Source organism: Coffea arabica, chromosome 4e (assembly GCF_036785885.1).
Source record: "Coffea arabica cultivar ET-39 chromosome 4e, Coffea Arabica ET-39 HiFi, whole genome shotgun sequence".
Classification (NCBI taxonomy): Eukaryota; Viridiplantae; Streptophyta; class Magnoliopsida; order Gentianales; family Rubiaceae; genus Coffea; species Coffea arabica.
The window spans coordinates 47,727,669-47,782,281 of NC_092317.1; the positions used below are offsets into that span (position 1 = coordinate 47,727,669).

General features: G+C 34.4%; 5 protein-coding genes, 1 long non-coding RNA gene and 1 pseudogene across 7 annotated transcripts; 2 read left to right on the forward strand and 5 right to left on the reverse strand.

The window, feature by feature from the left end:
- Nucleotides 1-2,087: 2,087 nt before the first annotated feature.
- LOC113742190 (uncharacterized) lies at nucleotides 2,088-6,709 on the reverse strand. Its single transcript, XM_027269943.2, has 5 exons — nucleotides 6,215-6,709; nucleotides 5,767-5,900; nucleotides 3,040-3,187; nucleotides 2,841-2,947; nucleotides 2,088-2,437 (listed from the first exon to the last, which is right to left on the reverse strand). The coding sequence occupies exons 1-5, from the start codon at nucleotides 6,546-6,548 to the stop codon at nucleotides 2,396-2,398; spliced, it is 765 nt and encodes a 254-aa protein (XP_027125744.1). The 5' UTR covers nucleotides 6,549-6,709; the 3' UTR covers nucleotides 2,088-2,395.
- A 1,237-nt stretch (nucleotides 6,710-7,946) lies between these two features.
- On the reverse strand, nucleotides 7,947-8,999 carry LOC113742189 ((+)-cis,trans-nepetalactol synthase NEPS1-like; annotated as a pseudogene).
- A 7,097-nt stretch (nucleotides 9,000-16,096) lies between these two features.
- Nucleotides 16,097-19,239, reverse strand: LOC113741335 (uncharacterized). 2 transcript variants are annotated; one of them, XR_011813786.1, is made up of 4 exons: nucleotides 18,918-19,239; nucleotides 17,976-18,011; nucleotides 17,801-17,850; nucleotides 16,097-16,461 (listed from the first exon to the last, which is right to left on the reverse strand). It is a non-coding gene; the product is annotated as an uncharacterized lncRNA (long non-coding RNA). The 2 variants fall into 2 exon arrangements; XR_003460591.2 differs by having other exon boundaries at nucleotides 18,392-19,239.
- A 7,953-nt stretch (nucleotides 19,240-27,192) lies between these two features.
- LOC113742122 ((-)-isopiperitenol/(-)-carveol dehydrogenase, mitochondrial-like) lies at nucleotides 27,193-28,264 on the reverse strand. The gene has a single exon (XM_027269838.2). The coding sequence runs from the start codon at nucleotides 28,178-28,180 to the stop codon at nucleotides 27,368-27,370; it is 813 nt and encodes a 270-aa protein (XP_027125639.1). The 5' UTR covers nucleotides 28,181-28,264; the 3' UTR covers nucleotides 27,193-27,367.
- Nucleotides 28,265-35,853: 7,589 nt separating this feature from the next.
- LOC113741979 (probable aquaporin NIP5-1) lies at nucleotides 35,854-39,920 on the forward strand. Its single transcript, XM_027269653.2, has 4 exons — nucleotides 35,854-36,060; nucleotides 37,150-37,569; nucleotides 37,710-37,771; nucleotides 39,710-39,920. Exons 1-4 carry the CDS (start codon nucleotides 35,854-35,856, stop codon nucleotides 39,918-39,920), a joined length of 900 nt encoding a protein of 299 aa, XP_027125454.1.
- A 3,589-nt stretch (nucleotides 39,921-43,509) lies between these two features.
- Nucleotides 43,510-44,538, reverse strand: LOC113741980 ((+)-cis,trans-nepetalactol synthase NEPS2-like). Its single transcript, XM_027269655.2, has one exon. It carries the CDS (start codon nucleotides 44,424-44,426, stop codon nucleotides 43,650-43,652), a length of 777 nt encoding a protein of 258 aa, XP_027125456.1. The 5' UTR covers nucleotides 44,427-44,538; the 3' UTR covers nucleotides 43,510-43,649.
- A 5,009-nt stretch (nucleotides 44,539-49,547) lies between these two features.
- Nucleotides 49,548-50,501, forward strand: LOC113741120 (cytosolic sulfotransferase 15-like). The gene has a single exon (XM_027268600.1). The coding sequence runs from the start codon at nucleotides 49,548-49,550 to the stop codon at nucleotides 50,499-50,501; it is 954 nt and encodes a 317-aa protein (XP_027124401.1).
- The last annotated feature ends 4,112 nt before the right edge of the window (nucleotides 50,502-54,613 follow it).

Below are 54,613 nucleotides of genomic sequence, written 5' to 3' on the forward strand. Positions count from 1 at the left end.
AAATCTTGTGGACAAAAAATTAACTTAACTGCATTTTTTTTTTGGGTCTAAATGTAATACTAACTAAGATCTAGTCTAGGTACAAATGATCAACGATCTAGATCAGTTATCAATATTAAATCCTGTTTTACCCAACAAGACTTGGTCAGCCACCTGATCACCTCACCTCACCTCACCTCACCTCACAAGTAGCCAAATAACCTTGCCATGGTGGGCAATACTATTGTACAGCAGTTGCCTTCAAAGACCATAGATCATGACCCATCACAATCAAGGACACCGTCCACCTAGCAAAAACTCACTAGTGTACTTTGGAATCTTCCTTAGTTACGTTTTGCAGGACCACACCCGATGTGGACTTTGGTTCATTGACGTGGCAATTCTTGCAGACTTGTCCTTTCTCCTATTGGTTGTTTGGTTTTGCGGTCCACAAGAGCTTGGGCCCTCCCGACTTTCAACTATCTTCCATGTACTCGTTTGTCTGTTGATTCTTTGATAGTACAAGTACTAGTATTTTATTCTTTTCATTGATTTTCTTTTTCTTTGAATTCTTTTGATGGCAAATGGCACCCATTCCTTTCGCAATCCAATGTCTTGCTTTTGTTATCCCTTCCACTATAAACATGTTTTTTTTTTTCTGCAGAAGAACTTGATTTTTGTAGATCATTCATTTCTTTTCGGAATTGTTCTCAATTGATTCTTTTTTTTTTTTTTTTTTGTAAAGATTAATTTTCGAAAAGTCAGAATCAGAATCCAAACAAAAAAAGTATTTTGTAATTTTTGATTGTTTATGAATAATTTTTTCATACACTGTTGATGTACAATTTTTTTTTTTTAATACTAGCAGATTTTGATCATGTCATACTAAATGCAGAGAGCCCTTCAAATGAGACCCAAATCCTTAGTCCTCTTTTTTTTTTTTTTTTTTTTTGTTAAATTAAATCTTTATGTTTATGATTCTGTTTAGAATTAATCTTATATATACCGTCATTGTATATACGATCACTATTAGATATATGACACATATGCAAAATTTGGAGTTTAAAATTCAAAATTTGCTCATGTGTCATTCATCCAACCATAATAAATATATATACTGACAGTGTACATAAAATTTACTCTTCTTTCTAAGGTAGAATATTTCCTTTTTATTTGTTTAATTATTAAAAAACGATTGAAACTTATACTTGGTGATAGATTTCCAAAATTCCAGCACTAGCCTTGACTTTCTTATTTCTAAATTGAAGACGAAAGAGATCATTCTTATACAAAAATTGAAGATTGCTAATATAAATATGGAATAAATTCTTCTACATGAAAGCCTAAAATACCATTGAATTAAAATATTTTAGCACTATGTGTTATTAAAAAGAAGGCAAATGGTATTTGCATTCCAAAATGATTCTCTGGCACTTCACTTTCTTTTAATAAATAAAGTGTGAGACTGAATGTGGTCAGAAAACTATTTTTAGAGTGTAAATATCATTTACCTTAAAAAAGGTGAAAAAGATACATATCACTCTATCATCCATTTATAGATCATATGGCAACTTTAGCAATAAATAAAATAAACAAATGTCAACTTTAGCCACAGTATCTATTTTATTCTTTCTTTGTGATCAATCAGTCACTTGTCAATGATACGATTCAATCTCAATCCCAAATTTGTGGATAATTAGCAAAACCATGTCTACCTAAGAAATTCTTGGATGGAAAAATTAACCATGAAAATGAATCAAAGGTTGATGTTTCCTTGATATATTATAGCTGATTATATTCTTCCTAAATTTTTATTTATTTTTTAAAAAAAATTCCCACATTCTTCCCTGACTGAGAATATTTTCGTTGAGGACAGTTTCTTGTATAGGTAATTAGTTATGTTCATCATTCATTTTAAATTTCTTCATGATTGTATTGTTTGATCTTTTCTACATATTGTTGCACATGATCATATTTCTTGATGTCCCTTTTCTAATTGTTATGTGTTTTTCTGAAGGTGATTAACTCCAGACAAGGGGTAATTCAGCTATCTTAGTCAATATATATATATATATATATATATATATATATATATATAATATAAAATCTTCTAATGTAATTTTTTTTTAATGGTTAAACAAATTGCTATAGCTAGGCATCTCCGTTTAGAGATTTGTTACAGTATGCTGATCCTTTTGTTTGAACATTGTGGAGTACAATTTCATGCACAGAATCATAAAAATCAAGTCAACTGAGGGAGCAGAAAAGGAAACATTCTCCTCATTGTTGATTCATTCCCTGATCAGCTGACTATATACAAGAAATAGAAGCCATGAAAACTTTGCCCAGCTCTTCCTCTTGATTATTGAATGGAGTGCAAAATTTTTAGGACTTCTGGATTGAGGACTTTCCCATATCAAAATTTGAAATTATCCTTCAGGTAACAAACCATCTCTTGCTGCATCAGTGTGAAAATAAAGTAACATGAGAAGTTTTTTGTGTCACTTGTGAATGCAAGACTACATGTTTCTGGATGCATGATGAACATAGGCTTTGGACAAATATTCATATGTGCCAGATGAGTAAAATCCTACCTGATGATCCTCCTTCAAGCAACAGTTACACATGAATACAAAAGCATCTGAGAGAAGTTTATGTTTGAAGTAAAATGAGGTAAAGAGAGAAGCAGGAAGAAACCGAGCTATGCCATTACTGGAATGCAGAAGCTCAAGCTATTTGTAGCAAAATGGAGCTATTGATTTCCACATGAAATGCACATTGGCTACTAAGAGAAACCGTTAATGTACTTTGAACACCACAGAAAAGAAAATCATTTGGATGATAGAAAGGAAGAAACTTACAATTAAACATAAGAGAATGCATGCAGCAGCCCCGGGGAACAGAGCATACCAAAAGTTGAGGCGATGCAGTTTAGGAGCATCAATGAACAACAGAGGTAAGCCGGCAGCTGCCATTAGTACATATGATCTCCCATTTTAGTACAAGAACAAGATTTGGCAGGCAAAGGCTACTGAGATTCGTGAGTGTTTAGTTAGATACCAGGTGGATGTACGGCACGAGTGCAGATCATGAATGCTATGGCTGCGGCTAGGCCACTGCTCCTAGCCAACCATCCTGGACCAAAAACTGTAAAGGCTATAACACCAATAGCTGCACAACCAATTTGAGCCATGAACAGATTGTACTTCTGCACAGTTGAACTTGAAACTCAGATATCTCGCATAGTATAGGGGAACTAGACATTAGAAAACATAGCATACTCAATCAAAATATCCTAAAACTTGGAGATAGCAGCAAAATTAATTTCCAACTGATTCTTTACAGCTGTCTGTTTATCAAATAGTCAAAATTAGAAACAAAATAAAAGGTAACACATGTAGTGATCAATGATTTCGGTTTCCAATATAACTGAGGGAGCATACGTAAGTATTTAGCTGTTGCCCAGATACAAAACTCCCTATAGAAGGATTAGCAGAATACAAGATTGTAGCAAAGTGACACCAAATAAGTAATCACAGAAGGTCTTTACGTTTCATGAGGCTAGGCATTTCTTAACCGTTTCATTTATTTGGTGTGGATATTTATTGTTGGCAAGCACCTGGTTGTCATTTCTTCTAGGTTCAGACACCAAATCCATATTAAAGGTAAAGTACTTGAAGATGGTCCTGTTCTGAGGTTCTCACTTTGTATGCATGTCATAAAAATGACAGGAAAATGGAGCAAATTTTGGAATAAACTTGTACAAGAAAAGAGAAATGCAGCTTAATCTTTTCGAAGATGCACTCCATCGAACAACGGTCAGTTTGGAGAACTGAAGATAGTCCCACGGACTTAATTCAGTTTGGAGATTTCACCAGTGGTTCACCAGGATTAGATAATAGGTTATGACATTTATATTAAAGACAAAACAAAAATCAGCAATGATCTTTTCTTGACATACAGAGATACAGAGTAATAAGGCATCAAATTACATGTATGACATTGGTCCACATCCTCAAGAATGGGACTATGTTTCTCACTGTTTACTTCATCTTTTTTTTCCTTTGGGAGCAAAAAGAGCATCTTACATAACATTAGGCTTACTTCTTACAAGAAAGCCAACCATTAATATCTTTAAACAAGTGTAAACAGGTAACATTCTCCATCTTCCATGCCAAAAAATCTTTTTTTTTTTGTTTTCCCACGCTTATATGTTTCAATGACTTGCTTTTTGTTTGTTCTGAACCTCAGTGCTGATAGCAGTTAGATGCATGCATAGATCATATAAAGGCCACTAAAGCCACCAGTAAATACTGCATATAGGGGACATGTGCGGAGATGCTATCGAACCATACAGTTGAGTCTAATTTCTCCAAACAACTTTCAATTTCCTTTACTGCTACTAGAGCCATATACAGCACTTCCCTTTCAAAGAACTAGTACTTCAGGTTTTTTGTGGAAGTTATCCAGTAAGTCAACTTCAAAAGTAATGCTGCTATCAAGTTCCAATTGCACAGATTATGATAGGAAGGCTCTGTAGTACTTTCTATGTGCTCTATCTAGTCAATGTTACACTGCCAAACATTATACTGATAAGAAATGCTCTCAGTGCTTGTTGGATTCCTTTTAAGGTGAAAATGACTTCCACCATCATTTTAGATGGCAATCAACAGGACAAGTCCTCATTACCTTTTCTACTATCCACATTTAAGCACCTAAAAATCTCTGAGTTGAAAGTTAGATTAAGCACGGCCAATACAAAGAAAAGAAATCTTGGACATTTTACGATGACCTCTTATTGTTGATGCACGATTGCACATGTATCATCTTACTGCAAAATGCATTATACATCTTCATCTCTTTGATTTAGTCTACAAGTAAAACAGAGCAAAAGCATCCAATCCATATTCTGTTGTGTAAGTTGTGGCATTTTGTCATGTTACAGTTTTTGTATTTCCTCTGCCTGGCGAACTCAAAGAGAGGAGGTAACCTCTTATTTCAAATACTACTAGCACAATCAGAACCTCAAACATTGAAATAACACACCTCTCAAACCTGTGATGTCACTAGATCCAGAATGTGCCCGAAACAAGCATCAAATTTTGTAAATGAGCATTTGGAAATATGTTTCTTTAAATTTTGAATAACTTGCTTCAACTAGCATTATTTTCACTCGTCAAGGTTCAGAGTACTTAAACAGCATTCAATGTATCTTGCATTTCCTGGCACACCAAAAAGCACAAAGTTTAATAACTAACATACATAAAATCACGTATGCAGCAATATGTCACACAATCCCCATTAACCGATAAAGGAAGTTGCAACTTTCAAGTAAACAATCCAATGTGGGAACATAGACACAACATCCTAGTAAACAGTAATTTGTCTAAACTAATCTAATAATCAATGATAAGCTTCTTTAATCAGCTACCACGGTTAACATGCAAAATGATTCAAATAAAAAGACTGACGAAGAATTCATTCGAAAGTCGCTCTTTAGATATAACTTTTGACAAATGATTTTCAGAAGTGCTTGGTTCTAGTTTTGAACTTGTTGATGTCATGTTACCAGATTCTGTAAGTACCTGATTACTGGTTATCACAAATAAGGCCACCCTTCTTCAAGTCATGACTAAATAAATAAATGTGGGATTAAATTGAATCCTTTGTCCACCCAGCCAAGGACATTTTGTTAGTCTGACTTTAATCTATACATGAAAGTCCATGACTTACAATACAACATACAAAGTTAGTGAAGATATTAACAGAGCGGGAAGAAGACAGTACCCTAGCACCTGGAGCAGAGGGGGTGGCAAATAGGACTGCACAAACAGCTCCTAGTGGGGCAATAGTCATTGAAATTCCTTTTGGTGCCAATATTTGGTCAATCTTTCCTAGTATTGCCATTGCAGCAAACGCCCCTGATTTGTACATAAAACTTCAACCATTAGTCCTTTACCAACATATTACCATCACTAGCTAATCAATGTATATCAATATCAGAAAAAGACAACAAAAAGAAGATCATATCCTAGAACATCCAAAATACGCATCATACTTTCTAGCTACAAAAGCAGTCACAATTGAACTTTCTTGATAGATAAAAACAATAACTCATTACACTACCAGGCCTTTTAAAGAACAAGAGAAAAAGTCTACTATAATAATGCTTTTGTCTTGCAGGTGATAGTAAAATTGAACAATTGATTCTGTCAATTTTTTTGTAGTGTGTAACCTGCAGAAGGCCAGAAAATGTCGCTGAGGGAAGGAGCTTGAGTGCCCTTTTGAGGTGCCCAACTATCCCAGAATGGTGCAGGTACATTGCTTGATGATGATGATGATGATGCTACAATTCTGAGCTCCCCTTTTCTTCTTACACTTGTGAATCTCTTTCCATCATGAGAATGCAATCCAAGTGAAGTTACAAGATTGCAGAGTTTCGTTTGCTTCTTATTGCTCTTGCAGCTATAGATGTTACTGCAAGAATGTACTATTAATTGTGAATTCAATGGAGGTGCTGATGATGAAACTGGTGCTGGTGGCTTCAGAAGATAATTCTGCAACCCCATTTCGTTGAGTTTCTCTGCTGATGTGATGATGTTGGCTGGCTGTTTCGAGGGAAGACTCTTCTGTTGCAGAAATGGTCGGAGAAAGAAAGAGACCGTTTGGGATGTTGAAACTCGAAAAGGGCCCCTTGGGATGATCGAAAGGCCATCGTTGGATAAGATGGGGTCCTGAAATCCCCCCAAAAAAAAAATCCAAAATATTGTGTGTATAGAAGGATAATTTCAGAAACCACCCTTAAGGTTTCTCACAATATCATATAGCGCTTCTAAAGTTTTAATATCACTTGTCTTCCTTGTTTTTAAACTTTTGTGACATTGTCAACCCGATTCAAAATATAATACTATAACATTCAGATTTGGAGTATATAGATTATTTTATTTCAAAATTTCCCTTTTGTTATGTTCTTTTAACTTTTATGACAAACTAATTTGAAATTCCTCAACATTTAAAAATTTACCAATTTACTTCTTTAATGGAAATTATAAGTTTTTTTATTAGGGTTGGGAGATCCTTTAAGAAAATTTATTTTATAATTTGGACAAAGGATGTTAAAGCTTTACAACTTATGAATAATTGACAAAACACATAAAAATCATCTATTATACTATATAAATGAAATAACTTTTTTTTTTTGCATCGTGAGTGCATTTCCAATTAATGTTTTTTACCCATTTCAAACAATTTATAAATAAAATTTTAAACACTTTTTCTTTTCTTTTTTTTTTTAAAAAATATTTCCAGGCCATCGTTATAGATAAAAAATGATAATGCTAAATAATTTATAAAATTTCTTAAATTAACTCAAAAATAGTTTATATAAAAGGAAAAATTTCTTTATTTGGTAACCTAAAAGACACCTAATTAGCATATCAAAAAAGTAAAGGTGGAACCAACGTTAAAGTTTTAAAATCATAATTAATCCCCTAAATTGCAACACTTTAGTAGAATAAATCTACCCTTCTGCTAAAATGATCGACCCCCTATTGTAGCACCAAATAATTGAACCCTAAAGAAGACAAAAATAATTTTCTTTTCCTGGTTTGAAAACATTTTAAATGAATGTTTCCGGAGAACAAAACACATAGTAGAGATTTAACAAGGGAAGGGGAGACGACTGATGAGAGGGACGACGAGTGGGTAGGATAAAATCCGATGCATATGATATATGTATACCCTTGTCTAAACATATAGTTTATTTCACACTATTAGCTAGTGTGGCCTTATAGGTGGCATGTTATAGAGTATTACAGATCTGAAAAATTAACAAAAATTTTCACTATGAAGATCCAAATATATTCAAATATTAAGTCGAACATTGCATCTCCAAGAACATCAGTGAATATCTCCAATAAACGTTCCAAATACTTGACCCTTTTTCAGGAATGAAATCAGATCTTATGTGGTGCCTCCAATCCTCATTCTTGACAGCCTATGGTTCCCGGAGGATCCTTATACAAGTGGTGGCAAATTGAAACAGCAATCATTCTTTCTTTCATCAAAAAGCATAATAAGTTTATTTAAGATTCAACGTAATCGTTAAGAAATAAAACCGCCATCAACAGCTAGGTTAGTCCCAGTAATACAGGAAGACTCATCTGAAGCAAGGAACAGAACAGCATCAGCCACATTTTTAGCCTTTACGTTCATCCCTCTCAAATTTGGAAGCTTGAAAACCTCTTCTAGTTCCTCGACAGTCATGTTAAAGGCCCGACGAGCCGTCCGCGTCGCCACCACGTAAGGCGACACACAGTTCACCCTGATTCCATGCTCTCCGAGCTGCTTACTGGCGCATCTCATCAGCCCCAACACCGCATGCTTAGACATGCGATAGTCAGTCCAATTTTCAGCACCACGGGTTGCTGCAACGCTAGCCATGCATACTATGCTGCCCTTGATGCTCTGATCTATCATCGCACGGGCTGCATGTTTCAAGCAACTAGCCATGCCACCAACATTGACGGAGAAGAGATTGTAGTACATCCCGGATAGATCAAGGTCAAGAACTTTCTGAGCTGATTGGCTGAATATCCCTCCGTTGCTGAACATGATGTCAAGGTGGCCATGAGTCTTTAAAGTCCATTCAACCATGGCTTGAACTTTGTCTTCGATGGAAACATCACAATGGATATAGCTGCATAGGTTTGAGCCAATTGATTCTGCAACTTTTTGGCCCTTCTCGTCCTCGATATCGCCAATCACGATTTTTGCCCCATGGGTGCAGAGAAGTCATGTCGTTGCCTCCCCTATACCGCTTGCCCCACCGGTGATTATGGCTACTTTGCCTTCTAATTTTTTCTTTTGTAGAGAGGGCTCTGCCATTTTTGTTTTTGGGTGGAGGTTGGAATTTATTCTAGACCTTGAGAAGATGGAGCAAGAAAGATGCAACTAGCATGACAGTGACTGCCTTTATTTGCTAGCAGAACAAGTAGCCAAATGGTAAATGATATGCAAAAAATGTAATTGGTCTTGATCATTGCGGTTGCAACCAGCTTTTAATATGCGCAGTGCCAACTTGTGGGATAACTCTTTAAGGTATAGTGGCATATTTTGTAAACTCCAAGAGGATGAATTATATGGCAGACCGTTAGTAATGGTTCTTTCCAGAAACGGCAAGAAACGAAAAAGTCAAGTGGCCCTACGAGCTATCCAAAATAAGCTAAACAATATCACAAAGTACAAAAACAAGAACATGCTTTTGATCAGGATCCCATCCTATCCTATCTTATCCCATCCATCCTTCCAAGAATCCAATCATTGATTCACTTCCTAAAGGAATCTTTCAACCATTTTTAGCGTTTTTAAACTCGAATTGAGAAGCGAAGCAGTCTGATTAACGGGTAAAGAGCAAAACCATGTAATAGTGAACCAATTATTGGAAAATCAGATGACTCAGATGAATCGGCAGTAGTCATAAATTTCGGCATAGATAAAGGGAAACACTGAGACACATGCAAGTATATACGAGTATCTAACGCTACCCAGATAGCATATACCGTGCATAACAATGACTCATGAATGCAAATAACCCTTAGTAAGCTCTGGTTCGTTTGGATTAGTTGTTTTTGGGATATTTTTGAAATAATTTATTGTAACAATACATATGAAAAACTTTTACTGTAAATATTTTTGATGATGTTTTTGGGATATATTTTGAAGTATTTTTAAAATTTAAAAATTTTAGAATATTTTTTTAAAAATTAATACTACCATCTATCATCACCACTGATCACTGCCACCACCCCCTTCGTCTTCTTCTTCCTCGCTCTCTTTCTTCCTCCTCCTCTCTCTTTCCCCTCCTTCCCTCCCTTTTTCCACCACACCCCACCTCTCCCCTCCTCTAATACATGGCCTCGATGGGTGTGGTAGGAAAGGGGAGGGGAAGGGGAAGAGAGGAGGGGAGGAGGAAAGGGGAGGAGAGGAAAGAGGAAGAGGAGGAAGAGGGAGGGAGAAGAAAGAGGGGGAAGAAGGGGATGGTGGATGGTGGTGATAGATGAAAAAAGAAGATGGTGTAAATTTTGTGTATACTTTTTAATTTTTTTGTATATGTTGCACCCCTTTTTGAAAATAAAATAAATGATGTTAAAAAATGAGTTTTTGATTTTAGAAAATAAAGAAAAAGAGTCTAAAATGGGATTTAAAATATCCGACGGTTTAGGACCAAAATAACAGTCTAAAAGGGATTTTTAAGAAAAAATAGGAGTCGCCACTTATTGAGTTTAGGTGTACCAAATCACTTAAAAATTTTTAAATAAATAAATAATAAATAAAACCCTTTTTAGACTACTCCAAATCTTTGAAAACAAGAGAAAAGAGTTCGAGAGTCACAGTTGAAGAAGGAAAGACAAAGATTTGATAAGTTCGAACCTAAGGCAATCTAGCCAAGGTTAGTTGCGTGATTTAGTCGAAAATTTTCCTAATCTAACTTATAAATTTTATCACATTAGAATTCTTCTATATGGATGCGTATCTAGACTTAGAGGTCACGAATATGCAAAAGATGAGACTCAAAAGAGGAAATTATAATATAGATAAATATACATGACTTAAAAGAGGGAAATGCAACATAACGGGTGCGGAAAACTAAGATTCATGATTCAATTTTTCTTTTATAAAGGGGATGAGAGCGTGCTAAGGCTAAAAAATCATACTCGTTCATTTCCCATATTTGAAGGATGACTAATTTAACTTATGCAAACAAATGGATTAACCTACTTCTAGTTTCCTAAAATGAGATGCAATTCTAAATGATATGGTCCAATCACATAGAGGGTAAGAGAATAATAGTAGGGGAAATATCATGCAAATGAAATTAATCTAAAAATAAAAATGCATGAAATGTAATAAATGTCACACAAGGTATGAATTTAGCACAAAAAACGGCCTAAAGAGTCTAGTACTGGACTAACTCATTTCTACAAGTCCTCTTTAGTATTGGAATATTGAGAAATCGGAAAGAAAGAACAAAATTAGCATTGGAATAGTGTGGTGACATCATGTATTTATTATAAGTAAATAAAGCATATAAAGTATAATTAAAGCAAATAAACACATAAAGCACATATATCACATAACACATAGGCATAATGTCTAAATGCAAAATCCTAAAGAAAGCAAAAAAAAAAAAAACACACATTAGTACACAAGCACACAAGCATGCAAACAAATAAGCAAATGAAACCTAACTATTACATTAAGGACTCTAACCACAATTTAGAAGGGGAATTTTTGGAAATAATAAACCTATCTATTACATTTATCTAACTAATTACATTTTTGATAAATATAAAATCTACCTATTACATAGCCTAACTAAATACATTTTTTGGGCAACTATCTATTACAATTTGACATTTAAATGCTTCCCAAATAATCATCAAAATTAAATAGAACAAATAAAAATTTAAAATGAATAAAATGAGTAAATAAAAGAAAAAGCACTCAAAACATGCAATCACACATAAAAAAACACATAGGAGCACATAAAAGAATTTAAAATAATAATAGAAGGTACCTCCCTTGAAGTAGTAGTTAAATAAGGTGGAACTTGCCCTATTTATATTTCAAAATCAACAAAATAGTCAAGACACCAATTTAATTAACAATTAAAAAGAAAATGTAAACATGTATCAAATTCACTTTTACTATAATAAGAAAATATGAACAAACATAGAATCCCTAAAATTTACAAATTAAATGCATTTAAATGAAACATGATTAACAATTAAAGGAGATAAACAAATTATACTTAAGAAATCAAAGCTATTAGGGACCTAATTATAATAATTAAAAAGTTTTTAGGATCAAATTAAAATTATTATGAAGATTAGAGGTCAAAATTAATCAAAAGATAAAATTTAGGGACCAAATTGAAATTAAATTAAGAACCTAATTGAAAGAAATCCAAAGTTTCAGGGTCACAATAGAATTATGCAAAAGAAAAGGGAGCTAATTGTAAATTACGTTTCTGGTTTGTTAAGCAACAAGGTCACTGGGCCATTTCTGATTATTTTCGTGAGCCAAACTTGCCTTTGGCCCAATGGAGAACCCATAAAAAGAAGGGGCTAGCCCGTTTCTGATTAAGCAAAATCAACCAAAAAGGGTTGGGCTTTAACTACCAAAGCCCATGTCTTTACCCAAAGAAAATGAAGGCAAATCCACTCTCCAAAACGCAACAAATAACCCTAGCCCAACTATTAAATTGTTTTCCTAAACCCAGAGAAGAGAAGAACATGTCCTTTTAGGAAAATAAATTCAACAAAATTATTTAGGCCTTAATCCCACCCTAAAACCCAGAAATAATTTACTCAAAACATTACATAAAATGTGCAACAAAGTCAAGGCTTGAAAAGTAGGGATGACAATGGGCCGGTCACCTGCCCCTCGGGGGACTGTCGAGGCGGTGGTTGGGGCGGGGGCGGGGGTAATTTTATTCCCCCGTTTAGAAACGGGGCGGGGGACGGGGATACATTCCCCCACCCCAACCCCCGCCCTGTTCCCCGCTAAAAAAATATACATATATATATATACACACACACACACACAAATAACAAAAGAACAAACGAAGAAACGAACCTCCATACTTCTCACACCCTCTCTGCACATAATAACAAACCATGACCAGAGTTTGAGTCTTCCCCCGCAGACTTCTCATCATCATCAACAACTAGTGCATAATTTAAACTAGGCCCACTAGCTACTTTGCCAACATGAGTAAAATTGTCAGCGTCTACCAAATCATCAGCAACATTGAAATGCAAACTAGGCTCACCGCAACTTTGTTGATATTTCTGCTTCAATCGTTGTTGATTACCAGCACCAAATCTTCTAGAACATCCAGATGCTGGGCTCTTCAGATTTGCCCTCAAATCAGAAGAAAGTTTCGACTTTTGGGAAGAAGTTTTTGAAGCGGGCCTTCTAGCGGATTGCCACTGGGAGAGGAAAGAAGGGCTCTTTCTAAAACTTTGTGAAGACGATTTTTTGGGCACATCATTTTCGTTAGCAATTGATTTATTAGATCTAGGCCTGGCGGAATTAGGAGTTGATTTTGGGGCTGACTTGGCAACAAGGGGTTTATTTCTGAGTTTGAAATTGGGATCCTTCTAAAGATGGGAACTCGAAGAAGAAGAAGAGGAGCGAGGTCTTGAGTTTGACGTAGAGGAAAGCAGAAACTTGAGGCAACGGGGGACAGTGGGGAAACGGGGCGGGGGCGGAGCGGGGGGTGGGGGGCAAGGTCCCCCTCCCCACCCCCGTCCCATTGCCATCCCTGTTGAAAAGGGAAAATTTGATCCATTTTTCACAAACCTTTGGGCCTTAGTATAATTATGTAAAAGTCAGGAGGTAAAAGTGCAATTTCCAATTTTCTCCATGCAAGCTGTTCGAAGCTTTTCTGCAAATCTGGAAGCTTATCAAACCCAAAAACCCTACCAAAATAATTTCCAAATTTCGGATCTAAACACGTGAGGCTATGCAATCTCAAACATTAACACAAGATTTCTAGTTCCAAACACAAGCACATGATCATGCATCATGAACCAAAGAGAGCAAGATTTCTGAACTTTTACTTGCAAATGAGTTGGAGCAAAGAGAGAAAAGTGAATGAGGGTTACCTCTGAGGCTTATAGAAGTCGAAAACAGCAGTGTAAATTTCCAAGAAACGTGCAAACTTCACCCAAAGAGCAAAAACCAGGTTGCCACAGTTGTGCTAAGAGCTGTAAGGCGAGGACATTGGAGCTCGAATTCAAGGAATTTAGGGATGTTTTTTTGGGACGGTTTCAAGACAAAAGTTTCTCCTCTAACACTGTATATATTTCAGAAAAAATAATATCCTCAAAATGAGGTCGGGATTTGTGGAAATAGGGTGACGAACAGGATTGGTTCGTCAACCCTGGCTCAATTTTCTGCCCAAAAAAAAATTTGAGGAGCCCAGTTCGGGCTTCGATTTGAGGGGATTATGGTGATTATCTGGGCAAAGTTTCACACAAAATTCTTTCTCTCTATCCCTAGAAGGTGCAGAAAAAATAAATACTCTAAAAAGAGGTAAAATGAAAGAGAAAGTCAGGTTGGAATGGAGCTGGTTCACCAGCTCATTTTTCCAGATTTTTGCAGAAGAACTCTTCCTTTTTCTCCTCTGTTTTCCTTTCTTTCTTTTCTCTTCTTCCGCCGTTTTTCCCATAACCCTCCTTGCCCTAAAGCTGTGTTTTGTTCCTATTTAAATGAAACAAAAGCTCCTAAAATCCTCCTCTCAATGGTTGAGATGAGGTGGGTTTCGTTGGCTCATTTTGAGCCATTTGATGATCCATCTTCCAGAAATTTCTTGATACTTCTTGATGAGTGAGGTGCATTGTACTGATAATGCTTAGGAAATAAAGAAAAGGCAGAAAAATCGAACCAAAATTTGTTCCAAAAATGCCAGCTGCATCTTCGTACTTGCATGCTGGTTTTGTTGGCTTGAAGAAAATTGCGCGCGCCTGTAGCCAAAAAAATTTTTTTTTAATAGAAAAACGGCCTTTTCTTCTTTCTTTTTCTTTTTTCTTCTTCTTTTCTTCTCTTTTTTTTTTTGCTGTTTTTCTTGATCCCCTTTATCTTCTTTCTTTGATTTTCCTACAAAATCAATCAAATAAAAATCAAATGAGATAAAAATGATTTTTCTTAGAAAAATAAAAATAGAGATAAATAAAAATAAAAATAAAAATGATTTATAAAAATTTTGGTGTCTACAGTATATTTGGAGTTCCTTTTGATATATTATATAAGTGTGGTGTTTTATAGTTGTTTTTGTTTATGTATTATTGTAGTATTGTATATGAAAAACTTATTTTTCAAAAAATAAAGAATCCAAACAGAGCATTTTTTCTTTGTTTAGACATTTCTACAAACACTTGATAGGGAAATAAACCATGAATTACAAAAGAAAATTTTTCTTTTTTTTTTCTTTGCTTCACAAGCTCGGGTAAAGGTGAACCCCGAAATTTTTGAATAGCAATAAGAAGGCCCCTATAGATCCCATTAATTTTAGATTCAATCCAGTAATTTAAAATTCTGTAATGAAATGGGAGCTTAACTAAAGACAGGGGCAAGAGCTAGGTAGCAGGAACAAAGGAAGCGTGAATGTCAGCAGAAGAAGGCGTGATCACTGGACCAGAAGGTCATCGAAGGCGTGATTCTTTAATTCAGCTGCTCTAACAGAAATTCAAAAGCGCGGCAACTCGCAGATGCATTGGACACGTGTCTTATTCTTATTAGTCTAGCTAATAATCTGTTAGGATTTGTTAACATTAAAAGCAGGCCTGTCTGCTTTATTTTGGTTAGCTTTTTGAAATTATTCTTTCAGATTCATCTGAATTAGCTTGAGGAGCAATCCTCAGTTTCCCTCCCATTTTTCCTTCGATCTTACCCCTTCTTAGCTAAATCCATTATTTCTGTTCTTGTAATTTTGATTTCCAAGATTCAATTAATGAAAGATCAAGTTCATTCGTTCACTGTTTCATTGATTCATTGTTAATTGGTTTCCTTTATTTGAGCTTGTTTCCTTCTGATTCCTGCAAACTCTGGCTTCTCTGGTTTCTGTACCATAACAAATTCAAAACCAATCCAGACAAACCAATGTTGTTTCAATTGAAGACAAAACAATGCCATATAGCAATCAATCTAGAATCGATGCTGCTGCGCCCTTGAGATGTTGATATTCTCGTGTCGATTGGAGAGATTTTGCCAAAAAAAAAAAAAAAAAAAGCTAAGATTGAGTAGCCTTTCCATAATCTACACTAAAGGTTGATGCTAATGGCCTTTAAATACTTTGCAGAAGTGTTCTCTATTCTAGCTATACTAGGAGAGGAACACCGCACTATGTGCGGTGTGAAGTTACAAGTTTAACATGCCCAGTAGGAAGTTAAAAGGTTAATATGACCAGAGCCCTCATTGGCTTTATTTTCCAACTAAAAATTATTTTTCTATCATTTTCTGTATGTGGTAGCTAATGAAGCATTTTGTCAACATTTCAATTAAGAAAAGAAATAATACTAATAAAGTTAAAGAGCATAATCACACATAATTGAGATAAGCTCTCCAACTGTATGATGTATCTCATTAGCTGTGAAAAGTAAAATTTAAGATATAAGATACATTAATCCAGAAATATTGACTGCTATATCTAAAAAATGCCTCTCGTCTTTTCTTATCTAGCATCGCGTTCAATCAGCCAATTATAGTGGAACTATGCATTAGTGGTCAAAATTTAAAAAAAAAAAAAATCATCACACAGTTTGATATCTATACTATAGCAAGTGGTTGTTGAAGTAAATAATGACTTTTGGTAAAGATATTGGAAAGGATAAAACAAAGTATCAAGCATTCATGACAAAATTCCATGAGCTTCCATTAGCTTCCAAGTTCTAGCTATCTAAATATCAATCAGATCTGCCAAGAAGGAATCATATTAGAATTTAATAACATTTTGTGTAAATAGTAGAATGACAATCTTGTTAAATCACAGGTAACGCATCCGTAGTTTTTGCCACACTTCATGGCAAAATTGTAAGGAAATACTAAAGCATGAAATATAAAACAAAGTTGTCAAGAACACATTCCCTACTCCTAAGTTTGAGCCACCAATATATTTGAATAATACCTCTTGCCATTCAACTTTTTCTCAAACATTAATGTTGGATATATAAATAAAGAATAGAAGGCCAATAAACAGCAGATGCATTTTGAGCCACCATCTTATTTGGATAAATACCTCCTGCCAGCCAATTTTTTCTCAAACATGAATGCTAGGTATAAATAAAGAACAGAAAATCAAAAACAACATATGCATTTGAGCCTATAAATCATGTAGTTATATTTCATTCATGCCACATTTTCGCCAAGACAACATGAATGAACATAGGACATCAATTTAAACTGAAAGAAAATTTTCTCTTCTTTCTTAAAAAGCTCAATGACAAAACAAAAAGCTCCAAAAAATCAAGCAAAAGCTACAGAGAAATTTCAATATATTAGTTTGGTATTTGTTAGAGTTTATTTTTTAAATCCTAAAACGCAATTTATTCTCTATGTAATTCTTAGATTTTAATTTTCTTTTTTACATAAAGGTATTAGAAAATTCTAGTTGCCTAATTGAGAAAAGGTGGAGAAGGTAAGGAGTAATCACCACCTATTGATCATTCCCCACTATACACAATTTGGCTAGAAATTTAGGGCGGCAATATTTAAACTTACAACTGGGATGGAGCACATGAACATTTTTTTTCTACATACAAAGATCTTATCTTAAGGTTCTTTTAGCCATTTCAGTTACATCATTCCGACTACTCAAACATGAAAGCATTAGGAGGGACAGGACAGCGAGTAACAAAAGCTACAATCAATCAATGTACATCATTTTCTTAGAAATTACTACATCTAAAGAGTTATTCAAAAATGACACCATCAAAGTAGAGAAAAAATTTATAATGATTTCATCAGTAATCATAACTTTAAATGAAATAGGGTGAAAACAAATGCTATTAAACCTGGACTAAAGATCTTAAAGGAATGGAGCAGCCAAAGAAGACTTGCAACCTCTTAGTGATGAATTTACTAAAATAGGTAAAATACTAAAGAAACTGACTCTAAATCAAAAGGAAATGCAGTATCTTCACAAAATTTCATACTCCACTTTTTCCAAGAATAGTAAATAGGGTAAAGTGACCAGAAAATTATAGTAAAATGCTAAGAAAAAATTGAAGAGAACACTAAAACATCAAAAACATACCATTAAGGCTAAATGGAAAAATTAGCCTCCTTTTTGCTTTGTTCCTTCATCTAACAAAAATTTAGTATAAATAAATATCAGAAAAATCAAATTTATTAGGAAAAATAAAAGGAAAAATGAAATCATATTAACTTTTCTCTATGGGAAAAAGACAGAGAGTCGATACAATGCTCACCTTGAGAAAAGAATTCGCAAATCTTAACATCTCAAGCTACAACAAACATTTGAAACTTATGAGAGAGCATAAATAATTAATATGTTAGACCATCAAATCTATCATAGGATATGTGAGACCACAGTAAGGAACAAGAAAATGACAATAAAGCATAAGGATTAGCATGAAGTGAAGAAATTGTGTTTCCCAATTAATAACCAAACATTAAGCACTAAACATCTAAAATGCATTTCCAAAATTTCACATCCAGTTCATACCGATGCAATACTTTTTCAAGTTGAATATATTCCTTTTGTAATAAAATCCAAAAGCATAACATGCAAAGGACACAAAGGAAGGGAGAAAGGTGATTTGTTGCTTTTAGCCAAGAAAAGATCAGCCAAAAAAGTGCCAGAAAAAAAAAACCAAAGGCAAACCTGAAGTGAACATTTTGCCAAAAACTGAACTATTCTTTCCTTCTTCAAGATATGCATTAGTCTTCATTAGTCTTCAAGATATGCAAATCATGTCGATCTAGGTAATAAGAAAACAAAACAAAATATTAACAGATCGTGATATGTTTAGCGAGTTAAGGAGACTTGCCTGTTTTTTTTTTGGAACACCCTTTTATTTCCTCTTTTTAGAGGCCGAGGGAGATTTTTTGTGGCTCCCAAAAGAAAAAAAAAAAGAATTATACAGAAAAGTTATGGCAAGCAAAAAAGGAAGAAATTATACATAAAAAAGGGAAAACAAAGGTGAGAAGATAAAACCTGTGAGTAGTCAGATGAAAAATAGTGAGCGATCTACAAGATCACACAAAAAATTGTGGTCCAAAAAAAAGTAACAATTGATGGTCAAGGATGCAAGTAATAATGCATCAGAAAATGCATGTCAAGGATGTACAAATTAAAGGATAGAATATAGAGAAAAGGGTAAAAGAAAAGCAAAATTAGAATAACTAACCAGTGTGTATGAAGAAGTCCAACACCGCACAACTGAATAATAGCTGAAGCTATCAAAGAAACCACGATCATGTAAAAGATAATAAGAAAGGTGACAAAAAAACAGGAGAGTAAAAAGAGAAGCTGATTCGGTGATAATAATTTTGAAGGGACAGAAAAAAATTAAAATGGTCGAACCAGTGCTTGAGAAAAACAGAGAAGCAAGCAAGAAATAAGAAACAAAGCAGTATGACAGCAATTCCGAAATATTTGAAGAATTAGAGAAAAACAAAGGAAAGCGAAGCGTAAAACCAACATGCTCACCAGGAAGCAACAACGGCAACACCAGCGCAAACTAAAACCAAACCAATAAATTGGGAAAAAGGAAGGTTCAAAATAGCTAAAGAAAAATGAAGAACAATAGAATAGGGAAAAGAAAGCAGTAGATGCATCGTTACCACTGATCATGATGATGATCAGTAGAAAATCTGGTGTGGAAAGCCAGAGAAACTGCATAACCATTGCATCATGATCAGTAGAAAATCTGGTGTGGAAAGCTAGAGAAACTGCATAACCATTGTGCAAATGCAATACACAAAACAATGTCAATCAACGGGAGCAAAAGAGCTGATAGTTGACAACGGGAAAAAGTTATTTTTTTGCAGATTTACAGACATAACCCAAGTAAAGGACAAAAAGACTATAAGAGCTTTTGAGTGGAAGCGTAAATACAGTCAGAAGGGATGGGTAATATAGTGAACAGCTCAGGTACAATCAACCGTCAACAAAAAGAGGCTGATGACAAGAAGTGTGAAGCGGCGGATGAAGAAATCGAGAAAGTATGCATCAAAACCAAACAAACAAAATACCGGCTACAAACAAATGGTCCATAATTAATTGCAAAGAATTGGTAATTAAGCATGTTAATTTAGAAAAGTAGTTAATTACGAATCAATTAATTAAGACCACCAAAAGCAAAGAAGAAAAGACTAATGAGAAGCGTTTTCTGAAGCTGGAGCAAGGTAGACATATTAATTAAATAACAATTAATTGCAACAAATTGGTAATTAATTGCGATTTGTTAGGCAACAAAAAAGTAACGTTATTAATGAATTAATTAACAATTAATTGTTAAAAAAGGAAACCAAATGTGATTTGATTGGCATGCAAAAAAAAGAGGCTAAATTTTGGCTAATAACTACACAGAATTGGTAATTAAAAGCGATTTGTTGGGTAAAAAAAATATTAATAATTATAAAAACAGGTAAGTAAATGTGATTTATCAAGCAATAAAACTGCGAAAGTATAACTTAATTTCGGTGAAATTAATTGCAAAAAAATTGTAATTAAACCTGATTTGTTGGCCAACCCAAAGTAAAAGAGGACATTTTTTAATAAATTTTAAAAAAAAGGTAATTAAATGTGATTTTTTGGACAAGCACACAAAAGCTCATTTTTTGTTAATAATTGCAAGAAAGTTATTAATTAAACGTGATTTGTTGGGTAAAAAAACGACACTATTAATTAGTTATTAACAATTAACTGTAAAAAATTGGTAAGTAAATGCGATTTATTGGGTTAAAAAAATGGAGCCAAAATAATAAATAAATAAATAATAACAATTAATAGTGGGGAATCAATAACAAGCTGCCATTTTGACGTCCAATAACAAGCAGTTCCAATAACTGGCACGTCTTTTTTTATGGCACTTTCAAGCACGAGCACTTCCAATAACAAGTTATGTTAGTATAATAACTGGCAATGCCATTTGGAAGTGCTTGTTATTGAGCTGCCATTTTTTTCCAATAACAAAGCACTTCCAATCCAATAAAAAAAAAAAAAGAAAAGGAAAAAAACCAAAGGCACGTGGGGCCAGAATTTAGCGGCAGACTTCCAAGCCAGACGTCCAAGCAAAACAAAGAAAAAAAACAATCGGCTGGACGACCAATTCACGCGAGCGAATTCACACGAAGCGACGACCACCAATCGTCCAATGGAAGCCTGCCACGTCAGTTATCAGAACCCAATTGAAAACCTCCCCATTCCCGCATAGACTAGATATGTTAATAAACAGGAGAACTGCCCAGTGCCCATCATCAATTAGCGGTATATTTCATCATAATACTGAAGTTCGTCTGCTAAAAGCTTTTATTCTTTTGGGTTGGGCGATTTAAAATAAGTCTTACATATAGCCTACCAATGCACTCTAATCGCAAATGGGATTCGAATACAATTGCTCCTAATAAAAAAAATTTCATTAAATCTTGCGTGTAAAAAGTGCAATGCTTAATTTTACCGCATGGATGATTCAAAATAGAGTAAATTACTTTTTACTTCTTGCGATTTCACGCTCGATCACATAACCCCCTATAATTTCAATATGACCACATAACCCCCCTATGGTTTCGTGGAATGTGAAAAGTAGACGGAAACATCCCTTCGTCACGTGAAGTGGCAGACACACACACAAAAAAGTATTACGAAAATAATGAATATACTTGAAAAATTCCCATATTTTGGCCAGAATTACCCTCAACCCTCACTATCATTAGTATATAGAGAATGCAAGCCCTACAATTTCCAATTTGCCACCGTTCTTCCATCTTATCAAAATTTTCTTTGTCTAATACATCTTCTAACACATTAATTGAAGGCCGGTGAAGAACTGGCTTCTGCAAGCACTGGCAATGGAGGCAACAAGGATTTAAGGTACCAATATCAAAATGTGAATGTGGCAATAAGGCTGTGCTAAAGATTGTTGATTCGGAAAAAGCATGTAGAGCATTGTTATATTTTGTTTGTGAAAGCAATCAGTATGGGTTCTTTGGATTGTATCATAAAGGAAAAAATGCAACAAAGTAGTAGAACCTATCCCACAAGTAGAGAAATAGTGAGCAAAGACAGTTCCATGGACAGTCCAATTATTGAGAGGCAAAAAATGGAAGATGGTTATTATTTGGCACATATGCATGTTTTGGAAGCAAATCTGAATATGTTAAAGATGTTTATGATTACCTCTATCGTCATTGCAATGGTTTCATTGCTAATCTCAATGAAAACAAAAAGCAGCCAAAATTAGTGAAACACTCTCATCAAAACACAGTCCAAGTTCATACATTTGTGGCCATCTTGGCATTGTTAGCTCGTATATTTGCCAACACAGATGACACAGTTGGGGTAGGCTTTGGTATCCTTGATGTCCTCCTAGACTCCAAATGTGTTTCACCAATTCGTCCAGTAGCTTGAAAAGTGGTTTGATTCACTTCACTTGCAACAGGTTGCATCACCAAAAAAACATTCAAACAAGTTTCAGGTAAGTGAACTTTTTGGTTTCCAATGTGATACAAATTTCATCAAGTTAATACCTGGGAGATGGACTGAGGCACGTACATGTTTGTCTCATAAATTTGCTTAAGAGGAGGCTGGGATGAGGGTCCAGCATGTGGGGTCTTCTTTTTTCTATCAAGATTACTAATTACATTAGCAGCATTTGTAGTTGGTATGGTAGTTGAAGCTTCAATTCTCACATCAAATCCTTCTTGAACTCTATGTTCAGCATTGTTAACTTCTTGTTCAACACCATTTGAAGGTACAACAGACCCTATTGGACCCTAAAATGCACCCAAATTCAGTAAATTAATGTAACACATAATGACTGAAATTAATATCAAAATGAGTGCATACTCTATTGAACTTCCTATTTGGATGAATTGGTTGCTTACAGCTCTTAGAATTATGTCCGGGCCTCAAACACCTTTTGCAATGAGCAGTTAACCATTTTCTTGTAGATGTGGATGAGGTTGTGGTTTCATCAGCTTGCCTTCTCCTCAAATTTTTAAGCCTCCCAGCTTGCTTTCTCACGAATGGTGGAAGAATTTGCTCAGCTTCTGGGTGGCCATCCCAATAATGCATCGATGTCATAGGAGAAATGTGGTATTTATACACAGCCAAATAGGTGTCCTTGCTGTAGCACCTATCAACAAAATCTTCAGAAGATAATCTGGTTGTTTGAATAGCTATAACTCCATGGGAACAGGGAATTCCTGTTGACTGGAACAGTCCACATGTGCTGGATCTTTTCTTCAAATCTACCACAAAAACCCTATCAACACCACAATCTACTTCATATTAGCCTGGATGGGAATATTAAGAAAAAAAAAACCCTAGTTGAGCACCTGTTCTTCTCAAGTCTTTCTTGAATATTCGGGCTAATAGCACCTCCAAGTTGTTCCATTCTAGCCTTCTTAATTTGAATTATCTTCATTAGTTTCCTTTATCTACTCAAACATGCTGATAATGGCAAGTGACCTTGTTGGAAGTATGTAGTTGAAAGATTCATTTAAATTGTTGACTAAAATGTCACCTTTACAGTCGTATGTAAAGTAAGCCCTTGACCATAAACCATTCTGCTGCATTAAGTACATTTCCTGGTTTCGGATCAGCCCTCTCCAATGCAACCATTGCCCTCTTGAAGTTATGTATGTTACCTGTAGATGCTACTAACCAAAAGTGGTCTCTTAACTCCATTCCTTTGAACCTCAACTTAAAGTTTTGATAGAGATGTCTAACACAATAGCTATTGGCAGAATCTGAAAAAACATTATCGCCTTCTTCTTGTCCTTCGTCTTTTGTTATCTTTGTCTTGTCCCCTACTTCTTCCTTTGAGTTCTAAAAGACTAATTATTAAATGCCACATCCACTAACTTTTTTTTTTTTTTGCCTCTTCCTCCAAACTCCAAACTCCAAACTTTTTTTTTTTTTTGAAGTTGCAATATCTAAATCCTAAAAAAGTGAATTAAAATTTAAACTCACAATGTCTAATTCTCATAGACGTGAATTTTGTATAATTTCATAATATTATGGTATTTTTGGATTGGATTTAATATTATTTTTTTTGGTAGATAGAATTGAGATTGAGATTAAATTTATTTGTTTCAACTTATAATTTAAAAATTTTATTTGTGAAAATTCAAGTTCTTTGAAAATATTAAACTTTTCATCATATAAAGTTTTAAATTAGTCCATTGCATGTCTTATTTTGTGCATATATATTTATATAAATTATTTTTTTTAAAATTCATTAAACTAGGGTTGAACCGATCTAATCAATTGAATCTCGATCCAAACACCTCGTCGGTTCAATTAACGGTCCAAGTTTTAAAACATTGGTCATCATCACATCTTTCAACATATAAGGTCATGTATTTTAGCCCTTCATATAACTTTAGCAGTGTGTCAATGTCCTTGTCATTGTTAATTTTGGCTACCACCACGTCCAAACTATGAAAAGGAATTTGATACCAAATCTCAATTTGCTTTGCTTCTTTGTCTACTCTAGAATACAAGTGACATAGACAGGCTCTAGTTAACTTCTTTTTAAGGTTATAACCACTTAACTTTTCTATCCTGTTTCCACTGTATGAGATCTCAGGTTCTCATGTAAACCTTCCACCTATATATATGCATGTTACCAGGGGTGGTCGTCAGCATATTTTTCATGTTATCAAAGCCTATAGATGACAAAATGTCTGCATAAGTAATTGTCTTCTTCCAACTTGTCAAAATATATAAAACACATTCATGTTTCAAGGACCAGCCAATAATACTACATTATTACCCCCAATGAATTTTTTTTTTTTGTCGATACGATAGCTTTTTATACTATGGGAAGGGAGAGGGCTTGAAGAGGTCCTGGAATAACCCGAAAAGGACTGAACTACCACTAAATCAGACGAGTGCACTACACACCCGCTTAAATTTTTTAAGTAAGATCACATTTAATTATGACAAATTGATGGGAGACAAAGTGAACAAGCCTTAATGCATTGGTGTGGTCACCAGTCCAATGACTGGTGGTTACCCCCAGTGGACCACTGAATTTTTTTTTTTTTCCGAAACATTAGAAATTTTATATCACAATCAAGCTATACACTGTTGGAGCAAGGGCTCCTATTTTAACATTAGTGCAATTAGCACTCTGGGGTGGAGTAATTCCACTCCATGTCACAAAAGTTTAGAAGAGCAATTTTGCTCAAACTATAGCATAAGCTATCAAAGGACCACTGAATACTAAACATCAACATCTGCTTAGGGACCACAGTGTTACCCAAAAAATAAACAACTGATATTACTTTATACCTACTACTTCACCAACTTTTTTTGGCAGAATTTGTTTAATTACATGCATGTGTACACAACAGTAGAATACCCGACTAGTGAAATAACACAAAATTTGATATGCTACCGACAAATTTTAGACCATAACATCATTCCATATCATAGGGAGTTAAGAAAATTATCATGAAACCTTGGATCTGCAATTTAAAAAAATATGCTAACACCAGTACGAAAGCTATTTAGCCATTCAAATTTCAAACTTCCAAATTCAGACCTTGAAATACCAAAACTCTAAAATCGCTAAATCAGATTAAAAAAGAAAGTAGTATTTACTTACCAAATCAGTGTTATGCGATGTTTTACTACTACAGAAAACCCTTGATTCGATATTAGCTCCAACTTCGATCTTGCTACGCAGCCCTTTATTGTTGATTCTCTTTCGGTTTTTCACTCTCTCTCTCTAAGAAGAATAGGAGAAAATTCCTAAGCGTTCAAGGATGGTTGCTTGATCTTATTATTTGGTATATACATGGGGACATTTTAGAGAATTCATATTTAGACGTTATGGAGGATGTTTCCGTCCACATTCCACATTCCATGTAACCATAGGCAGGTTATGTGGTCATATTGAAACTATAGGGAGTTATGTGGTCGAGCATGAAACCACGGAAGGGGGGTAGATAGTAATTTACCCTTCAAAATTAAGTTCACAAACTTTCAAAATGGATGCTCTTTCATACGACCACTTTGGACAAGGGCATCCAATGCATCGATATTTTCGATCCATGTAACTATAGTTCTGTTGGTCAAGAAAGAACATTTAAAATCCTACCCGCAGGATCTAAAATCTGCTAAATGTGAAACTTGAAAGACTCCAAAATATGCATTATATTTTGCTGTTAATAGGTGCGGTGGTGGTTTAAATCCCCTTGCAGTTCTGTTTTCCGTGAAATATTGGGTGCCCTTAGGTTAAGACTATGAAGCACGAATAGTGCCACTACTGGAATCTTCCACTAGAGTAGCACTCTATATTTTGTACAATAACAAATCTTAGCCCGTGTGATGTAAAATTGACTTCGACACCTCAAAGGTGTAGAGTTCCTACTTCCTAATCTAGGAATTCTTCAGCTCCTTGTTTGATCATCTTGCTTATTCAGGCAATATCTATCATACGGGACAGAAATCTAATCTTTGTCACAGAAATGCTCCAGTTTGTGTAATTAGATGCAGTGTGTCCTATATAATAGGGAATCTAGGAATTTTCTTTTTGAGAGTTTGGAGTCAATAAGATCCTGAACCCATGTAAACGAAGACATATTAATCATTTCTATTACAACACAAAATGGAATGCTAGAATTTCAGCCTTTCTTGTTTGCAGATTCCTGTTGATAGCATAAGTGGCTCTTCTGTGTGAAAACCTGTTCTACCTAGGGATAAAAATCGAATCAAACTACTCAATGTGTAGATCGAGTTCGAGTGGACAGAAGCTCATTTGATCTTGGTTTGTCAACTAATCAAGACAAGTCTGAATGGTATTTTGTATTCAGTAAACTTTCAAACTCGACTCGATTATCATAAAAGTAGAATTTACAGGTTGAAAATTCAAGTTACTTGAATAAATAAAAATTCATCTGAATTCGCCTCAAATAAATAAGTAAAGCTTGAACAAAACTTTAAATTTATTAAAATGATCAATCAAAGTGAAACAAAGTTGATTATTAAAATAATGAAGCTTGATCAGCTTGATTAGATTCGTTGACGCCCTAGTTCTACCAAAGTAAATATCCTTTAGTAATCTGGTCCACCTGGGATTTACAGGATACTAACACCGTATACAAAAATTATCTGAGCTGAAACATCAAATCAAAAGGGTACCCATTAGACAGCAGCGAGCGAGGTTAAAAATTCCCCATCACCAAGATATTTTCAAAACTACAGGGGCCACTTCTCTAGAATTTTCACATGTGACCAACAAATTCTGTAAGTAACAACTATTATATATATTTGGTTGAGACAAACAGTCCGTTAAAATGCTCTTGATGACAAGTACTTGAAAATTACAGCATTTAGATTCCTAAAGACGCCACACCAAAGTGATCAAACCAAGCAACTCTAAAACATTGAATTATTTGGTTGAGATTTACCTTTTCCCTGCATCCTCGCAAAGGTTTTGCTTAATATTTTGAAACCAAAAGCTAATGATATACTGTCAATAAAATGATACAAAACCATGGCTGATCCAAAGAAGGTTTTCTGAAATATTGACCACAATATATCACTGGCTCCCAATACAGCGACTAATTAATAAGGGAAACCTCATCTGATGACATCGACTTCGTTTGCAGACAAAATCAATCAATTGTTTGGACCAGGAAGACTAATCAATCCTCCATCCACCGACAAATCATGACCAGTGATGAATGCAGAGTCCTGAGAAACTAAGAACAGCACTGCTTCTGCAACATGTCTAACTGTCAAGGCAATTCCCTTCAAGCTAGTAAGCGGCCCGTAAACCTTCCCAATATCCTTTCCTCTTGTTCTTCGCACACAAGTAGATGTCAACGGCGTTGCAATGGCAGAAGGGGAAACGCTGTTTACTCTAATTCCATGAACTCCAAGTTGCTGACTCCCGCACCTAACTAGTCCAAGAACTGCATGCTTAGCCATTATGTAATCGGTCCGACTAACTCCTCCCCTGCTGGCTGCCACACTTGTTGTACAAACAATGTTTCCCTTCACCCCCTGCTCCACCATTACTCGTGCAGCGTGCTTTACACAGACAGCCATACCACGGGCATTGATATCAAACAAACGATCGAATTGTGAGAAATCGAGGTTAAGTACGGTCTGATCAGAGGGACTTACTATGCTGGCGTTGCTAAACATGATATCAAGCTGGCCATAGGTTTGAACCGTCCACTCCACCAAGGCCTTGACTTGATTTTCATCACTAACATCACAATGGAAATAGCTGCACTGGTGTGAACCAATGGATTCAGTGACGAGTCGGCCCTTGTCATCTTGTATATCGGCAACTACAACAGCCTTCACACCATTTTCAGCAAAAAGATGTGCTGTTGCTTCCCCAATTCCGCTGGCTCCACCGGTTACTATCGCAACTTTGCCTTCTAGCTTTTTTGTTGCTAAAGTCGATGCTGGTTCTGTCATTTCCTTTAATCAGAATAGGCCAAAAATGTGGATGGTGTTTATATGTTCCGCATGTTTTGGCTCTTACAAGTGATCCTACTAGGTTTTTATTGGCCACAAATAATGTATCCAGATTCAGATATCATATAATTTTCTACGGTAAGGCAGGTCCAAACCCCACCATGTGTCACTTACTAGTTGGTTTGTGTCAAACTCTTGTAACATGGTTGCATTTAGAGGGAGAGGGGACATGAGCAGGTGCTGTTGTGTTTTAATGTGGTTGGATCCGATTATTTTATTTTTCATAATAATTGAAATTCGACTTGTTTCTCCAAATTTCCATTCAAAGCATTTGAAATTCGACTTGTTTCACAACTTGAACACTGATTAGGATTTGAAGTTCGACTTGTTTATGAAAGCCTTTGATCAAACAAGGTTGGCCTATGGACCACATTTTTTTTTTCTCTTCCCTTCTTATGTGTCTCTTATAAATACTCTCCGTTGATAGATTCAAATTTAGGAGTTACAAGTCCAGATATTAAGTAGTCTGAACACAGATTTTTCAGGTACAGATTCTACGTACAGTCAATAATGGTCATTATATCGTTAATAGGATTTTTACAACCACTGCATACTTTACACATTTATGAAAAGAATTGTAACTGAAATTTCTTAGACAACTTTTGGTAATAATCATATTTGTCCGTATTCATTTTATAAAAGGTCAAATCGACATTAATATGACTGTTACAACCTTTAAAAATATTCATAATTTTTTAAATGAAAATAATAATTGAAAATCTGATTAAATTATTTTGAGGTTTTGGTTTTTTTTTTTTTTTGATAAGGCATTCTAACACCATGTGTATTCTATGCTTGAAAATCACCTGTCCGGCCTCCATTTGAGTCCACAGTCATCATGAATTGAGGTTAACATCTTGTGTTGTCTTATTTTTCATTCTTGGTTGCTTTTTGCCGATAGTATGTAATGACAATTGTCAGGTTTTCTCGCCGGACGTCAGAGAATCAGGAGCCTTGGTCTGGGTAGGATTTTAGGCAGCAAAACATCATCCAGTAACCATGATAACCAAAACAATCAAGGAAAGCCTAACAAAGCCATTGCCAAGAGGGCAATTGGAGAAATAAGAATATGTCAGGGTATAATTTAACCAAGCTACTCGACTCAAATTCACGAGTAGCTTAGTTCAAGATTCGATTTGAATTTGATGTTGATCGAGTTTGAGTGGAATTCGAGTTACTTGATAAGGTATTCGAATCAAGTACAAATAGCAAAAATCAAAGGGTTATTATCACTTTAACCCCTTAATATTTTGTACCTACATTACTTTTTAGTTATTTTACCCCCAAGACTAACTGTCAAATTTAACGAAGTTTGTTAATCAAATGAAAAAACATATTTAGCTCTTAAAATTAGTATTACTTTACCTCATAAACTATAACCTTATTATCAATTTAACCCCTAGAGTTATTTTTTATACAATTTATCCCACCATTAAACACACATAGCAAGTTGAAGAATTTTAGAAGAAAGTACCTTCTTTTTTGTATAATAAAAATAATAAAACATTTAGAGTGGCTTTTCTCTTTTTTAGTATCGAAACAAAAAAGTCAAAGTATTAATCTCTTTCTTCTTCGCAATCTTATTAATATTGAAAAAATAGAAAGATGGGGGGGAAGAGAGAGAGACAGATCAATTCTTTTTTGAAAAAATATAAATAAGAAATTGATAATAGTGATATAGTTTAAGAAAGTAATATATTGAGTTGAATTACTTATGGGGGTAAAATGATTAAAAGATAACATTGGAGAGTAAATTGATAGCAGTGATATAATTTAAGAGGGTAAAATGATAATAAACTAAAATCAAAACTCAAGTACTTATTAAACCTTATAAGCTAAAAGTTTATGAAATTTACCCCAAAAAAAAAATCAAACTTCAAGATTTGATTGAACTCAATTGAGTTCGATTTATCTTCTGATTAAAATAAATAAAATACTTATGTTTGTGTTAAAAAAAAAATCTTTTGATTGAGCTTAATTTGTTTGAAACTCAAGCTCGAGTCTCAATTTTTAAGAATTCAACGAGCGACGAGATGGAGATCAAGTTAAAGAAATTTTATTGAAGCAGAGTTCGAACAGTGTAGCCCTAAATGTGACGTTGAAGGGTGGCACTAAGAATTCAATAACTCTTGGAATGACGAATGATCCCCTTTCCAAGGCTACATGAGTGCCCCCGTTCCGCAGCTGTTTTCACTTTTCAGCTAGTCCATCACCTGCTACCGGACAAAGTTGGCACAATCAGTGCCCCCACTACATCTCCACCAGATTGCCAGCTTGACTTGGTCATTGCAAGTCATCCCTCCGCCCATGGCCGGCTCCTATTGTGGTCTCATCTCATTCCTAAGATCCTTGCCTTTTGACTGTCGCCTTAGTGGGGTACGAAAGCGATGATGAACCTCTGTTAATTAGTTCAGGTTTTATAAAAAATATTTATATATAATATAAACGTGTTCTAGTCTACACAATACCAAGGTTGGACCATAAGTCCAATACTATATGACCTTATCGAATTTTAGATTGGACAAGGCTCTCAATATATTTGCACATAGATGGAGTGCCAATAGATTTGTTAACAAGGATCTATACGTATAGAAAAGGGATGAATTCACTCTATTTAATTATCCTACCTCCAAATTTTGAAAATTACATTAACCTCTTTTGAGGTTTATTATCTTGTAACATTTAGATCCAACTAACAATTAAAAAGTGATATTAGGAGAGGGAGAGAGAGAGTATGATTCCACCATTGCTTTTGATCTACTAAATTGTTTAATTAATGTAATACCAAGCCAAACATTAAAGAAAATATTAGAATTTGCTATTTATTATCAGGCAATGTTTTAAAAGGCGAAAGTGTTGGGCAGGGCATTTGGTATCCGTCCCAACGAGGTAAAAGCCCCACAGCGTGAGGCGTAAGCCCCACGAATTTTTATTTTTTAAATATATATAAATATGATATATATATTATAAAAGTCATTTGAAGATATAAATAAATATATTAAAATTAGATAAAATTAAGAAAATTTATACAGAAAATGAATTATTATTGTATAACTCTAACTAATAATTTAAGGAAAATATATATATTGATATTAGCTGCACAAAAAGTAGAATAATTAACATTACAAAAAGTTCAATCTTAGAAACAACTAGTCACAACTTAGAAGTCACCACATTATCAAGCACTTAAATCACAAACACATAAATTCAAGTAAACACAAATTTCAAAGGTTAATTGTTTCAATAAACACACTTAACTAGTATGAAAAATAGAATACCAAATTAGCAACCATATTGCTTAATTATAATACATAACAAGGAATAGCACCAATAATTAGAAACAAACTGACAAATAAAATGATACTATTCATCAAAATCAATATCATCCATGTCATCATCTTCATCTAGTGTACATACACTAGGTAATTTTCTTCCAATAGTTAATGATAGTTCCGAAATTTTCATCATATTATAGGATCCAATCTACAGGTAATAATCTCTTTTCCTTTACCTTTCTTGCCTAACCATATATTATATTTCAAATAAATTCGTATCAAATTCACTCTATGTCTCAATATAATAGATAGTAAATTAGTAATAAAGTTGAATATTAAAAGTTAAAAACTTAATTGATGAAGTTAAATCTTTTTTTTCCTTTTTTTTAAAGATAATTTGTGAGGTGCATGCTTTTAACGCTCCACTTCAGAGACACACCCAAACACCTGGATGCATGCCATAGAACACTTTCGCCTTTTACGACCACCCAGGGGCAGTATTGGAACGCTTTACCCTGACACTCACCTTACGAACGCCTTTTAAAACATTGTTATGAGGAATTAAATCACATATGCTATCAAATATAGTATGTCATTCTATATATTTCATTTAATGTAAGATTCAAAGTGCTCTTTTTAGTTACAAATCCATTGTCAAATAAGATCAACAACAAATAATTAAAAGAATCTATAATCAAAATATTACAAAGAGCAAACTTTAATACCATAAAAATCTCAACAACTAACCTTAATATGCTGACAAGAATATTTATGATATTAAGTTTGTTCTTTGTAATATCTTAGTCGCAAATTTTTTGATTATTTATTGTTGATCGTGTTTGACAATGAGTATGTAGCTAAAAAAAGTAATTTGGATCTAATATTAAGTGAAAAATATAACATAATATACTATTTTTCGATGCTATATAAGATTTGATCCCTAATAATAAATAGCAAATTTTAGTGTTTTTCCTTAATGTGTGGATTGGTATTGAATTAATTAAATAATGCCATAGAAGAGGGGCAATAATGGAATCATATTATCTTCTCTTTCCTAATTTCACTTTTTAATTATTGATTGAATCTAAATGTTACAGGATAATTAATCAAGTGAGGTTAGTGTAATTTTCGAAATCTAGAGGAAGGCCAGTGAAATAATCAAAGGTTTTTGAAATTATCCCTGTAGAGAGAGCAAGAGAATCACCTTGATAATTAAGAGATCGAGCCCGGATCTTCTTGCAAGTGAGAAGGTCTTGGATAGACGGCCAACCTCTTGAAGAGACTGATGTGCAGGATCAGGTGATAAGGATGCAGCTTCGTGGATTGAGTAACCCGTAAGAACTTGCCCTTGAGAGGGGTACCAAAATGTGAATTCTTGGATGGGCATTTATTTATGGGCTTCCTCAAAAGAGGAAAATAGAACTTCGCAAAATTTCGAGGAATTCATATTGCAGCACATACATTGGTGTTTGAGAATGTTGCATTATTGGCAAAATGGCTTTGCAGGTGGGGCAATGTGGTGGTGGTAGATTGCAGGAATGGTGGTGGCTTGCAGATAGGTTGCATGAAAAAGAAAGGGACGTTTTGGTCCTTTTAGTTGACAAACAACAAATTTTTACTAGTATTTTCTTTGCAAAAATTTGAACTTTTAACACTTACTTAAATATTTTTTACCAACTATTTAGTTAAATGATATATAAAATGCATCTTATTATTAGTAGCATTAGCATTATTTATTGAATTTTTAAGACTTTATTTATTATGTCAAGAAAAAATTGTTTAATGTTAAACTACATACGCCTTTTGATTAATTGTTTGATTTTAATTTTAATTTTTGATCAACCAAATTTCAAATTTAAGTACTTAAATCTACTACATATGATCTTCTAAATGTGAAGTTGAAACTAATAGAATTTGTATACATTCAAAGTTGTCTCTGTAAATATATAAAACCAACATTTGCATCTAATAGTAATAGGGTTAATTACCATATATCCACCTAATATATATCCTATTTGTCTGTTTACCTCTTAACTTTCTTTTTATGTCATTTAACCTCCTCTAGAAGAACTCTACCACTCTATTATGTCGATATTTTATTTCTTTTCTCCTTTCTCTTTTCCTTTTTCCTTCAAATCAGTAATTTTTAAATTCTTATTGTTAAGTAAATAAAAAATTGTTCTATATAATATATTTCTTTGTTAAATTTTGTATTCAATTCAAATCTTAATTGAATTGATTTTTTTTATCATTGTTTTACATATCACATTTCTATACTAATTTGTGTTCTTTTATTTGTCAAAAACCATCTTGACTAGTTTTATGTTGTTTGTTCTATAACTGCATGGAGAAACTATACATACATATACATACATACATATATATATATATAGACACACACACACACACACACACACACACACACATATATATATATAGTAAATTACCAATCAATTGTATTTATTTAGTATCATTATAATTAGACAAGTTGAAATAAAAGATTAATTTTTGACAATCATGTTAACAAGCTAATTATTTGAACATCTTTTTGGTCTATTTCCTTTATTAAATATTTTCTTATAATATTACTTTCTTTACTATTTCTTCAAAAGTAATCAAATATTAATATGTTCCTAGTAAATCTACTTCTATCTTTTGGTACTTTACCACTACAAATTAGAGTAATCAAAATTTAGCCACAATTTAAGATTAATAAAGAAAAGAAAGAAGAAAAGGAAAACTAAAAATTTAGCATAATAGAGGTGTAGTATTGTCTCTTAGGGTTTAAATGAGAAAAAAAATTAGGGGTAAATTACAAATCTAACTATAACTTAAGGGAAGTTTTTGTGAAAATATCATCTGTCTACTTTCTATTTGCACTTTGAGATTTGATTGCTCTTCAAAGTTTGATAGTAGAAAATATTCAAATATTTTTTTTCCCTTAAGACTGTTAGAATGATAAGATATAATAATGAATAATGAGTTGTTATAGATAACTATTGCTCATTTCAATTTATTAATAAATATACAAATTCCTTAACAAAGTTCTATACATTTAAGTTAAAATAATCTAATGATTAAAAAAAGACTTCTTGATATAGAAACTTAATTTGAAACTTTTTATTTTGGGTGTAATAAGACATCGAGATTGGATAATTAAGTGTCAAAAATAGAAAAGAATTATCATACAATCCAAAAATCTAAATTTCCACTTGCCAAACTACAATTATCCACACACACACACACACATATATACATGTCACTTCCCCCTCCGCCTTAGGATAAAACCAAAATCCTGACTCAGGGTTCTACAGCATGTGTAAATACATACAAACTATACAGGGAGGTGTACAATGTACATGTTAGTCGTAGGGAGTATAAATTTTTATATCTTTGTTTATCTGTTTAGTCCACAATTCGGTATATATGCTTGTCTAAGTGCATTTTCGGGGGCGAGGTGGAATTACTAGAATATAGGAAAGTGAGGCAGCTCTATGGTTGGTTGCTAATAACTGACCAAGTTCTTCTCCATCAACACCCTTTTTTGAGTTGAATACATATAGTAGTTGAAATGACACTAAAAAGCACCAATTCCTCAAAGTTAAACGTAACTATTGGTGCTGCAGCGTTTTCCGTGACCTTTCAACAGACGCGACTGAAACACGGTGCAAGAAAATTGGAGAGTACTATTGACCTTTTCTTTCCTTTTCTTCTCTTTCTTTTTTCTCTTTTTCAGTTTTGTTTTGTGTGCGAATTATATATAACCTTTAAGCAGATGCATATTTTGCTCATCCAAAATTTGAAACTTGTTTCAGCCAGTCCCGAAATTTGCCCACTTAGTTGCACTTGTTCCATTTGCGTTTCTGCAACGTCCTGTGGCTCTTTTATTCCAATTGTCCCCAGATTCTTGCATCATCTCCTTAATCAAATTCTTGATCATAATCGTAAAAACCTGGTTCTCGTCTCCAATTTACTCATCAATCCACCATGTAAAGTTTCTAGCGTGTAACAAACTGGATAACACCATTCTTTCTATTCCGTAGCTGCACATTTATAAAAAACTTGTTCAGCATGTAATTTTGATCAGCTCCATATTCGGCTCTTCCAAAACCAAAAAAAAAAAAAAAAAAAACGTAGTATCAGTTTTTTCATTTAGGTACCTTGTTTCCCTACAGTATTGTGCTACAGAGCTGGCTGGGCGTGGCTCAGGAGCTCCTGTAGCCAAACCTGTATAAAAATCAACAAATCACGTAATATCGTTCTCTCAAGTTTCTTAATCTAGGATCTAATCAATCTCCCAAAAAAAAAAAACTTATACTTGAAGTTTTGAAGAAGAAAATGGCACAATCAGCGCCCGGAAGTCCGCGAGGGACGGCGTCTACAACGCCAGGGAGTACTCCAACACCGCTGTTTACCGCAGTGCGAATTGATTCAATGGCTGATGATCGGAAGCCAATGCCTGCGTGCAAGTGCTTCCCAGTATTGGCTGGACCTCAATCGTGTATCACCAACTTCCCCGCGCCAGATATCTCGCTCCCCCGCAAGGTATGACTTCTGCCTTTTCTTGTTTTCTATCCTTCTTCCTCTCCTTGTAGGTGCCATGCATGCGCTGTACAATATTCTCATTCCATCCTAACAAGTTCAGCAGAGATTACATTCTCATCTAGCAGTTTTATATAAATCCACATATTAGTTCGTGGAGAGCATACAGAAGTAATTGAGGAAGATCATCATTGTTCTTGGTTGATTTTGCAACGATTCTTTTCTTTCTTGGTTTTACTTTTCAAATGTATACAACTAATGCGCAGTAGTAGGATCAATATTTAATAAGTTACGGTTGTTAACATTGCAATTAACTCACAAAATTGAGGCATAAAAACTAAGGAGATGTTTGATAACCCAATTCAATACTTAATAGATTTAGATCTTAATATGTTTAGACGCGTTTGATAACTAAAAATTGAATATTTAAATTAATTAAGTAGTATTAAATTTTTTAGGCAAAACTTGTTCTAAAAAAATAAGTGACAAGTTATTCATTTATTATTACTTAATATAATATACATTCAAATATATCAGATTTAATATTTAATAATTCAATAATTTAATGGATTCAAAATTCAAATTTTAGTTTTCAAATTTCAATCTTATCAAACACACTCTAAATTCATGATTAAAATCCCAACATCTAATGTCTTAACCTTGGTTATTTAACCACGATTAGTTGAAGACGTCATTGATAACTGTGTAAAAGTCATGTATTACTGAATTTAAACTTGATACTGGTGGCTATGAGAGGACTGTTAAAATTACCCAATCCTAAACTTGACTGTTGGAGGTTGGAAGGATGTAAGAAAAATAAATAAATGTCAATATGCTGGTCTTAAAATTTACCTTCAAGGATAATGTAGTAAAAAAAATGTGGTTTATTATCCGTGTACACTTTGTAAATGGAAAGCTCAAAGTGTTTGAATCAATCAACTCCTTTAGCTACAACAAGTGGGAAGAACAGGACGAGATCCATTTGTTGACTTGCAGTTTATATCACTTCCAATCTCAGTAATGATTAATGGATACAAGAGTATAACTTAACCTTGAATTGGAACTTTTGCAACTGGCGAAATATGAATACAGGTGGGAGCAGAATTCTTGGGGACTTTCATCCTTATATTTGGAGCCACAGCTGGACCCATTGTAAACCAAAAGTACGACGGAGCAGAAACGCTAATAGGGAACGCAGCTTGTGCGGGGCTAGCAGTTTTGATAGTGATCTTGGCAACTGGGCATATCTCGGGAGCTCATCTGAATCCCTCCGTAACTATTGCATTCGCGGCACTTCGCCACTTCCCATGGGCTCAGGTGCCTGCCTACATAGCAGCTCAGGTTTCAGGATCGATCTGTGCTTCTTTTGCTCTCAAAGCTGTTTTTAACCCCTTTATGTCAGGTGGTGTCACGGTTCCGTCCGTAGGCAACGCCCAAGCCTTCGCCCTTGAGTTTATTGTAACCTTCATTCTCCTATTTGTTGTTACAGCGGTCGCCACAGACACTCGCGCAGTAAGCACATCATCCTTGCTCCTCAGACTTAATCTGTTCAACTGCGAACCTATATAGCCTTCGTAGGTTAGCTATGAATTTTGGCCTCTACATAGTTTATTTTTAACATGTGCTCATACTGTCGCTACACATGTAAATAGGTTGGAGAACTGGCAGGAATAGCAGTCGGAGCTACAGTCATGCTCAACATTCTTGTTGCCGGGTGAGTTTTGGCTAGGGGTTTATTTGATAACTACTCTACTTAATGGTGAAAATTAATTCATTGAGAACTTTTTGAATTCAACGTGTTTGATTGCAGAAATCTCCTATCGCCTATAGTATATTAAGCATTGTTTAACTAGTGTACAAACTTTCAAGTGAAAAAATTTTACTGAATTTTTCGAATTGACTATACATGCTATAACTCTCACACATATAACACATTCTTGTACAATCTCTCGTACAAAGTACACCTCTTTTTGTTCACACACTTATACACATTGCAATATACACTATCACACAACCACTAGGCCATTGGCTTAGTGGCCACCACCAAAATGCCACATTTAAGTGGCTTGTTTCCAAAAAAAATCCAGACGGGTGTGCTGTGCACCCGTCTGATCTGGTGGTGGTTCAGTCCCTTTCGAGTTATCCCTAGGTCTTCTTAGGTCCGCCCCCTTCCCCTTAGTGTAGGATAGATTAGGTTTATCGTCTCCGGAAAAAAATATATATACACTATCACACAGAATTATGCACGCTTAAACACCACCTCTAACTTTTTTTTTATCACACACACAAGCACACACAATTTTTCTCTCTCTAAATACACAAATAAAGGTAATTTTTTTAAAGATAACAACATAATATTTCTGCGATATTTCAATTCAGCATTATAATTCTGTTAATTATTAAATAGATATAATCTAATCAATTGAGCAACTTAATACTGAAAAGCACTTCATTTTTTAGATTTTAAAAATCAGATTTCAGACTTCAATTTTATAAAAAAGGGGCCTAAGTAGGCCAATGAATTAGTGCTTGTTACAAAGTAAATAAAGAATGGAATGGGTTCGCTTCATATGCACCCACGAGTGGTTAATAAAGGCTGTAAGAATTTTGCTACCAGAGCAATTTTGTCTACGATGACCGAATCACCTTTATAGATCATTTTAAAATTCAAACTTCCAGTCCAATCTGGAAGGATAACTACTGAGTACTAACTTCTAACTATTTGACATTTTAGTATTGGTTTATTGCATTACGTAATTGGTTGGAGTTTGGACAGCAAAAGTGGCAAGATGCAATATTGACTTTTTTTTTTTTGTTTATTTAATGTGATGCTGAGTTGATGATTGATGTGCTGATTTTTTTTTCAATTGAATTTTGTTGGAAAAAACATATGGAATATTATTTTGGAGCAATTTTTTTTTTAGAGAAAATTGAAATATGTTAACTTACTATTGGCATTTTGGATTTCGGATATTACCAAATTACTGGTTCTCCGGCCAAAATCCAATTACCGGTATCCAATTTACCAAACTAAAGTTTGGATGCGAATCGAATATTGGTGTTGACAAACCAATTACCGAATTCCCAAAATTTTTTTACCAAATTTTCGACCACCACCCAATAAACACCCCTATCTGATCCATTCCTCTTTATGGGCAAACTAATTCATCGTCTCCATTTTAAGAAGTCTACAATAGTGCACTTAGGAGCAATTTGAATGCTTCTGCTAATGGGAGGATATGCTACGATTGGAAACAGAAGCACCTTCATGATAGTAACTAAATTCAGTGAATTTTACCCCAAAAAAAAATTAAATTTAGAGAAAAAGACAAGAAACTCATGTGCTTGCAATAATAATAGGGAAAATAGGAATATAATAGATGCTGTAGTTTTTTGAAAGTTACACACCATTTTTAACCACTAATTTTCTCAAGCCTATTATTATCCTATCTTCTAATCCCTATATTTTAAATATTTTTCACCCTTGATCCTTAGCCCCTTTTGCGACTATTTAAAATCCAAAGCAATAAAAGCAACATTTGAAAGAATTTTATGTATGTCTATTAACTCAGAATTACATTGTTATGCTACTGGAATCCTACTAACATACTTACAAAACAAGCACTGACAACATTGCCGTGGCTGTCGGCAGGCCAGCCAGCGGCGGTTCAATGAATCCTGTCCGAACTCTGGGACCAGCCGTCGCTGCTGGAAACTACACGTCAGTTTGGGTATACTTGGTGGCTCCTACACTCGGGGCCCTGGCGGGAGCGGGGGCATATACCATGGTCAAGCTTCAAGGAGAAGGGCGTAATGCGGCTGAAGCTCGACAGCAGTCCCGGAGTTTCCGTCGGCCAAGCTAGGCCTACTGAAGTTCAAATCTACCTATCTATCTATTACTATCTATCTGCATGGCAAGTACGTTCGGATTACAGGAGGACTGCTTCGTAAGCCCAAAAAAAAAAAAAAAGCAGCAGCAACAACAATTTTTAGTAAAAAAAAAAAAAAAAAAAAACAATTTTTAGTAAATTAAGTAGTTCGGTTGGAAAGCTTAAAACTCATTACTTCTTATATACTTCCAATTTAACGAAGAATCGAAGGTCTAGAAGAGGAAACTAAACATTGTACTTCCCCTGACATAATATTGTGCTGTGCTTATTAAGGTTTATGCAAGATCATCAGTACTAAATCAAGTGTGTCATACTTCAGTGTATCCACTACTCCCTTATTTTTTCAGTCACTTAATCTTGTAAAGCTCAAACAGCGGAATTATCTATGGAGGGTTTCGGTTTAAATATGTTTATCACGGCTTGTTATGTATTGGAGCTCCTACAAGCGTAGTTTTGATTGTATGGTGCAGTTAATATTCGGGATGAGTTTAATTTCGAATTGCGGGGATGAAATTAACTGTAGGACACAATTTTCAAGAAGTGAAAAAAAAATTATTATAGTTTTTTTGCACATTATTGTTGTAGTATATACATTTATTGTTTTAGTAGTGTCTAAACATGTTGTATCAGTGTTTACACTGCACCATATAATTGGAACTGTAATTATATTAGCCCTGCATCTGCTTTGATTCGGCTTGTGTTGGTAGTGTAATATAAGAACTCAAAAGTATATTAGATTTGAAATGTTAAATTTTCTTACTTCTTTTATACTTAACATGAAGTACTTGACCTGTGCAAAGCACAGCTTGGACCCCTAGAAATTTAGTCGAACACATAACATCAAATTATTTTGGCACATGATGAATGAATAGAAATATAGGAGAAAAATTGAGCATCAAAATAATTAAAATTGACAAATGTTATTTGAACTCTCAATTTTTTTTAATCACACCTTCGCTATTATTTTTATCATATAGTTTTTATTTATTGTAGGAATACAATTAACAAAATATGAAGTATAAATAAAATTTCCCTCAAAATTTGTTGTGAAGAGAAATTCCATCTATGAAGTCAACCCCCCCTATTTATTGTGATTTGAATAAAGATTTTTGAACCACTATTATGATGATACCCAAAAACGGGAGAGAATTAATACACTATAAGTGCATTGTTATATTAATAGCAGCATAGTTTTAGTTGTAACTAAATCAAAAGTAGTTATAACACTTCCAGTACTTTAATAATGAGAAAAAGTTTAGAAAGCCACTAAGACATGGCACAATCTTCAACATCAATATAGTTTACTATAAACTTTCACATTTTTCTTGCTTTTGATTGAAGAAGTTAGTTCATCTATATAAATCCCGCCTAATGATGATAACATTATCCTGCAGCTCCAAAATATAAATAGCAAGGTTAGATAAAAATATGAATTGCTACATTTTCAAATCTACATTTACAAATTAGAATTGAACCATTTTTTTTATTGCAAAAACATCTTCCTAATCAAAATTAAATTTTCTAACATTTTTTTGTCAAGTCATACTCTAGGCTGAAATCCTCAATTGTGACTTCTATCACCAACTACAATCCTTGTATGCCAACCCAATTGATACTACAACACTTGACTAATTAAAAAACAAGCAAAAATTAACATTAGTTTAAATATATACAAAATCTTATTGGATCCTTCAATTAAATTGAATAGACCATAAAGTAATTGCAAAACGGGGGCAGGGGAAAGAAAGAAACAGAGAAAAATAGAGGTAGAGGAATGCCTAACTAGATTTATCTTGGTGGAAATATCACATAATATGTCTTTTCTCCTTAAAAAAATACACAAAATTGTAGATAATTACAAGATGTAACCAAAAAACAAAGAAAAGGAAAAAGATGTGAAGTAAGAACTCAAATCCTAGGAGGAGAAAAGAAAAGAATGAATTTTTGTTTTATTCTTCATAGAAGATGATCACTAGTATAAAATGAATTTTAAGATCTTTTTACCTATTTTAATATTTCACCTTTATCCATGAAGAAATACCAAATAAAAACATCATCCTATAAATTTAACAAACAAATGCCAATTGGCTATAACATTATGATTGAAGAATAGAGCAACATGAGAGATTAGAGATGAAGAAAAATGGAAGAAAAGAAAATGTAAAATGGGATCAAAAAAATAATAAAGACTTCTCATTTCTAAGTAGCTAATCATCTCGACCAATAAAAAGAACATGACAACAATCATAGTTAGATTAGTTTTAAAAAATAAAAAATTAAAAAGGTGAGGGATGACAGCAATTGCCACAAGGAGGGAAGGAAAAATTTTGCTAAAATGACCAAGATTCCAATTGTCAAAAATATATGCAATACATGTGTCAAAAAGATGAGCAGCCGCAGTAACTTGGCCTTTTTCTTATATACAAGGTATATATTCTCCAATTTGACAAGGAAACTAATTTTAGAGAAGGGAAAATACAAATCATAGTCTCCCTAAACTAGGATAGGTATAAGAATTCATTAGTGCAGAACCAAGTGCAATGATCGTATGTGGGCTAATAACCCTTTCATTTATGCTGCAAACATAACCAGAACGTGTATGTGAAGAGTGGACTTTAGCAGCATGAGACTCTAAAAGGACACTTAACAGAGACAATGATGGCCTTAAAGGATAAGAGGTTTTGGCCTATCTTTGATTTCTTCTTTGCACGTTGGACCAAAACACCTTGTCACAATCACTAGACGAAGGACTTGGCAAATTACCGACTGCTTTCAGTGCCGTGCGGTCAGTTGTGTTTCCAATTTGACTATAGGTGTCCAATTTCAATTGATGTGAAGAAGCACGGCACCTAGAGCTAAGATTCCAATTGTGACCGGAAATGGTTTATTAATTATTATTGATAGATATGGCCCATTGCTTAATGTAAGAATGTGTGGACGTTATTAATTTAGCAGATGAAACATCTGAATCACTCGCTACACAAAACATTTTTCTTTTCTAACAAAATTTCAATTCACTCAAAATATCCAAATTGAAGGTGTTATTTACATTAACATGAAAGTGAGAAGCATATAATGAATGACACCACAAGGGAATTTAGGATTATCTGATTTTTATTCCATTGTTTAGAGCAATATACTGTGAACGTGAATTTTTATGTGACCTGACCTCAGAGAATAAAACAGCACAATTTTCAGAAAAAGAGACGTAATTGTTCAAGATAAATAGATAATCTCATAGGCACATAATTGTTTGGCCTTTTTTTGGGGGGGGGGGGGGGGGACATGGTTAATTCTATTTTGTACCCTTGAGTTGTACCCTAATTCTCACTTGATCCCTGAGCTAAAATATGAGATATTTCACTTCCTAGATCTTAATATCGTTCCACTTTAATCCAATACTTAACAGAATATTCTAAACTATTTTGTTAGTTCGTGTACATCTTGTTGACAATTGAATTAAAATGAAAAGAATTTAAGAGGTTGAGGAATAAAGTGTTTCAAACTACAGTTTAAGGATCAAAGTAAGAATCGAGATATAATTCAAAGGTGCAAAATAAAATTAACCCCAAAAAACAAGAAGAACGACTTTTTAATTGAACAACTTATAATACAACTTGAAACATTTTGGGTAGAGCTGTAGGCTTTCAGAAAGTTAAGATAGAACCTTAAATTGTTCCTGTGAGAGATGACTATCCATCATCATCTTGAGCCACCATCGACGAGTAGGTCCTGGCCAGTGATACATGAAGAATCATCGGAGGCAAGGAATAAAACAGCATCCGCCACATTATTGGCTTTTAACGCCTTCCCTTTCAAGCTTGAAAGTTGACAAACCTCTTCAGCTTCCTCTGCCGTGATCTTAAATTGATTACAAACCATAGGTGTTACCGCCGCGCTCGGCGACACTGAGTTTACCCGTATTCCATGCTCTCCGAGTTGCTTGCCGGTGCATCTCATCAGCCCCAACACCGCATGCTTGGACATGTGATAATCTGTTCGAATTTGTCCTCCACTACTTCCAAATGTACTAGCCGTGCAGACTATGCTACCTTTGATGCCCTGAGAGACCATCGCGCGAGCTGCATGTTTCACGCAGGCAGCCACGCCGTCCACATTTATGGCGAAGAGATGGTGAAGTTGGGAGAAGTCGAGATCCAGAACTGTCTGATCTGACTGGCTTACTATGCCTGCGTTGGCGAACATGATGTCGAGCTGGCCATGAGTCTTTAGAGTCCATTCGACCATGGCTAGGACTTTCTGTTCATCAGCAACATCGCAGTGGACGTAACTGCAAGTGTTGGAGCCAATGGACTCCGCCACCTTTTGGCCCTTTTCGTCCTGGATATCGGCGATTACCACCCGTGCTCCGTGAGTGGAAAAAAGTCGTGCTGTTGCCTCCCCTATGCCGCTAGCGCGGCCGGTGATTATGGCTACTTTTCCTTCCAGTTTTTTCAACTGAAGAGTAGGTCTAGACATATTCTGTCCAAGAAGGTCGAGGATAAATGTAAAATTGCACTAAAGTGTCTTCTTGATATCCAATCTTTTGGAAGGCTTGCCCTTTAATGTATACTGGCGCAGTTATTTATTGTGCTTGTTGGCCACTTTTGGAGAACGTCGCTATATGTAAAATATAGGATTTAATATGTACCATATAACTGGTTGATTTACATGAAGGAAAGTCGCAATGATTTTTTTTTCTTTTTCTCTTCGGAGAGAATCAACAGTCATTTTTCACTTATCCTTGTTAATATCCTATTGATGATTCGAACTCTCGATTATAAGTGAAATGCTTTACCAATTAACTTGCACTTTGTTGTCAGAAAGTAGCAAAATTATCGACGTTAAAGAGTAATAATATAAGTTTACATTGTGTAGTAGTATATATTTCTGATTTTTACTATCACAACCATGATATGCTACTGTCATTCTTTTAACGAAAATAAAAATAAAATCTACTAATTTCAAAAAGATCCACTAAAAATATCTATTGATGATACGTCTCACTTCATGCAAGCATATTGGCAGTTATCGAACTAGTTGTCATGAGTTTGGGCCTTTGATTTGTGACACTACGTGTTTAAATTTCAACAATTAGCCCTTTCCTGAAAATATCATCAATCGTAATTTGTGCGGGCAGCATATGTTTTGTGCAAATGCTTTGACTCATGATAATGAATTGAGTCAAAATCACTTAAACTTTTATTCTAACGAGAAAAAGAAGAATATTTTTTGCAAATGTAAGATGATGGTTGTGAAGAATACCAATTTGCACCATAATGACTTGTTGATTAACAAAAAAAAAATGCTACTAAAATAAAAGATGCACTGAAAATATCTATTGGTGATGCCTCTCGCATCATACATCCACAACTGATGCAGTAGAAGTTGTCACGATTCCATGACAAGTTGTGACGTTTTTTGACTTTTAATTCGCGAAGGATATTTTTGCAAATGTAAGACTCGAAGAATGCCACCATAGAATGGGTGGCAAATTCCTCAAAATATTGATTATTTAAAAAAAAAAACAGTCAATTAGGGCTCCAACACGTAGCTTTTCTCATTCTATGCCCGTCACGCTGACAAGGAATGATGGGCAAAATAATTCTTAAAAAAAGGGATAATTTCAGAAACCTCCTCTCTTGAGATTTGAAAAATTACACGTACCTCCCTTATCATTTAAAATGACAAATGTACCCTTAAATATTTTGATAAAATTCCCTTATTTGGCATGCTTATATTTAGAATGAGTTTTAAAATTATTATTTCATTCTTTTTCCTTCTTATTCTTTTTTTTTTTTTGAATTTTTCTCCAATAAAACTATAAAACTACCACTATTGCTTCTAGTTTTTATTGTAACCAAATGTCGAACTAATAATTTTTTTGACGAGTTAATTTTATATTTAATCCAATATTTTTGCTAATCTTTATTTTCTATTTTTTGGTACTAAAATTAACAATAAATAAAAAATTAAATGAATTATTTCAACATTTTCTTTTCTATCTTATAAATCTAAATCTTTAATAAAGTGTCATCAAAAGTATCCTATCATAGTGATACAATTATTATTATTGTTATTTATCAAATAGTAGGTATGTACAAGAAAAATTTGGTACCTTTTTCTTATAATTATACTAGATAATCTTATAATTGTATAGAGAAATAAATTAACTCATTATATAAGGGCATTTTTTGGGTATTCATTTAAAATATTGGCCAATTCAATATTATTTTAAGGTTTTGTTACTAAAAATATCAAATCAAGGGAGATGAGTGTAATTTTTCAAACCTTGAGAGAGTTTAGCGAAATTGTCAGAAACATCAAGGGAGATTTCTGAAATTATCCCTCAGAAAAATATGAGGTGCCGTCGTGTCAAGTAGTCAGGATGATGGGGTCATTCTTGTCTGGCTCGTCGTGCTGATCTTGCTTGCAGTTTTATAACGCAAAGTATTAGTGTGGGCCATGCAAAAATTGGCATTGGTGAAATGATAAGGGAAGTGGGTAGCGTTGGCTAGCTTAGAATAATCAGAGCTACGATGGAACTTTTCAATGTTTCGGATCGTAAATTATTAGCATAATTTTAAGAGAAAAATGCAGTTTTGGTATCTAAACTTTGACGCACGAGCGGTTTTAGTCCCCAAATTTTGGACGAAAGCAAATTTGGTATCCGAACTTTCAAATTTTGAATACATTAAGTACCCTTGACGATTTTTTCCCAAATTATTACCGGAAAAAGCCATGTGATAGTCACGTATCCGGCCAAAATGGAATTAAAAAAGGCCAAAAATGCAGTTTTAGTACATAAACTTTGACGCACGAGCGGTTTTAGTCCCCAAATTTTGGACGAAAACAAATTTGGTACCCGAACTTTCAAATTTTGAACACATTAAGTACCCTTGACAATTTTTCCCAAATTGTTACCAAAAAAAGCCATATAACAGTCACGTGTCCGGCCACAATTGTATAAAAAAAGGCCAAAAAAATGTCAAATGCTATTCTAATACTAAGTATTAAATTTAAGGACTAATAGCGTAATAAAGAAAAAATCCAAGGACTAAATAACATCACATAAGTCAACAAAACCCAAGAACGATACAAATGAGCTCCAATTCCAGTACATTAATCTAAGAATCAAGTCACAAAGGTGTAAATAATGATGTGTAATCCTTTATTTCTCTTGCCTAAGTTGACTTGAAGAAACTTGAGCTGGTCATGTATTCTGCTACCTAACTTGATACAAGAAACTTGAACTAGTCCTCGGGACAAAGCAGCAAGCAGCTGACTCAGAAAAATTTACAGAAGAACAATTACAAATGGGTCATCCAATAGGGAAGCAATCAAAGGTGTATGACGATAATTTGGAACTCAAGTATGGACCAAAAATAGATGTTTGGTCTCAAATTAATGCCTTGAGGTGCTTTTATTTCGGCTCATCTTCTCTATGACATTGTGTAATAACGGGACACAAAGCTCCTGAGATGTTTCTACCCCAGGATTTCTGGAGACCTCTGCATTTGATCTTCCACTAGATAAACTCCTATGCTGTCTGAAGTCATTTGTACTCGGGAACTGCGAACTTCCTCGGCTCGCAGGTCTTATTCCTATAAGCCGTCCCAGCGGCACACTCCGATCTTGGAAGAATGATGCTGTGGACTAGTGCATATTGAGAAAAGAAACAATACCAGCCAAGAAACTACAAAATGAGAAGGGGATACTGACACAATGAAAAAACAGGTGGGATTAATGTACTGGAATTGGAGCTCATTTGTATCGGTTCTTGGGTTTTGTTAACTCATGTGATGTTATTTAGTCCTTGGATTTATTCTTTATTACGCTATTAGTCCTTAAATTTAATATTTAGTATTAGAATGGCATTTGACATTTTTTTGGCCTTTTTTTTATACAATTGTGGCCGGACACGTGACTGTCATATGGCTTTTTTCGGTAACAATTTGGAAAAAAATCGTCAAGGGTACTTAATGTGCTCAAAATTTGAAAGTTCGGGTACCAAATTTGTTTTCGTCCAAAATTTGGGGACTAAAACCGTTCGTGCGTCAAAGTTTAGGTACCAAAACTGCATTTTTGGCCTTTTTTTATTCCAGTTTGGCCGGACACGTGACTGTCACATGGCTTTTTCCGGTAACAATTTGGGAAAAAATCGTCAAGGGTACTTAGTGTGCTCAAAATTTGAAAGTTCGGGTATCAAATTTGTTTTCGTCCAAAATTTGGGGACTAAAATCACTCGTGCGTCAAAATTTAGGTACCAAAATTGCATTTTTCTCTAATTTTAATTACTTACGTCGTCAATATATTTTTTAATTAATTTTTTATTTTATTACGTCACGTCAAAGAGTGCTATAACATTTTTCATTATTCAAAATAACCTACTATCCAAACACACTCACATATGTTCACTTACAAATTGCGTTAGCATAGCTGTAAACTAGAATGGTATAAAGTCTGTAAAATTCTGTATAGAAGCTCAAATGAGGATTTTTCAAATTAATTTCAAATATTTCAAGAAAATCGACACAATAAACAATTTAGGAGCTGAAAATTATATTGTTATTGAGTGTTAGAGGACTATTCTTAATTTTGTATTCAAAGTTTGAAGAGAAAATCCGATTTTTATCAGTCAAATTTCGATCTCATAGACAAAAAAAAAAAAATTCGGTGATTGGGGCCTCAACTATCCTCTATTTTAGTCTTTTAGATAATCAAATCTATTACTCAAAATAAACAACAGCCTGGAATTTTTTCGAGAAACGCCTCAGTCAGAGACATAGCTGGCTGAGTTTTTTTCTTTTTTAATCATCAATAAACCATGAATCGAATGACATTTGAGTGGCTGTGGTACTTAACTGAAGGATAGAAGTAAGGGATGCTGGTTTAAATTTTTTTTTTTTTTAATTCATTCTCTATGAGATACGGATGCTAGTGAAGTTGGGTTTTTTAATCAATGACATTTCATTTAGTTCTGAATCCTGTCACGTTATGTCTAACCCAATCATCCAAATGTGTGAGCTGCCCATGTCCGTTGGCCCTTACTTATAAGTCTCATCATTTTTTTTTTACTGTAACGACAGTATTTCTATAATCTAATTAATTTTAATTTAAGGGGAGGAAAGTCTAAAGAGACTGTATATGCAGGGCTAATAGGTATAAAAATCTACTAGACCAAAGAGATATTCTGACACTTCATTTGAATTTTTTCACTATAGATAGAATTCGAATCCTGACCTATAGTCCAAAATGAGGCTTTAATCTTTTTTTAATGGCCACTAGATCAAAACTCAGTGATTTGGACTATGTGGAGTTTAATCCATTGTAGATGAAAGTATAATAAAAGAGAAAATAGTGAAATATTGATGTCACATGTAGATTACACTCGGTTGAGAGTGTAATCCAGAGTGTAATCCACTGCGGGTAAGGAATTATTGAGGCGATCCCCACAACATCCCATTATTGAGCAAGTTTTATATATGTGATATTGTTGGATTCAACAAATCCTGCCTTGCTGATATCTATCCATTTTACTTTCCCATTGAAGAAACACCAATATTCCGTCCTTCACCCTCAACCAAAGTTGTAGAGGATATGGATGAATTTCAAGGATTGCTACAAACAATTCCTAAAGTAAACTGGGATGGCCTGTTGCTATACTACTACAACAATTTTTGGTGTCCAGGAGATGTGCTTAAATCCACAATTTTCTTTCAAAGAAACTTCAAAGCTAAGGATTCCGATATTATCTTAGCTTCCATCCCTAAATCAGGCACCACTTGGCTAAAATCACTAAGCTTTAGCATCATCAACCGCAAGAAGTGCACAACACCAGAGAGCCCTCTCCTCATCACCAATCCTCATGATCTTGTAAGTTGCATGGAGTATGATTTATTTCTGAATGGCGAAAATCCTGATCTTGAGGCCTTCTCATGTCCAAGAATTTTCTCAACACATCTACCCTACCATGCCCTTCCTCAATCAATTTTGAACACCAAATGTCGCATAATTTATATATGTAGAAACCCTTTGGATCAGTTCATGTCTCTCCGGCACTTTTTGCTTGAAAATAGTGGTGAAGATCAGCAAAAAGCACTTCCTATTGATGAAGCTTTTGAATTATTTTGCAAAGGCATATACCCTTTTGGTCCCGTTTGGGATCATGCTGAGGGGTACTGGAATGCAAGCCTAAATGATGTTCAAAAGGTGGTGTTTCTCAAGTACGAGGATCTCAAAATAGATGCAACTTCTCACGTGAAGATGCTAGCAGAGTTCTTGGGATTTCCTTTTTCTCCAGAGGAAGATGAAAATGGTGTAGTCAAAGAAATAGTTAAGCTTTGTAGCTTAGAGAATCTCAAAAATATGGAGGTGAACAAGAACGGTCTTCTTGTTTTATCTCCAACTGTTAAGTTTAAGGCTCGTTCCTTTTTCAGAAAGGGAGAAGTAGGAGATTGGAAAAATTTTCTCAATAATTCCATGGCAGAACGTTACAAGAAGATTATGGAAGAAAAGCTGGGAAAATCTGGTTTGGCATTTGAACTGTTATAATTGTTAAGCATCCCATGGATGTATTATTTTTTACTTTTTCTTTTTCTTTTTGGTTCGGTGCATTTGGTCAAATCCTCCTTCGAGACCGACACATGAAGCCTTATTTGTATTTGAATGACTTGGATCATTTTATTAGTTCTGTTGTTTTGCCTTGATAATCATTTCAAGTGTGGAGAATTTTAAAGTGATTTGAGAAGTATTCTCATCATTGTTCACAGGGTTAATAGCATTAAACTCCGTTAACTTGTATCTTCGTTAACTTTTTTCTTTCCTTTTGGCAAAACTCCGTATATATGCAGAGAGAGGATAACCAACTTTAAATCTTACAAATATAACTAAGAATGATAAAGGGGCACAAACAGGATGACCTTCATTGTAAGAGTAAATGTGACAGGGTGTCGAGCCTGTGCAATAATAAATACCTACTCAAATAAAATACAAATTCTGTATATAGTGGTAAGCAGGGTCGAATCCACAGGAATTGGGGATAATTTAATTTCTTCTCAAGTTCCAGATATAGGGTGGTTTTTGAAAATGAGAGTAACTAAATTACTTGGAATAAATTAAAATAAAATAAAATAACTACAACTCAAATAACTAATTATCACAATAAAAATAATAATGGACGAACTCTAGCCAAGAGACAACTTCGGAGATGGTTCACTTAATTCGATCACAGATGCAAGGATTATTCCAGTTACTATCTGATAAATTAGTTATAGTTGTCATACACGCGATAAACAACCAACTCTTCCTCAATTTGTCGATAGCCAAGGTACGACCGTTGACTATTTCTCTAATCAGGAAACAACCCTAGGTACGACAATAGAAGTTCAATTCCCTAATTGCATGAATAATTAGAAGAGCCTAATTCTAGCCAATCAACACGCTACGAGGGTCTCTTTAAGTTAGCCTGTCTATCTCTCTGACACAAACCCAATCATGCCAATTGCCACCAGTTTAGAATAATTAAACAATTACGGATTTAACTACCCTAATTGGTTTCAGGTTATTGAATTAATCTAGAATCCAGGCCCTGGATAATCGAATAATAAAACAACCATATGAACATAAAGCAGAAGATAGACGAATACCAGAAAATAATAGGAAAGCTAAAATCGATTAGATCTCACAATTTAAGTCGAACCAAATCCTCCGTTGTTCTTGACTAGAAGAAGGGATTTAGTTCATCCCTATTGAGGAGAACCCACGCAAGATCGTCACAATACTTCTGGCGTACATACGAACCAAAGAAAACGCATGAATAAGGAAAAGAAAGAAAACTAAATTGTCTCTAAAAACTAAGCTACCAACCCTCTGTACGTTTCTCCCTTTTTAAAGCCAAAAGAAAGTCTAATGCTATCTCTAGTGGTCCCCCCAACAAATTGGGAGCCCAAGTACAAAAGTGAGGCTCTCTGCCGAAACTTTCTCCTTTTGTTTCCTATTGCTCATCAAAGACTCCCATTAGCAACCGAAATCTTTGTTCTCTTGCAGCACCATGTGGGCCTAACTCGTAAATCCGCTGGAGGCTCTAGTGTGTGAAGGATTTTTCCCAGTAAAATCTCCTTATTAGCATTTGTCAGTTCCACTTCTTGTAGATAGGTCCAAATACCAAATATAAGTATATATTAGCAATTTAAAACAATATTTGGTAGGGACAAGGGGAAATTAATAATAAAATTACTAACAATTAACACCCTATCAAAATGATAGTAAAATATCTCAAATAAGGTATGTTAAGGCCATTTAAAGTTAGAAGCCCTGAATCAATTTCAGAAGGCCTTAGCTGAGGTAAAGATCCCAACTGGGACCATAATTCTAACTCATTATAAATAAATTTCTTGTTATCTTTTGAATTTTTATTTTAACTCATTATAGAAATAAAAATTACTCTTAAATCTCTACATATATATTAAAATTTAAATTATAATTGATCACTTTAATTGAATTTAACTTTATTTGATAATTTATAGTATGTAATTATTTACATATAAGTCCAAAGTTGGATTAAAAATCCAATTAATCCAACGTGGATGACATTGATGATACACATGACTGATAGTTTTGCGCTTGAGCCAAAAAGTGAATGAATCAGCGCCGAAAGGTTAGAAATTTTTAGAATCAAATGTACCAAACTTTGAGAATCAACTTCAACATCAATATCCAAAAACCCCATGAGACAAAGAAAACTGCAACCCCCTAAGCTTTTCACCATGATTACAGCACATTTCCACAAAAGGAAGATGAAAGTAAAACACCTGCATCAAATGAAATTTAACATATTAATGAGCTTAGAATCATAAATATGAAAGTTCCATCAAATGAAACTAAAGCTTGCCGTTGTCCATGTCTAGTACTTTATTAACAGCTACTTAATAGTGTCGAAAAGGCCTCGATTTAGTGGCTAAACTTTTAATTCAATGGCTATTAAGCTGACCGATATAGTTCCACGGGAACACCGTATCCTTTTAATGTGTGTTTATTTCTGTAAAATGATAAATATTTCATTTTAATGTGCCAATGTGAAACCTTGAACCATATGTGAGTTATGCTTAATTTACTTGATTTATTGGAATTGCTTGTGTGTTTTGGAACCTCATTGGGCTGTTTAGCTCATTCCACTCCTTTGTTTTCCTTAACAGGGTTCAAGACCGAGAGTGCTCACGAATAGTACTAAATTGTTTTCTCTTGAAAATTTGAAGTTGTATTATAGCAATGACTGTACTACATATTCTTTTGGGTTATATTTAAACTTGAAGGTTAACTAATTTTAAGTATTAATGTTTTAGAGTATTTTAAATGTATATTGAAAATATTTGAAGTATTTCTAGATTTTGAATTATGGATTGTAGTGAGGCCCGACGAGAATTGGGTAGGCGTTCCGCGGATATTCTTGGGTTCGCCCTAGGGAGAAGTGGGGGCGTCACTGATAGGTCATAATTTGTTGCTAAATTTATAATTATTTTTCCCTAGATTTTAGCCAAATATTATTTTAATTGATTGATTCTACTTATATTTGGTATTTGGTACTAATTGCAGGAAGGTGGAGCAAAAAGAGATAAAAGATGTGATTTTTCAAGAGTTTTCTAATTCAAAATGGAGTCTACGTGGATTATTGACGGAAGATTAGGAGGAAGTCTATTTGGTTTCAAAAAGCTAAAATTAGGAAAATCAATTCCTTCAATTTCGTGGCTACCAAAAGGAAAAAGAGGGAAGTATTAGACTCCTAGTAGGTCTGCTTGGCTTGGCATGAATTTCTGTTTGGCTTTGCTATGTGGGGACCATCGAGAGAAAGCCACGGTGGTGGACCTTTGTATTTGGGCTTTGGCTAATTTGGGAGGAAACAAAGCAAATAAGAGAAAATGCCGGATCCCGCATGATTAAGACTTCAGCCAGCAACAAATTCGGAGTGATCTTCTTTCACGGGAGAATAAAAAGAGCACAATTGCTTTGTTCTTAGTATGGATTATTACTTTTCCTTGGCTAGTTGGCCGATTTGGCCAGGAACAATCTTGTAAACTTCAGGTAGCTCTTTCGCATGGTTGTTCTCCATTAATGGAGGACTAACCTCCTAATTCTAGTCAAGGGGACAACTGAAGACTTGGTTCAGCATTTACTGTGAGATCAAAATTATTTTAATCGTTTCCTCATTTATTGGTATTTATGTGTTTCCTGTTTTTAATTGTTATAGTCCTTATGTATGATTGATTAGTGCGCAATAATTAATTATTCATATAGGTTATTTTGCTAAATAGGGATAATTGAATCCGTAATTGTTCATTATCTCTATTTCAGTAGCAACTGGCGTAATTTGATTTATGTCAGGGGAACATACGATCTAGCTTAAACAAACCCTCGTAGCGTGTTTGTTAGTTAGGATTGGGCCTTTCTAATTATTAATGCGATTTAGAAATTAAATCCTACGGTCGTACCTAGGGTTGTTTTTGGGTTAGGGAAATAGTTAACGGTCATACCTTGCCTATCGATAAATTAAGGAAGGGTTGGTTGTTTATCGCGTGTATGACAACTACAACTGATTTATTAATAAATGTGGAATTACCTATGCATCGATAATCAGTGCATGAACCATTTATTAAGTGTATCCTTGGCTA

Bases quoted from the DNA above. Each gene is read 5' to 3' on its own strand.
- LOC113742190 (XM_027269943.2), bottom strand. From the start codon at position 6,548: ATGGGGTTGCAGAATTATCTTCTGAAGCCACCAGCACCAGTTTCATCA. The intron at 5,901-6,214 runs GTTACACACTAC...TGTACAAATCAG, and splicing joins CATTTTCTGGCCTTCTGCAG to GGGCGTTTGCTGCAATGGCA. The intron at 2,438-2,840 runs GTAAGTTTCTTC...ACACTGATGCAG, and splicing joins GCATTCTCTTATGTTTAATT to CAAGAGATGGTTTGTTACCT.
- LOC113742122 (XM_027269838.2), bottom strand. From the start codon at position 28,180: ATGACAGAACCAGCATCGACTTTAGCAACAAAAAAGCTAGAAGGCAAA.
- LOC113741979 (XM_027269653.2), top strand. From the start codon at position 35,854: ATGGCACAATCAGCGCCCGGAAGTCCGCGAGGGACGGCGTCTACAACG. The intron at 36,061-37,149 runs GTATGACTTCTG...ATATGAATACAG, and splicing joins ATATCTCGCTCCCCCGCAAG to GTGGGAGCAGAATTCTTGGG. The intron at 37,570-37,709 runs GTAAGCACATCA...ACATGTAAATAG, and splicing joins TCGCCACAGACACTCGCGCA to GTTGGAGAACTGGCAGGAAT.
- LOC113741980 (XM_027269655.2), bottom strand. From the start codon at position 44,426: ATGTCTAGACCTACTCTTCAGTTGAAAAAACTGGAAGGAAAAGTAGCC.
- LOC113741120 (XM_027268600.1), top strand. From the start codon at position 49,548: ATGGATGAATTTCAAGGATTGCTACAAACAATTCCTAAAGTAAACTGG.